The sequence below is a fragment of the Thunnus albacares genome, chromosome 1 (assembly GCF_914725855.1).
Source record: "Thunnus albacares chromosome 1, fThuAlb1.1, whole genome shotgun sequence".
NCBI classification, from domain to species: Eukaryota; Metazoa; Chordata; class Actinopteri; order Scombriformes; family Scombridae; genus Thunnus; species Thunnus albacares.
The window spans coordinates 7,256,109-7,328,197 of NC_058106.1; the positions used below are offsets into that span (position 1 = coordinate 7,256,109).

General features: G+C 39.1%; 3 protein-coding genes across 5 annotated transcripts in view; 1 reads left to right on the forward strand and 2 right to left on the reverse strand.

Annotated features, from left to right (window-relative positions):
• The window catches only part of LOC122991337 (adhesion G-protein coupled receptor G5-like), a 20,576-nt gene extending 10,105 nt beyond the window's left edge, over window positions 1-10,471 (reverse strand). The window contains exons 1-2 of one of the 2 annotated variants that reach the window (XM_044364779.1): window positions 10,019-10,471; window positions 1,288-1,360 (exon numbers count right to left, since the gene is read on the reverse strand). In XM_044364779.1, coding sequence (XP_044220714.1) covers window positions 1,288-1,351 — 64 coding nt within the window. In that variant the 5' untranslated portion in view covers window positions 1,352-1,360; window positions 10,019-10,471. The remainder of the gene's footprint in view (window positions 1-1,287; window positions 1,361-10,018) is intronic. The other variant, XM_044364789.1, reaches the window with a different exon arrangement.
• Window positions 10,472-19,125: 8,654 nt separating this feature from the next.
• On the reverse strand, window positions 19,126-26,015 carry LOC122991599 (synapse-associated protein 1-like). Its single transcript, XM_044364805.1, has 9 exons — window positions 25,684-26,015; window positions 24,604-24,722; window positions 24,380-24,446; window positions 22,215-22,288; window positions 21,948-22,087; window positions 21,587-21,738; window positions 20,338-20,387; window positions 20,045-20,201; window positions 19,126-19,939 (listed from the first exon to the last, which is right to left on the reverse strand). Exons 1-9 carry the CDS (start codon window positions 25,883-25,885, stop codon window positions 19,809-19,811), a joined length of 1,092 nt encoding a protein of 363 aa, XP_044220740.1. The 5' UTR covers window positions 25,886-26,015; the 3' UTR covers window positions 19,126-19,808.
• A 1,300-nt stretch (window positions 26,016-27,315) lies between these two features.
• Window positions 27,316-30,641, forward strand: phospho2 (phosphatase, orphan 2). Of its 2 annotated transcripts, none has more exons than XM_044360253.1 (4): window positions 27,316-27,411; window positions 27,845-27,916; window positions 28,077-28,171; window positions 29,718-30,641. In XM_044360253.1, exons 2-4 carry the CDS (start codon window positions 27,846-27,848, stop codon window positions 30,308-30,310), a joined length of 759 nt encoding a protein of 252 aa, XP_044216188.1. In that variant the 5' UTR covers window positions 27,316-27,411; window position 27,845; the 3' UTR covers window positions 30,311-30,641. The 2 variants fall into 2 exon arrangements, with proteins under 2 accessions (XP_044216188.1, XP_044216197.1); XM_044360262.1 differs by having other exon boundaries at window positions 27,357-27,609.
• The last annotated feature ends 41,448 nt before the right edge of the window (window positions 30,642-72,089 follow it).

The following is a 72,089-nucleotide window of genomic DNA, read 5'->3' on the forward strand; positions in this document are numbered from 1 at the left end:
GGAGAAGAAACAGATACCTGCCACCAAAAGAGAGTGACCAGAATAAAGGAAATGCCTTCAGTATAGTCTACTAACTGGTCTTAATAAGACATGCTGGTAAGAATCACTGATTCATCTTAACGTTATCAGAATAAAATAGTATTTTTCAGTGTCATCGCATCAGCTGGAAGAATATAGAATAAAGGTGAAACAGACGAGCAAAACTTAAATAAAAGGGTGATTTTAGAGAGGTTTGTGTAGGCGAGCTTTCGTAAACCTTTCTGGAAACCGCATAGTTGCAGACAGCATGACAGACGCGGTCATCCTTAGCACCAAGACTGCAGTGCAACATGAGTGACTAAAAACCCACAAAATTTGCACTTGTGACTTAAAGATGTGTGCATGTACATGTGTGAACAAGTAACTTCATGTGGTTTTTTTTTACAAGTTTATGAAGGGCGATACTAGGGGTGCGCTAAAAAAAAAAAGCGATTCACATAAGAATCACAGTTCTATCTCTGTCGATTCAGAATCCATTCAGAAAATAATGTTTTATTCCTCTCGCTCACCGGCTTTCTCTCCACCACAGCTCGTTTTCCTTGTGCACTCTCTGGCTTGCTCGACCACTGCTTCTCTCTCTCTCTCTCTTGTCTTTTTGAAATGAGTCGGGCAGCCGTCAGCAAAGCTTTACTTTTAACATAATCAAACAAAGAGAAATGTCCTCCCCTCTTCCTAGTAAAGTTTTTGTCAAAAGGTCGGCGTTGTGCAGCGTTACAGGTTGCGTTTCTCCAAAAGTTGATTGTGGTTCAACTTTCTCTCTGTGGCCCCCAACCCTGCAGCCTAAGTGCACAACACACAACCTGTCAGCCTGCCAGCTGGTTACCTTTGCAGCTAAATATAGCAGGCGGCTCTTGTTTGTTTGATTTTGTTATTTGAAGTATGAATTTAAGTTATTATTTGAAGCTTTACACTTAGTTTATCTTTGCAATCATTTTTATTTTTTTATTAAGTATTCATTTTACTCTTTGTCTCAGGGCCGCTTTGGTTTCCTGTTGACTGAGTGTACTACAGGAAAACTAATCTTACTCTGGTTGACACTGTTGTTTATTTTCTCATCTGAACAATGTAAGCAAAACTGAAAGTTTCCATGTTCCACTGTCACATGCTCAAATGTCCTCTGTGGTCCAACCAAAAGACATACAGACGTATGCATCAGGCTGGAGCTGCAGTGTGTAGCAGCACAGTTTTGACGCTGAATATGAGGATCAAACAGCTGCTTAAGATGATAAAGTCTCTTTTTCATCTTACATGTGGAGTGGAGGATGATTAAGATGAAGCCAGCCCTCAGAGTATTGGTCAGTCGGAGCTCCATTGGTGACAACTGCAAGAGGTAAGCACAGGGAATGAAATGCAGCTGTAAAAAAGGAACAAATACATGGTTTATTTCTGCATATAGGCAGGGAGAGCAGTCAGTAAGCACATGAGAAACTCCACTGGAGGATTAAATGAAAAAGCATGGTGTGCATGTGCTGCCTGTACAAATAAGTTATAATTATGTATCCAAAGGCAAATTCCAATAAAACACAGGCATATCCCTTACATTCTTTCTATGTGCAGACATACATCCTGTATGAAACAAAAAGTCCCTATCTAAAGGCAACACAGGTTTGACATCATAAAAAGTTTTATAAATAATATTTTCCTGCACTGTTATCTATACTCATATCCATGAATACAAATGGGTTCAGGCTCAATATACACAGTGACCTTTCTGTGCTGTTATCAAGTCTTACACTTTAACTTGCACACACACACCAACAGTTCATTTTTTTCATCATGCCAAGTTTCAAAGAAAAGAGTAACATAGTTGATATTGACTGTTTCTATATTAACCGCAGACGTTAAGTAACTAAGTTCCCTTAAAAAACTTCCACTTGCAACATATTAGACTGAGAACCAAGTGAACGTTATCAGACAGACATTCGTCAATTAACCACACACGTCACGTCTCACACACGTGTGAGAGAACCCACTGTAACCTGGTTATACACTACATGATAACACAAGTCAATGATTCCTGTCAAAATTATTGCTTCTCAAAGTTCTATGATGAATGATCATTTACTACAATAACATGATCTCAATTATTTTGGTCTAATTTGTTATTTTATATTATTTACTTTTATATATATATATTTACATATATATATAATTTATTTCTCATTTTTTTCATTTAGTTTTTATTTGTTTTTCAGCTGAATTATATTGAAAGTTCGAGGAAATCCACTGTTAAAAAGTTCAATAAATGCATGATGTTTCCAAAGTCAATGAGTAATCGTGTTAAATAATCTCAGTGTTGACCGAAATAATTGTGATAAAGATTTTTGCCATAATCGAGCAGCCCTGATGTACAGTATGTGTGACAACGAAAAGTTGTGTAAGGAGATGTAGCCTAGGTTTTGGAGGGGAAATGGAACAGTCGTGGTTGTCGTCACAAGTCAGACAGGAACCGGCTGAACCACAGACAGCAAAAACTGCACAGTCTGTGGGGTCAGTAGCCTATATATAAGTAAGAGACACACACCTAATACTCGAGACAGACCTAAGCCTTGAACAACCAAGAAGCCACACACATACGCAGACAATTAAACAAACACACACACACACACAAACTACAATGAATTTTGTGCTTTATAATACTTCACCACTTTAACAGATGGTAGTAGCTTGTGCATCATTTACTGATTTAACATTGCAACAATGCCATTTTCACTGGATTTCACCGGAGTGTTTAATTAAAAGGACCAGTGTGTAAGATTTAGTGGCATCTAGCGGTGAGGTTACAGATTACAACCAAATGAATACACCTCCCCTCACCATCCCCTTCCAAGAATGCAGGAAAACCAACAGTGGCAGCGAAGCTCTCTAGAGCCAGCGCTCAGTTTGCCTGTTCTGGGCTACTGTAGAAACATGGCGGTGCAACATGGCAGGCTCCATGGAGGAGGACCCGCTCCCTATGTAGATATAAAGGGCTCATTCTAAGGCAATGAAAACACGACGACTCTTAGTATCAGCTGATTATACACTAATGAAAGCATGTTATGAATATTATATTAGGGATGCTCAGCAGCCGCACAATTCTCCGTTCTTCCTCTATTTGGCGTTGTCAGGTTAGGTTAACCAGTTGTGACTAACTTTGGAGCTGTTTCACTTTTCTAACCACTTGTGCATTTCAGTTCTTCAAATGCAATATTGCATATTCTTAGTTTTATCATTTCCATACCTATTTACAACTTATTTGGGGTAAAATCAACCAGCATAACACACAGTGTGAGACTGTGTTAAAGATGGACAAACAGCTCAGAAATAAAAGATATATTCTGGGGAAGGTGAGTAATCTGTATGTCAGAATGACTTGCTGTACATAATATACTATTCTACTGAAAAAAGGACAATATATAAATACTAATAACTTTGACTTGAGGATGCACATGAGGATATGCAGCCTCTGTAACTCTGTGACATAACATCATTTGGTTGCATTGTGGTTTTGGTACTTCTCCTTTAGATGACTAGAGCGGCATTAGAAGATTAGGGAAAGCTAAGGTGTGACTTCACAGTGGTTTATGAAGAGGAACTAATGTTAAACACACCCGCATGCACGTACACACAGTCATGTTTCCAACACTGCAGAGGATATTACATTGACTTACATTCATTTCCTGGAGATTAACCTTAACAATATCCAAAACATGCCTAACCTTAACCCTTACTGTAAAAAAGGCAGCTGTGGGCAAAAGCGGCTTCAGTTTCTGCTCCTTTGTTAATCTGTGACTAAAAACTCAGTGAGAGGGTGTCAAACTTTAGTCTTTTCAAAGTCTTCTAGTGTATGGTAGGCATTAAGTATTTACAGCTACAGCACTTTTACTGTGGAGCTCCTGAGACTATTTAAAGGAATCCATTGTAAACATAAACAAAAGCTAAATAAGCTTATTTTATTACAACAGAGGTTACAGCCCAGAATGGGGTCAGACCCGACTGGCTTGAAGAGCACACAGTCAAGTGGTCCTGTGGTGATAACTGTGGATACAAATGCGGTGGTGGTCTACTACATCATGTTATGCAGAAACCTGGTGTGGTTTCAAAAGCACAAACCTACTTATCAGGCAGAGGAAGGTTTTGGAAATTCAATTGAGAAACGTGAGAGTGAAAAGGTCGTTCTTTAACCCTGAGTTACAAAAACTGAAGGTCCACTTACTAGCTTTTCAGAGACCTTCAAACGTACCTCATGGTATTCATCAGCAGATGGGAGTTGGCTCTGTTGTCATGGAGATGACATCTCCATGACAACTGAGCAAACCATTTCTTTGTCTATTGATAAAATAGACAAATAGATCAAATGACCAGGTGGGAATATCTGTTTTTGGCTACTCCAATGATATAAATACCAGGACAAGGAAATGTGAATTTGAAATGTTACAAATTCGTAACATTTCAACATCATCTGTAATGCAATAAAAGCCACTCTTCATAAAACATTACCTTGGTAAGATTCTTACCTTATCTTCTTGTCATTAGTTTTTTTAAACAGATTACTTCAAGTCTTGAATGTCTCAATCTCTACCAAGAGAGGATGTTATGATAAAGACAATAAATGTAAAATGTTTTCACAAAATAGTCAGAAATTATGTAAAACTGTTCTGGTTTGGTTTGACAGCTACACATAATTGAAACAATGTCCATCTTTGGCGAAATTTAGACCAAACCAGGATAGCACGGTCATTTTTTGGGGAGGAATAATGACATATGACTCTACAACAGTCATTCAGCATCACACTGGTGGTGAACACAGCATTAATGTGTGACTCACGTCAGCCTCAACCAGTTTTGCCTCAATACGTCTATCTGACTATAGATAGTGTATTGATGAAGAGGGCTTCCAGTTCCACTGAAGGAAACAGTAAACCAGTGTCACCCCACCCACAGAAGTGTGAAAAGTGTGAACACACAGTGGAGCTCTCAGTTCTCAAGAGAAGGCAAAAATGTCCCCTACTATCTTCCTCAACACAAAACCCTTCTGTGTGTGTACAAGTGTGTCCCCAATATGAACGTCTGTAATCTTACTCTTTCAAAGAAGTGTATTTACTGCAGGAAAAATACATTACTTTTGTGTGTGGCTTGATGACAGAACCATTATTTGCTGTTTCTCAGCTCAAACACTACGTTTTCCCTCTCTCACACTAGATTTCAACTTGCTGAATTGGCATGACATGTAAGCTAACCCTCTCTCTACCCCCACACCCTCTCTATTGTCCCAGCACGGCGCCCAGGCATCAATTCAGCCAAAGAATTTCCTCTTTTCTTTCACTTCCCAGCTCTTACGTGTGTGTGCAAGCGCGTGAGAAGCACGGACCAAAGACTGGCATAAATTGCTGTGTGTGTGTGTGTGTGTGTGTGTGTGTATGTGTGTGTGTGTGTGTGTGTGTGTGTGTGTGTGTGTGTGTGTGTGTCATGTACAAGACGCACACTGGAATGCTGCTCGCATAGCATTTCTCATTTTTCAGAGCCCGACCTACTCATTCTGAAACTTGTTGCTTCAGTGCACCTGTCACTCCTACACACTAATAAGGGATGATATTGGGCCCCGACATGTGTTTATGTGTGAAGGCATGCAAATCCTCCAGTTACCCACACATGTGTGAACGAGATAAGGCCCCGTAACCTCCTGACCTCTTAGTCTGTCACTTAGTGTTTTCAAATAAAAAATTCCCATGTATCTTCCCATCTCTGCATTACATAGGGGTATGACTCACACCGTCACACTCAGACAAGCTTGCCTCTATTAATCATCTTCACAAGTCTTGTTTGACCACACGTACAGTGACATGGCAGTCTAAACAAGGTGTGATACAGACAGCAGAAAATAGTGACAGAGAGAGTGGGTATCAGACTGAAAGTAGAGCAGTGAATCAACTCAGTTATGTCTGAGACAATTAAAGATTTATGGTGGCTCACAAGCGGTATGGGTCTAGGGATGGCAATGTCAGTCCATCAGTCCACCACTTTGGTCCAGACAGAAAGATCCCAATAACTACTGGATGGATTGTCATTTGGTACAGACATTCACAAACTTCCTAGAATGAAGCCTATTGACATTGGTGACCCACTGAATTTTCCTATAGCCCCACCATGAGGTTGACATATTGTGTTTTAGTGAAATATTTCACTAATGGATTAATTGTCATGCAATTTGGTACAGATAACCATGGTACCCAGATGATGTATCCAACTGACTTTGGTGACTTTTCATCTGCTTTACAATTGCGCTTCAGAGGGAAATATCTTGACAAATATTGGATGGATTGTCATGAAATTTGGTTCAAATTCCCAACAGGATGAATTGTAATCACTAGAGTTTTCATCTTGTGCCATTAATGGGTTACATTTTTAATTTGTCCAATAGTTTTGTTTGGTTTATGACCACATACCTGCAAAACTAAGCTGTACTTCATGTTTAGGGATAATGTTTAGTGCAAATATTAGCATGCTAATAAGATGGTGAACATGGTAAACATTATACCTGCCAAACATAACTCGTTAGCAATGTCACTGTGAGGATGTTAGCTGATTTTAGCGTTTAGCTCAAAGCACCACTGTAAGAACAGTCTGACAAAACCGCTATAAGAGGTGTACTGTAGACTCATATGCTGCTTTTAGTACGTACTAACATGCAGTATGCATACAGTATGCATACAATTGGGACATACTACTTTGTCATAACACTGTGCCTTGAACTTTGACCCATTTGCTCATACATCCATCGTAGGCTGTAGTGCAAAATTTGAATATTGTTGACAAAATGGTTTGTGCTTGAATGCATCATCTGTCTGTGCTCTCTCAGCGGCTCAATCAGTATGATGTAGCCTATCTTTCGCTGTGCAGAGGATTGTGGGTCAGAAAAGATAAAGGTCAGATGGGAAGTGATTTCTATCAAAAAGGTGATTTGGCTTTTATGTAACAGCTGCACCTCAGATCTTGATATCATCATACAGGAAAAGCTGTCAGTACTGTAAAGCCCCTTAAATATACCACTTCCTGCACTTCTCAGTGATTATAGCACTTGAATGTCAATTCTTCTTGGATGGTTGCAATTGCTTATTTAATGTCTGCTGACTGCTCACCTGAATGATATATTGTGATTTTTCGGGTCTCAGTTTTCTCCTGCAATAAGTCGTGGCTTGCAAAGCACATTTCAGGTACAGTTAACAATAAAGAAAAAGAAAAGTTTTCATCATTGCCTTACACACACATTTAGATCAAATGTGTAATGTGGATGTTTTGTCCTTTTAGTCTTCCTTCGCCCTCCTGCAAGCAGCAGAGTGAAGGCGCAGAGAATGTGCATGGAAGAGTAATTCAGGGAACAAAAGCTGCTCTTTGTTGTCATGGCTTAGAGCTGAAGTGACAGCTAGCGTAAATGAGGGTCAAAGATCATTGGCCGGTTCTGAGGCTGTTTAAGCCAATGGTTAAAAGACATGCACACATACAAACAGCTCTCACTCTCTGTGCAACACTGGGACAAAATGACAGGCGAGGCACAGAGGTTACAGGCCACTTTGAAAAATGATATTTCTAAATTGTCATATGAGTAAATTTATTGCAGCAGAAGATTCATGATGCCCACAATTTGATAAACCGGGTTTATCGTCTGTGTCTTTGGAGTAGGAGTAAAACAAATTCACCATGTAAGGTAGTAAAACGACACACCTGTTTCACGACCACTTTCAGGAAACAGTCTCTTCTCACTTTTTTTTCTGAAATAACACTTTGACCATATTTGTCTTTTTCATTTGTCAGGACTGTGCGATTAGCTGAGCGCACCGCAGTAACCGCACTGCCCTCCCTGCAGAGCCTACACAACAGGAGGTGCGTAAGCAGAGCTAGGAGGACAGTAGAGGACCCTCACTACCCCAGCAGTGGACTGTTTGTGTGGCTGCGATCAGACAAACGCCTACACAGCCACAAATCACAAGGTGAGGGACTGAATAAGACTGACTATCAGAGCCATGAACAATGAACAATCAACTCCCCAGCACTTTCACCTATGTATATTATACTATACTCTGCACTACTGTCATTCAAATGCTAGTTCCACCTTATCTGCACTGTTTACTATATAACCATATTTAATATTTTGTATATTTTGCTAACTTTGTATGTTTTGTCTCTTTATCAATAGTATTTTTTATTGTTGGCTCCATTCATAGATATAGGTATAGATTTTGTAAATATTAGCTTAGCTTTTATAATTTTTTGCACTTGCATTTTACACTGTCTGGGAGTCTGACACAACAACATCTCACTATATGTACTTGTATGCATATGTGACAAATAAAACCTCTTGAATCTTCTTGCAAAAGGAGCCTCTGAGAGAAGGTTACACTGTGCTCCAATGTTCTGAACTGCTGCCAACACGGTTACAAGATAAGATTTGTGTTTGTTTTCTTGAGTCACAATACAATAAGCAGCTGGCATGCTGTGGTCAACATGTTGATTTACAGCATGAAGTATAGCAGTTCAGGGCTTGTGTTGGAAAACTGCAGGTTACAGTCATATACTGAGCGGCTACAGAGGAAGCTTCTAATTGAAAGTATTTACAATAATGTGGACTTTCTTCCTTTCACCAGCATGCAACAAACACTAAAATAAAACCCGACAGAACTGTGTCCAAGCAGGAATGAGCATTAAAGTCTCTGCATGGGAATGTTTCAAGTTGAAGTCAAAGGCTAGACAGAATATGGCTGATGTGGAATGCTCCCTAGGCTACATTTGTGTGTGGACCTCGCATTCTTTGCGATAGCAGCGTAGTGATGCAGTGCGCGCATTTGCTTGAGTGTTTATGTGTTCCTTTATCTGTATCTTGATGTTCTCAGTGAGGAAATTGGAGGAGCAGGTGGAATGCTGCAGATATTTCCTTCGGGGCTATGAATAAATCAATAAAACAACACACACACACACACACACACGAACAGACATATGCACAGACAAAAGCCAGCATATTATTACGCTTAAATCACCCACAGCGTGGCCTTAGGTGCGGGTCACAAGGTTCAGCTTGCCATCAGGGGCTTTCTTTTCCTCATTATGAAAAATGAAGTCAGCACAAAAGAGAGGGTGTTTCTGCAATGAGTCACACATCCACTGCAATATTTGCATTTCACAGGACAGAGGGGTTTAAACAAAAAAAAAAAATCTTTCTTCATGTTGTCATTTCTTCACTTTCACCAAGTGCTTCGCTGATCTGCAAGTGGTGGTTTATGAAATGTTTGAAATAAGACAATGCCCAAAGGTTTTGGGTTTTTCACACTTTTTTTTTTCATTGAGTGCAGTCTTTTGATTGTGCATCAAGGCAATGCCAGGAAACCACACAGATATATGTGTGACAAACAAAGTAGAGCACCGTTTGCACCCTTTGAAACCCGCCTTTCAACACCAACATGAACGCAAACATCAAGCCTTGGCACAACCCTGTTACTGTAAACAATAATAAGGATAATAATAAGGATGCCTTCATGACCCCACCCCCAAACACAAACACACACATAAACAAACATTTTTAAAAACATTATTGCCTAAAAAAATATCTGATATATCTGATACATATCTGAATATATGACTAAAGGGGGATTTCACTGCAAAAAATGAGGGAGTGAACCTTGCAATTTTAATTTTATTAAATCCATACCTGGGAAAAAAATGCTAATTTTAATCACACACAAAGGCAGCCTCAGGTTCACATACATTAAGGATACGTTACAAATAAAATTTGTCATAAGAATATTTTCAAAAGACACGATATGAACGACATTATAGTTTAGCATGAATACTATGAGAATTTTTTAAAGTGCAAAAAGGTCACCAGCGGAGGTGCTAATGACTATCAAACGAGCTCAAATTAATTTGGGGTACTATATAGCCTAGCTTGTATCTCAAAGCTAACGTTAGCGATAAAGTCTTTTTCTTCTTGGGGGTCTTGGCTTACCTTAAGTAGTTTTCCTGTGAGTAGTCGAGGTTTTTTTTGTCTCCTGCTGTAGACTACCAGCCTTTCTGATGCTCAAAGCCTCCAAACAAATCGTCTTCCACTGTCGCACACAAACTGGACCCCGCAAGAAATGAAAAAGTAGCCCAGGCAGCGTTAAATACACACCGCGGTGACAACCAGGGATGGACGCTCAAATTCAGTAAATCACATAAACCGATTCAGGTTGACTACAAGGAGGATAAAAAAAAAAAAAAACTTAAGACTTATTCACTTGTTGTTTTTCAGGTCGTTTCTGGCGTTTTAAAAACACTTGAGACTGTTGGAGGATATTTTAAAAATGGAAAGTCCTGAGAACAAGACCCCTGCCAACTCGCAGCGCTGACCGATGACGCCTCTGCTCGGGTACGGACTTCGGCGGGTGCGCGAGATGTGATCTGAACACAGTGTATGGATCTGAAGCACCAACGACAATAGAGGCATTGTTTCCGGTCAGGACTTTCACAATACATCTGTGACTTATTTATTCCCCGTGTTTATCTTTGTACAGATGACCCTGTAAACATTTCGGTGAAGTTTTCAATATGCTTATTTACAGCTAATATAGCAGACAAATATAATTTATAGCGGTGGTTCTCAAAGTGGGGTCCAGGGACCCCCAGGCGTCCTTGAACGGGTTCCAGGGGGTCCCCAACAAAAAGGGGAATCATTTATTTTCACTATAATTCCATCCATAATTAATACAATGACAGAATGAGACTTTTTTGGTCATGGGCTTCATACACTTTCTGTAATAAAACATCTAAAAGCAAAAGCAAAAGCTTATCAGATGGGGGACCCTTTGACAAAATCTTATCAAATGGGGGTTTGTGGTCTAATTTGTGTCAGTTTAGGGGTCCTTGACATGAAAAAGTCTGAGAAGCATTGACTTGTACGATATGCAGTTCTCTAAACCTTCCAGTATTAGATATTATTGGTTTGCCAAAACCGCAGTTTCGTATAGAGCCCCCTACAAAATGCCATAAATGATTATCAGATGAGCTACTGTTCAATAAAATTAAATTTAGGGCTGCACATAACTATTATTTTCATTATTTTTTAATCAATTAATCTGCTGATTAGTTTCTCAACTAACTGATTCATTGCTTGGTCTATAAAACATCCAAAAAAATGTCTTCAAATGTCTTGTTCTGTCCTGGCCAATTCTCCCATTTGAGAATCTGGAACCTTTAAATGTTCAGTATTTGTGCTTTAAAAATGATTTGAATGATTAATCAATGATCAAAATTGTTGTCAATTAATTTTCTGTCTTTCTGATTGACTAATGGTTGCAGCTCTTATTCAAATGGAGTGTATGCGTGTGTGTGTGTGCTTTTAGTTTGAAAGCAATGCCGTTTACCGGTTTCCTCCTACTTTCTGCGTCTCTGTTTCACTTGACAGCTGTCAGAACAGCAAGGTGTGGAGGACAAACCTGGAAACAGAGGAAGGGCTGCATGGGATAAGTGAGATTAAAATTCTCGAGGAAGTGCAAAACCTCTGCATAACTTTGCATAACTATGATGACCACAATTTAATATAATCGTTATTGACCCGTAGTATCTGCATTATAAATATACATTATCATATATAAAAATAAAATACAATAATAATTGGATTGATATTATTTTGTTGTATTATTATTCTGTTTAAGTTTTGGATTGAGTAACTGTAGAGCTCAGTTGTATAAGTTCTCAAAGTTTTTTTCCTCAGAGCTTAATTTATAGTTTCTGATGACTTTGTCATTCATAATGACGGCTCCTCTAACTAAGAGGCTTTATTTGCCTATAGACACTTTGGGAGCCCTGTCAGCATGTCTCTGGGTCTATCCAAAGAGAAACATTGTTTAAGCTGGTTATCTCCAAAAGCTGTAACAGCAATGTCTGTGCAAGATGTATTTCAGTTTCATTTTGTTCAGTAACATTGATACCAGAGAACCAGATAGTGTTAGAACTGTACTGCTTCAATGCCACAGACACCTGGCACTCATACAGGTTTCAGATGTTACCACAGACCACAGCTTCATCTCGAGCTGCCTTTGAACGTTGAAAAAAACCCCAACAGTATCGATAACAGCTTCCGAAAAAGATGCACTGTGTTGGAAGCATCCATAAAAATCAGTAAAACAGTTTTGAGGAAATTGTAAAAGCTAAGCATAAATGAAGCCTACATGTGATACTTAAACTGTAGTGAACAGCTACAACAATTTAAATATCGCACCAGCTTTATCTTGCATTATTGCTTTCTCTCATGAAAAAAAAAAAACACTAACACCGCAAGATGTTTCCTGTCACTATAGAATGAGAACACGTGATTTCTTTTATTACAAGTAGATTAAATGACTGCAAAGCCATATCATCTGTCTTCTATTGAGGAGCTGCAACCTTTTCTGAATGGAACTGCACTAAGACTAGAAATGCACAGACATTTGGTAAACATTACAATTGACTTTATGGCTCTGCTGCTTGTCTAGAAAGACAAGTGAGAAAGACTGTGTTGCAAAACATGAGCCGACAAGGTCTATTGGGTTTTCTGGTATTGGCCTCTTGGATGGAGACAAAGGCTGAAGTACAGTATGTTGAGCACATGTAAGAGACATATGTGTTGTTTGCATTTTAATATAGCATGTGTGGTGCTGTTATTGTTCTCTATAAAGCATGTGGTGTTTCCTTACTGATGAAAGTTGTCCTAGAAATAAAGTTTGAATTAACTTTTATATGTATTTGTAACCTGCTTTGCACAAAAGTATCCCTGGCGCACCTGCACCCGCAGATGTTAAACAGGCTAATGTTTAAACCAACAGCATTATCTGATGTCATTGTTCGTGCTCACCTGACGATTTAATGCACATTCTAAACTAAAAATGTAACCGTAAACTCTTAAATTTAGACTAGCATCCACTTGCTTTACTAAAGAGAAAAATAGAGAAGGAAAAAACAGTTTGTGGGCAAAGGTGGAGGTTGGTTGAGTTGAGAGAAAGAAGGAAATTCAGCACCTGGCTCTTCTCTTCTGTTCAACTGTCTACGTGAATGGTTTTGTGTGTGTGTGTGTGTGTGTGTGTGTGTGTGTGTGTGTGTGTTTGTCTGGAGCATTTTTCTGTTGAATTGTGTGGGCGTGGGTAATAAAGGGCCCACTGTGTCGGTAATGACAGGTGTGCTTGGAATCAAACACACACACGCACACACGCACACGCACACACACACACACAGAAAAAAAACAATGAGCACACATAACTGACCACAACACTGACCACATGTGGCCCAAAAGGTCTATTTGTGCAGACAGAGAGTGTGAAAGTGAAAGGCGGGTTTCTGAAAGGCTGAGAAACTGAGAGAAAGAAGAAGAAAAAAACACGCAAAAATCAGCAGAATGAGACACTGAGAGAGTGGGAGTCAGCAGACAGTCTCAAGTCTACACAAGTTAGTTATCTTATCATCCATCTCCATTAAAAGCCATAAAGATTCTGCGGGTGACTGAGACTCTTCCTTAATAGATGAGATACTACAGTAGATCTGGCATTAACAGGGAAAGGTGCAACAGAGCAGAAAATGTTTGTGCGTGCTTGTCAGTGACGAACAATATCCTACATCTTGGCCAGTAAGCATGTAATCATATCTCCTGCCAAACGCTCCAAATATGGTCAAAAGAACCTGAAGCTTTTGTGGTCTATGGCATGACGCAGCGGTCAAGTTGCAGGACTGACAGGAAATAAAACATAGCGCTTTCTGTTTCAGTCACTGAGTAGTTGATTTAACATCCAGCAATTATGGTTTCCCACCAGCAACTAAAGGATAATATCCAAAAAGCAAATGTTCTTAAATCCATCAAGCCCCCTTGCGTTATTTTGGGACAAATATCACATTGTTAATGCAGCATGTGTGTTTGAAGTGTGACTGTGCAAATAAACCGCAATGTGAGGGAAAACACATACCTCCTCAGAACGAGACACTACCCAAAGCATTAACAATGATACATTGTGTACTGAAAAACACAGCGATCTTACTGCACTCGTAAGAACCACCACTGAAAAACATGATTCATTTCATGATGTGCAAGATCATGATGTGTATTCTTACCTTATTTTCAAATCTACACTTTGACCTTAACCCACATTCTCCTCTCTAAATGTAATGTAACTCAAAATATCTCAATTTCAGCGTTACTGAGGGCATTTTCAAACACATGTGTCTGTGTTTTCATAGTGGAACACACTCACAGGAGCCCCCTTCTTGTTAAATTCACCAACAATGAGCCTTTTGGGGTCTCAGGGTTACATCCTCTATGGTTTAAATGACTTTACAGCATGGTCATAAAACCAGAAAGCCAGCATTCCCTATGAAAACAACAGCTTTACAGGGGTTTAAATCAGCTCTACACCTGCCACAAGTTCAGCTATCCATCCATGGAGTTTTACGCTGAAGTACATTTCACCAAGATTTTGATGCTACCACTGACACCAGTAAAAAATACTCCAACATTAACAACAACTGTACTAAAGCGAGGGTGAGCTTTGAGCTAACATGCTCACAATGACAATGCTAACATGCTGAAGTTTAGCTGACACACTAGTTGACTATGTTCACCATCTTAGCACTCGAGCATGTTGCATCTGTCACTCAGTCATGTTGCTTCTCACTACATAACATCAGAAAGATCAGGCCTTATCTGACTGAGTATGCTGCTCAACTCCTGTACTCCAAGTACAGCTGTAGCTGATGGAAATGCCATTGACCATTAATGTCATGAACCAAAGTATTGGACAAACACAAATTCTGACACGAGGATGGTGCTAGATGAAGAGTCAGAAGATCACCACAGTGAGCACAATTCATCCTGAGGGGACATGACTATGTGTACCAACGTTCATGGCAGTCAATCCAATAGTTGTTGAGACATTTTCCTTAAAATCACAATATCAACCTCATGGTGGCGCTAGAGGAAAAGTCAAGGGATTACTTAAGCCTTTAGGGATTCATCGTCTGGATTCCACAAGTGTATGTCCAAAATTTATGGCAACCCATCTAATAGTATTATAGATATTTCAGTCTGGACCAAAGTGATGGACCTACCAACCAATGGACCAATATTGCCATCCATAGAGCCATGCTGCTAAAAACAATAAAAATGTTGACATCCCAAGCTGAGTGCTCCTAATCAGAGCTCATACAGGTATTATATAGACATGAGTAATCACATGAAAAGCTGTTAGAAAATGATCTCATTACAATATGTTACAATATGTAAAACTGCAGATCAGACACAATATATGCATACATACAGCACTTTGAGGCTTAATGGAGTATTTGTAACAAACATCAATTAAAAGGACAAGCTGCAAGAGAGGAGTCCTGCATATTCTGAAGAGTGAAAGTAACTCATTCAGGGGCTGATGAAAGAAAAGAACCCCTTCAGTCTACAAAAGAGGAACTACAATTTACTAGATTCCCCAGTGAGGCCCCTCAGGTGCCAATGAGTCCTAAAATAGCTTTCTTTCAGAGGAGCAAACTCATGTTAAAGTGCAGTTTACCGTGATCAGTGCATGAGAGGGACCGCAGTAGGTTAAAAACATCTTGTGTAGTTTTTAAGCTAAATTCTAAACTCAGTTATTATGGGAGAAAATACCATATGGATTTGAATTTTTGTAAAATGTAATCCCTGCTGAATTTATAGCAGTGAAATATTTAACTCAAAACCATCCATCTGAATTTATGTGGTCACTCTCTTCATGCGATTTCAAAAACATGATATAAAGTGGCTACATTCAATTTTTTTTATATTAATAATATTATTACTTTCATGTGAAAGGTGTAGCTTGTAGTGACAAACACACAGAGAATTAGCTCCTGACTCTGCAGATCCCCTTAGCTCCATTATGCTTTTTACTGTCTTTCAGATCATTGTTCTGGTTTTCAAGCCTGAAACTTTACTGTTGTGGTTCACTCTTGATGCTCTCATTAACCGCAGCTGCTTTTAGAGAAAAAGCTTTAAAAATGACTGTATGCTACCTGCACAGCACCAAACAGCATGCAGATAAAGTTAGTGACTAGCTGGTGAACATAGTGGAGCATTTATCACACAAACCTTTACCAACAGTGATGCACATGAAAGTGTCTTTCTCATATTGAATCTTTGTACATCATAAGCACTGCAGGATGGTGCTTTGTAGTTTTGTGTACCGTTTATTTTTTGTGCCAAAACTGCTCAAATTGGAACAGTAAAATTCAGATACCAGAATTCAACATAAAGAAATCAAACCTGAACATAAGATCCAAGTTCAGATGAGTGACTGGAAATCTTGAACACTTTTAAATGTAAAATATTGATTATAACCACTTTGAATTTGCTAACTAGAAATGACCCTGTGTAAATTTGAGATTCAGATCAGTTGTTTTCAGTGCCACAAATTACTCTTGCACTATTAAGTAAGTATTAAGTTACTTATAAACTAATTAACTATTATGGCCTGTTCCTCCTTCCACAGTTATTTTGTTTGTCCAAGGTGTGTCTGTCTGTTCAATGTCTAGCAGACATACAAACATTCCTGTGAACAATAACCTCATTGTTTACAGCAAAGCCACCTGGGAAGTAAAGCACCTCATATTTTACCTTTTCCTACCTTCTCTTCCCTATATCATCCCTCATCCCTCCCCGTCCACCTTTTATCCTTTCCCTCTTTTTCTGTCCCACCTTCTTCCCTCCTTTTTCCACAGAATGCTCCTTTCATTTTGTATCCTGGTGGGTTCTACAGATCATTTTGATGACTGATGCTATAAAATACTGAAAATGTGAAGACTGTTGGTTTGTTAGTTGCCTTGTAGCATGCTACATTTCACATGATGCACACACACTCACTGTGTGACTCTGTGATGTCTTTGTTCGTGTCTTACAATCTTTCGACAGGATTATCTCTCATCTCTGTTTATTTTTTCTCTTTGTCTGGCATACAGACAAGGAAATCTATCTGTAGGCTATGTGGGCAAGACATACACACCCCCACATACACACACACACACACACACACACACACACACACACACACACACACACAGGCAGACGCCAGCCTTTATGCATTATTAAAAGATTGTTACACCAACATCACACACAAGCAATAAAACACACACATGGGTCCTCATCTTCCGGGGCTTTGTCACCATGGTGACAACTGTGTGTCCTGCTAGAGACCAGCTGGTGGACTCTGGCTGTGATAGGAGTTACGTGTGTGTGTGTGTGTGTGAGAGAGAGAGAGAAACCCAACAAAGACATGCCATTAAGCGTTGAGAATTAGTGTATTGATTATGCTGTCTATTTTCTAGGCCTTGTAGGCTTGGAAACACACCTGAATATCAAGAAGAAAGACAGCGCAGTACACATTAGCATATTGATGGCTGTATTGATTGCCAGTTGCAAATGAGAGTTTATTCTCCCATTCATTTTTGTACCTTTATTGTAGTGGGAACGGTGTTGACACACCAGAGAGCTTACCATCTGTTTCTGCCGCCCCCATGCAGAAACATACATGCAGGGACACGTCTGGCTGTCTGGTTGGCACAAGCAGAGCTATGTGTTTGTCTCATTTAACATGATTACAGACTTTCTACTCGCAAAACATCCGCACTTTCTTTCCATCATTCCATACTTACTTAGTCACTCTCTTGATTAACTTTCCTTCCAACTTCACATTTAGCTAGATTTGAATGTTCTGTGCATGTAAACTATATAGTAACTCACCTCAGTTTGGAGGTCATACAGAAAAGGACTTTTCCTAAAATGATCATTCAGTTGAAAGGGCTGTACACAGTGACACTTTACAGGCTAAAGTTGAAGGATATATAGTATTTTTCTTATTGAAAAACAGGAAAAATACCACTGGAAAACTGTTCAGCCTGGCAACACTATACACCACAAGTACTATACTCATTAAAACACTGTGTATTAATCTGCAGTTGAAAATAGTCCCCAATGAATACACAATTTACTCCTGTTTCGAGTAACATTTACTTAAAACTACAGTGCCCAGGTGTTTTAGGAAAGTATTTGAAAAAAAAGAACTATAAAATACAAAAATATATATTCAGTATATATTTGTAAGCCTTTTTAAACATTGGCTGCGAGCTACAAGCGGGCAGGGGACATTGGAGTCAAAGTATTGAGAGACTAACACATTGCTGGTTTGGGTCTTTTCATTAGATTTTTTGACGATATTGCCAGCCTTATGCTATCCAGCAGAACTTTAGTTAAAGAGACTGTCATGAATAACACACTGAATCCACACTGAAGCTCCATGACCACTGCTCTGTATCTGATCCTGAACACCATGTCTCAACGTCTTGCTTGATATAGATTCATTTCAGTCCTCTGAAGGTGTATTTTTCATTATACAATACTGTAAAAATAATAGCCTTTCTTTTCAAAATGGTCAGTAGTGATATAAAGTGCAATATCCTCATATAACAAAAGATTAATCAAATGCAGATGTACTTGAGAAATTCATTTTAACTATTGGGTATTTGAAGAAGATAAATAGCTGCAAGATCAGATCAAGCAAGTAAATATACTACAATGTCATTCTGGTCATTTACTTGTGTCACTTATCTCTTTTCCATGGATTACAATATGCGATAGGCAAGACAAATACACCTGTGAAAACACATATTGTGTAAGAAAAAGCGGCCAACACAGGAGTAATCTCTTCCGTCCTCTTATACTCAAATACAACTGATAATTATTTGCATTCATGCAAGTCTGTAGACCTCATTAGACTCAGCTGTCTCATTACTGAGGTACTAATTGCATAAAATCTGTATTTACCACGACTCTCTGAGTGAGAGGACAGTCTATATAATATTGGCAGTAAATAAAAGCAAATGTTGACTGTATGTTTTGTTAACGTACAAACTATTGTCTTCATTTTAACTCAATGAATCGACAGCTAAGAGATAGACTCAAAAAATGTCAAGCCCATGATGTACAGCACTTACATATAAAAAGGCTGTGTAGCATTGTTCAAAAATCACAATGACACTCTTAAAATGTTTCTTTGTGTCCACCTTAAACATGACATGTACTGGCCATAATAACAGATAAATATTTATTAAAGGAAAACAGAAAAAAACAGAACATGTACAGTATTTCAGTTGGAATGCACATGTACATACAAGTTTGTCAAAGTGTGATACAAAATGTAAAATGACAGGAGGATGTAATGTAAGGGAGATGCAACTTGAAGTTAAGTATAGTGTTAGAATCCTCTTTATTTACATAAATGGAACTTTACATTTGACTTTAATGTGCTATAACTATACTAAGCCTTTACTGTACAACCCACCAATAAGCAGCAGTGGAAATGCAGATCTGTGATTTCAGACAGGCCCCGTCCATCATTAAATTCATGGTACTTGTACTGGAGCGCCCTCTGGCGGCTTTTCCCAGTCAAAAGAGAACTGGTAAGGGAAAGCAGGTAGGTAAAACTAACTGATGGAGAAGTAATGAAGTAGCACTTCATTAATACGCCGGAGTGTAACTGCTGTTTCCAGCAGAGGGGATACACTCTTGCTATTACCATATCTAAACCTTCATCACCATATCTACACTTTCATCAGGTACAGGAGAATGTTTACATAACAGTAAACACACTGGGCTGGGAGTTGGGGGTGGAGTCGAGGATGTGTAAGTTAATCCTCTTGTGCATCACTGTTCACTAGTCATCCACTCTGGGCCAGATCACTGTCTGTGAAGCGGACAGACAGACTGTAGTTGTCTAGCTGTCGTCAGCCTGGAGCATCTTCTCGATCTCTTGATCCCACTGGTCGTCTTTGTTGTCTGACTCAGTCACCACCTCGTACTCCTGAAGCTCCTGCTGCAGCTCCTTCTCCCAGTCAGCTGACTCCTCTAGAGAGGAAAAGATGGAGTTATGATGTGTGTAAACCCATGGTGGCAAAGTAGTATAGCAAATCCTTTACAGCAAAAGTCAACAGAGACTCTAATAAAGCCCACCATCAGGAGAGGGGGTGCTCTCCTTCTTATCCAGCACCAGCTGCTCCATCTCTTTCCTCAGGTCCTCCTGGTTGATGGCCGTTGAGTCGAAAGCGTCGCTCACGAACTCGGACACTCCGGGACTTGTCGACATCTCCTCCTCTTCTTCCTGAGGTGGCTGGGAGTCACACACACAGCACAGAAAAGGCAACTCATACTCATTGTACTACTCTTTCATAAGTTCTGCTCAGATTGTTGGAATATATTAAACTATGCAGACATATCCAATCATATCTTTATTTTAGCACTCTTACCTTCTGTATGTCGCTGATGGAAACGGGTGGAGTTTTTGGTCTGACATTGTCTGCAAAGATATAAAACAGTTTTGTTAGTTTTCCGTATGTAGATGACTGTGTGGTGTTTGTTTAACTCAGTGACCCATGGTTTGTATCAGAGGTAATGTGCTCTGGTAGTAACATCTGACATTAGAAGCAATGGTGGGTTGAACAATAAAGAGATGGAAGGAAAGAATTGAAGATTTACTTCTCATTACCTAAATTCTCCTTCACCATAGATGGCCTCTATGGCTCAGTCATACCATAACTTTAGTTCTAGGTTTAGTTCTAGGTTTTCCTGCTTCTGGCCCTCAAATCAAATCTTTAATTTCTCTACCATGAAAAAAAAGCCTTCCACACAGAAGCACAAGACAGAAGCATGTGAGTTCTCTCTCTCCCTTGTGAGATATATGTTAGTTGATTAGTTAAGCTTTGTTTAGTCAGGAATTCTCATTGAGACCAAGATCTCTTTTGCCTGAAGCCTCCAGTGCACCTCCTCTGAGCACAGACTTTACAGTGAAGTAGGAGATGCTTTGTGTCCAGCAGTTAAACTCGAAAATACAAATATTTCCATCTTCATAGATTCTACATTTGTTAAATGAGGGTATATGTTTACCGCCCAGTGATCTGGTGTCGTGGTTATTAGCTTTGAAGTCAAATAGGGACGTTAAGTATCTCAGACTTACATAGCATGTCCTTAGAGATGAAAATACAAGTATGCTGATGCCTTTGAGATGTCAGTGATGACCATCCAACCTTTAAATATAGCTTACAGTGTTGAATGTGGTAGCTGTCTTGAGTAATGAATAGAACGGCGCTGTGGTAAATTGTTTTAATTGTTGAATGGTAGTGGCAGTAGCATAAGTGTAAAGCGTATCTCTATAATCTAAAAAAGATCTGTTCTGGGAAGAATCCAAGTAGAGTTTTTGAGGAAAGTGTTGAACATGAGTTCTGTAGCACAAATGCTCGTTTACTTTGTTCTCAGGTATTTATAATGCTGCACTGTATTAATTAAATCTCATTCGAGGGCAAGGGTAGGCACTGGTGCATCAATAGATAGAGTTTGGATACTGTATTTAAACATAATGTAATGTAAATAAATGTCAAATATATGTATAGTAATAAAATGATCAGTGTGCAGGAAGTGGCCCCTTTTGTTGTGAGTAACAGGTGAGATGATCCTGTACAGCATGTCCGCTGTTGTTGAAGCATTGATTAACATCAGGACCTGTTAACACTACGTCCTCAGGTGAAACGCCGGCCCCTCTGTCCTCGCCGTCCTTCTGCTGCTGCTGTGCTGCCAGCGCTGTGAGCTGAGCAGACTGCTTGATCAAAGACACCCGGTAGAAATAATTCCTCCAGAAAGCCTCCTCCTTCACACTGTCAAACACAAACACATCACCATACTAATGTCAATTCCATACTAAATGTGTCTTATTAAATAAAGCAAAAAACACATGTGAATACCCCCCTCACACACACACACACACACACACACACACACACACACACACACACACACACACACACACACACACACACACACAGACAGACAGACACACAGACAAGGCTGGTGGCAGGTTACTGACTGTTTGGGGACCAGGTCGAAGCGCATGCGGTTGAGAAGTTGGTCTTCCTCCAGCATCACTGCAGCCAGAGGATACATCTGCTCCATGTCGAAGTGGAACTGAACACCAGCAGGGGGGTCTCGCAAGAAGTTCCTCTTGTCCTAGAATTGAACAAAGTACTACCAGTGAGCTATGTTTCTACAAACATTGCTAATCAGAAGATTGTATTCTACAAAGCCATGCTGTTCCAAGCATGTTGACACATTAATATATAATCTTTTTGCTTACAGCTGACAGGGCAAGGATCTGCTGCTGGATCGTCTCCTCCTCATTGTAGCCGACCCAGGGAGGCACTGCTGCTTCTAGACACAAACATCAGAACACACACACTTTAAGTCATGTGCTGTAAAAAAATATTTGACAAGTACACATGACCACAAGTCAAAATTGGACTCCAAAGAATCACTAGTCTTATCTCTCAGATGCACACACCTGGATCTGTGGTAATAGAAGCTGCTTGGTCTGAAAGTAATATGAGCTGATGATATCATGATGTCATTGTTTCTGATACAAGGCCACTGCTTCTTAAAAAGTGATTACCACATTTTCTGTCACTGTGGTCTTGTGAGATTGCAATCTGCTTTCATTTTGATATTTTAAAAAGGGGAAATTCATAGTTTTATTTGACACATTGCGGTGTCGTGACAAGTTAATACATTGTACACCACTATATTGCTAGTTGCAAAGTATATTTTCATGATATGCGACATTGCTGAAAGAAAGTACATTTTCCTTCGGTTTTATTGATGAATAACTTTGTTGTGTGAGATCTATTATGGTTGATTAGATGGTGATGATCTGCTGTAGAGGGAAATGGTGGGAGTTTACTTGAACAAGTACATGGGAGGTGAGGGCAGAACAGGGAGGGAATCTGACCTCACGTTAGTCTCTGCAATATTGCATGTGGTTTTTTTTTTGTTAAAAGTGAAAAACATTCTGCCAACATGGACACAACAGTACCTCCAACTGTGGTGTTATGATTTACACTGTGCTCAGTCACATGTGAGTCAAGAAGAGCAGCTCTGTTGCGGTGGCCAAGTTTAAAAGACGTTCCATTGGGAGGCCACTTTAAAAAAGTTATTTATTTGAGACGTCAGTCAATGAAACAATGGTCATTGCCAGTATCTTACAGTATAACGACTACCAGATGTGGTGCAAAAACAGGAGATGTCATCTCAGCTCAACAGCCACAACACTGAACTCTTCAACAGAGTTTGAACAGTATTTGTGAATTGTTTGAGTTGCTATCCATGTCAAAGTGAGTGTCTGAATGACAGATATGTTACATTTATTATGAAGCAAAACATGTCTATTTTATGCTCATAGGGAATGTATGATTGCTTGGTCACACAAAGAATGTGAATTTTTTTCAATTTGCATTTTCTACTACTCAACAACATAGTCTGGCCAATAACTTTTCTAAAGCTCTTAATGAGAATCTTGATGGGACATTATTTTGTTAAGTTAATTTATCTAATGATAAGCCGAACAGTTTTTAGTTTGTTAATCAAGGTTTTCCCATGTTTACACACACATGCATGTATAATCATTACACATTATGCTATTTGACTAGAATCACACTGAATCATATTGTCTTTTTTCAGGTGCAATAGACCTTTGGCACTGATACACTGGTGCCATGGCAATCCCTGTATTTCTGTTACTAAGGACCGGCTTCAATGTTTGCTTGGAAAGCAGTGTGATTGCTGCATGTGTTAATATTTGAAACCTAATGTCCTTAAGTGATTTATAGCTACTGTATCTTCTATGAGCAAATAAAAGAAAGCCAGTAAAGTTATCATCTTTAAAAATTTCCATCCTATCAACCCCAAATACTGATTTTATCGTTATTGATTCATGGCTGACATTTATTTTGCATTACATGTATTTACAGCCAAAACACAAAAATACACCCAAAATATATCTTTTAAGTGTCAACTCTGTAGGAACATGGATGTAAAAAAAATTGCTCCATCAGAGAGATTGGAGGCTGATGTCAACTTGGATTTACAGCCATTACAATGGATTCCATCATTTACAGACAGATTTTTGGGGTAGTCATGAAAATCCTTATCAAATCAATGAAGCTGTAATAATACTCTGATTACTATAAAGTATGTTTCTGTTGGACTTGTCTTCTCTAGAAGTGACATCATTGGATCATTTCACTGTTGCTTAATACATTACTAACATGTTTACAACTTTATCTACTGTTTTGCTATTTTCTCAACAAGAATTCTTAGAAATCCTCAGTAGTGTTTTCTCACTATAAATCATAATATGCAAAGCTTGTGATTTTACTGGAGGCGGGGTTGTCCTGTACAGCGAGGAGTCTTAAACAGAACAAAAATAAGTAAATCATTTATTATAAAGAATAGTCTTGTTTTCCCTACCTGATTTTTTTGACTTTTTTTCTTGGACAAACTTCTCTTGCTCTTTCTGGAAGTCTCCTAGAAAGGTCTGCAAAAACACACAACACATACAAACAGATACACATTAAAAGGAAGAAGTTGAGCAAATGGCTGCCTTTGACAACAACACATAACACCTCTGTAATTCCAAATATGAACTTTCGCTTGCTGCCAAACTTGTCAAACAAACCAAAAGAGCAACATGCCTTGTCTATTATGCCGTCGATTTTCCCCTCTTCCACACTCTTCTTGATGGTCTGAGCGGTCTCTACCACTGACTCGGAGATCTTCTTGGTGGCACTGGTGGCAAAACTGAAGATGTAGTCTTAAGAAGGAGGAAGAAGAGGAACAGATCGCATAATTATCATAGTGTGGGAAGTAAAAACATTGCGACGACAACAACCTGGGACAAACATGTAATATATCTTAACACAGCTGCTGGCACTGGAGACAAAGCTGAGGATGAAACCTTAATTTAAATTCAAGTGAATGAAGAAGGAAAACCTATCAACAGGATAGAAATCCAACTGATTTTTTCATTTTTTATATATATAAACCTTTCATTGAGACAAGTATGCAATGAGTTAACAGCACTTTATGCTGTGAAGTTATGCTTGTAAATTAAACACCAGGCCAGTAGCATTGAAGAAAGTTTGAGAGGAATTTTAAAGATCCCCTGTTTTGAGGTGTAGGCGAACAAAGTTAAATGATCTTGATAACATCCTCAAAATAGGATCTACTCCTTCTCCCTCATTAAAAATTTCAGATTGTATGAATGCAAATATATTTCATTTCAAAAGTTTAACTGCTGGACAGAAGACGTCTCCTACTTCACTGAAAAGTTAAATATCAGTGTACTTGCACTGGAGACTTTAAATGTCCACATCACACTTGTATAAGTTAAATATTATAACAGGACTGGTTGTTATATCACAAATGCTGTTCATTAGACCCGCCCCTTAAAATCAGATGTTTAATAATCACAGAGAAACTTTGCACTTTCAGCAGCTGAATGTGAAAACAGCCTTCAAGTGTCAAACTCTGCACATCAATCATTCTGCACAGTGAAGCTCAAACATCCAACTGTAAGCACAAGAAGAAAACGATATTTTTGAATTGAGGAGGACTTTAATGAATTTATGAGTTGACAGACAGCATGATTGACGTCACCCTCGAGACACTGAGAAGCGAGCTTGGGTCACCCAGCTAACGATTAAATAAAGACATTCCGCCACAAATAGCTTTCAAAATAAGAGACAGTTATTGGTAAAATAGCTCTTTCTCACCACCCAGTCCCTTTCCCAGCTCGGAGTCGTCCTGCTTCGCCTCTGGTTCCGCAGCCTGGTCAGCTGGTTGCTGTTTGTTTACCTCGTTCTGCGCCTCCACCACCTTCTCTTCCTGCTCCACACTCAGCTGCTCCGGGTCATCAGACGTCTTCGTGTACGTCGGGTTCTCCAAACCCAACCACGTCCCGAGACCTTTGAACATTTTAGTTGAAATTAAATTACCGTTCAGCTTCAATTATGAGGAAAACGACAGTGTGGACAGTGTGTGCTTCTTGGCTGTATGCTAACAGGAACTACACAGACGGGTTTCTTCTTCTTCTTCTTCTGTTGAGGTTTATAGCAGTTGGCATCCATAAATGTTGCATTGCCGCCCTCTGCTGGATTGTTACAGTTACCGAGGACAGGTTGTCTTCTTCTCGGTTTTCCTCTTGTGTAGATGTGTGTTACTGACATCTGGTGGTCAAAAGGCTGTGATGATGCCTTCAGGTGTGCGCCAGGTCCATTTGGGGAAAACGGGACCGATTTCAAAATAGAGATGTGACCAGTGGTGGAAGAAGTACTGAGATCCTTTACTTCAGTAAAAGTACCAATACAATAATGTAAAAATACTCCATTACAAGTAAAAGTCCTGCATGAAAAATCCTACTTAGGTAAAAGTACATAAGTATTATCAGCTTGATGTAGTTAAAGTATGGCAGTAAAAGTAGTGGTTTGGTCCCTCTGACTTATATATTATAATATTATTATATATGACATCATTAGATTATTAATACTGACGTATCAGTGTGTAAGCAGCATGTTATTGTTGGAGCTGCTGGAGGTGGAGCTAGTTTCAACTACTTTATATACAGTTAGCTAGTACAGTCCAGTGGTTCCCAACCTAGGGGTCAGGCCCCTCCAAAGGGTGACCAGATAAGTCTGAGGGGTCGTGAGATGATTAATGGGAGAAAAAACAAAGTTCTGACACACAAATCTGTTTTCAGTTTTTGAAATTTTTTCTTTAAACTTTGATTTTTGGTGAAATATTGGATCATTTAAACATTTATTATTTGGTAGAGCTGTTAACAACTCATAGACATGTGAAATGTGACCCGGACTACACACTGCTTTTTATAAGATGTCAAAAGCCAAAAAGGTTGGAAACCACTGGTTTCATCTTTAACAATATGTTGTATTTTAAAAGCTTGTTATATTATCCATTGTGTCAAATCTTCATCTGAAAAGTAACTAATGCTGTCAAATAAATGTAGTGGAGTAGAAAGTACAATATTTCCCTCTAAAATATAGTGAGTGGAAGTATAAAGTAGCATCAAATGGAAATACTCAAGTAAAGTGCAAGTACCTCAAAACTGTACTTAAGTACAGTACTTGAGTAAATGTACTTTCCACCACTTAGTATGACTTGTATATTTAAGTGGTTTTGATCAAAAAAATAATCACCAAAAATACACTGCTTAAGTGCATTCATTTCTGATTATAAATTCAAAAAGGATTGACTAAAACTCACTCAGTTTTTCAAAAATAAAAATATTAAAGGTAGTTATTCCTCAATGTACATGTTAGTATTAATACAGGAACATCTGTTGCGATGTATAGTCATTATTATGAAATGCGGCTTTTAACCAGCAGGTGGAGGTAATGAGCTCTGAACTGTTGCACATCTTGAAAAACAAGACGAGGAGGAAGACGGCCGAACCGGCGTACTCTAGACACTTTAAACAGGCTGAGGTCAGTTTGTCGTTTATCACTCTTGTGTATTTCTTGAAGCTGGGGTACAGTGTTGTGCAGGAATCACTATAATCCTTGTCATTCCTCCTGAGCCCGATCGGTACTGTTGAAGCAGAATCTCAATGGATTAGCTGGGGTTGCTACTGTGGGTCGTTTACTTGTATGGAGAGAGTTTTCTGTCTGTCAAGTGGAAGGAAAGTAAGTTGAAACATCGTAGGATGTACTGAGGTCTTGTAAAATCGGGTTGTTTTGATAGAAGTGGCTGGTTGAATGTAGCAAGCAGACTGTACAAATAGATAATTTTCTTTACTAAACCAATTCGTTACCCGACTGACCAAGCAGGCGAGGATGTTCTTTCACTTTCCCTTTTTGATCAGATCTTCAGATGTTTGCTTCATTTGAAACTCCTGTGTCTTTCTTTTTCTAACTGAAGAATGAAGACTCTGATGGTGTTTGATTTCGACCACACTGTGGTGGATGCCAACAGTGACACTTGGGTGATTAGGTAAGTAATGTTTATTGTTTGAATCAATTAAAGTATCACAGACATAAAAATACTTAAGTGATGTAAAGATTTTATGTAAAGATTGTATAAATCTATATGAACATGATTTGTCATTAGGGTGAATTTGTTTATTACAACTTTTTGTTTTCTCTCTTTCTAGATGCCTTCCAGGTCAGACTCTTCCTGATGAAGTGAAGAATTCCTATAGAAAAGGCCACTGGACTGAGTTCATGGGAAGAGTCATGAACCACATAGGTGAGAGTTCAGTATGCTGTTTGTTGGCCATTCATGCATGCATAAAAAAAGGTTGGACAAAATATAAGAGACACATTTCGAAATCCACTAAGCTCAATGTTCACCGTCTCCACTTCAAAGATCTATTAACTGAGCTAAGCAGCTTGATTAAAGATGCGAGGACTTCTTATTTTTCCAACCTTATCTCCACCAGTAAGCGCTACCCAAAAGTCCTGTTTGATACAATTAACAACATTGTCACTCCGGCACCTCCGGATGTGCCTGTCTGGTCAAATAAGGACTGCAGCAACTATCTTTCCTTCTTTGTTGATAAAATTAGAGATGCCAGAGCTAGCATTATCCCTTCATCTCTTCCCCTCTCTACTCATGCCTTTCGGCCAAGAACTCACAGATCTGGTGAGCAGTATGAGATCCTCCTCCTCCTTTGACATTTTACCCACCTCCGTGCTCAAAAATGCACTTGACTGTGTTGGGCCATGCCTGGTTTCCATTATAAACAGCTCCCTGCAATCTGGTTGTGTCCCAGCATACTTCAAAGATGCAGTTGTTCAGCCCCTCCTGAAAAAAACGAACTTTGATCCATACAGTCTCCATAATTATAGGCCTATATCCAAGCTGCCTTTTATTTCTAAAATTTTAGAGAAGGTTGTCGCCAAACAGCTCACTGCTGTCTTGACTGCACACAACATTTTTGATAAGTTTCAATCAGGTTTCCGACAGAAGCATTCCACCGAAGCTGCTCTTCTCAGAGTTTCCATACATGAGAGACCCGTAAATGTTTTTTCCATCTACGAAATATCGCTAATCTCAAGTCCATCGTCTCACAACCGGGACTAGAAATGGTCATCCATGCGTTCATATCATCCCGTTTGGACTATTGTAATTCCATTTTCACTTGTCTCAGCAAAGCATATGTGAACTGGCTACAAAAGGTCCATAATGCGGCTGCAAGACTGCTAACCAGGTCCAACAGGATGACTCACATCACTCCTGTTTTAAGATCTATGCACTGGTTGCCCATTCGTTTTAGGATTCATTTTAAGGTTCTTATTATTACATATAGAGCCCTGCACGGACAGGCTCCAGAGTACATCATGGAACTTATCCATCCCTACGTCGCCAGTAGGTCACTCAGGTCTTCCAACCAGGACCTACTGGCTGTGCCTTTACATTTGTGGCTCCAACCCTATGGAACAGCAGTCTCTGTGGAAGCTTTTAAAAAACTATTGAAGACCCATCTTTTTAAATTGGCTTTTGTGTCTTCATGAGTTGTTTGTTTGATTGTGTTTTTTATTTTTATTTTTATTTTTATTTTTTTAAAACTAATTCTAACTTGTGGCACATGTTTTTACACTATGTATTTTTTTATGGTCTTATTTTCAACTCTTGTTCCTGTGAAGCACTTTGTGAATTTCATTTCTGTGAAAGGTGCTATACCAAATAAACTTATTATTATTATTATTATTATTATTATTATAATTATAAAGCAATTGCTACATTAACGTCTACTTCAGTCCTCTGACCTTTTTTCCATCTGTCCCTCCAGGAGACCAGGAGGTCAGTCCTGACAGGGTCCGCAGTGTGATGGAGACCATCCCCTTCACAGATGGAATGATAGACTTGCTGACATTCATATCAGAAAATAAAAGCACCATTGACTGCATAGTCGTCTCTGATGCCAACACCATGTTCATTGACTGGATCCTCCACGCAGCGGGACTCCAGGCGGCCGTCGACCAGGTGTTCACCAACCCGGCTAAGTTCAACGAACTCGGGTACATGGAGGTACAGTGCTACCACTCTCACGACTGCAAGCGATGCCCCGTCAACCTCTGCAAGAGAAAAGTCCTGGAGCTGTACCTGTTGGAGCAGACTGATCGAGGTGTGGAGTATGACCGGGTATTCTACGTGGGGGACGGTGGGAATGATCTCTGCCCGACTTCCTGTCTGAGAGGGCATGATGTTGTGATGCCCAGGAAGGGGTACACCCTGGAGAAACTGCTGGCCCAACTCAAGAGTCAAGAAGATAGCGCTTCTTTGAGAGCGAGAGTCATTGCCTGGAGCAGCGGCACTGAAATCATGGAGGAGTTGAAAACGAGTATGCAGTCGCACCCCGGCCCTAATGGAGGTCAACACTGAATGGATGTCGCAGTTGTAACTTAAATATTGCTCTCATTCCAAATATTAATCCTGCGCTGTAGCGGGCACATACTGCCCCCTTAGATTGTTTTAAAAATGTGTGTATTATTAAGAAGGTATTTATCATTTTTAACCACAATTTTGATTACAAATCCTTGAAAATGGACAATTTGTCTCCAGGAGATTTTATCTTTACCTTTGTAAACAGTAACAATCCTCTCAAACAAGGTTTGAATTATTATATAATCAAGGATTTGTCTTGATTTAGAGGTGGAGAAAAGGAATGGAGACCTCTTAGCCCAATTAGAATACAAATAAATCACAAAAACAATGTTAACATGTGCAGATTGTGTTTGACACTGGATCATAATTCAACTAAAGTTTTATTTTTTACAGTATTCAATTACTTTTAGGGAAGTAAACTTTAACAGTATAACAGGCTTGCAGGCCATTCAAAGAATAGTGCAACATTTTGGGGAAGATCTGCTGCTTAACATGATATATCTTGTTTGTTTGAATTAAACAAACAATACAAAGAAGACATCAGTTAATTCTTGAGCTAAAAAATGGAACATGGATTTTTAAAATGCTGGATAGAGCTAGGCTAGTTATTTCCCCATTTCCCCCTGATTCCAGTCTTTATGCTAAGCTAAGCTAATCAACTCTTACAGTATTTTTGATTTATTGATTGGGACAGTGTGCAGTTTTAAACATGACAGATGCACTGCACCGGAGTTAGCTCAAAACTAATTTGCATCCGTAGTCCCCCACAATCAAAACATACAACAGCACAACAAACAGTACAAAGCAAAAAAAACAACAAAACACACAGAACACACCATACAAAATACAAAGCTACACACAACAACACATCACATACACCCACAATGTCAATTAGAAATTAATAATGTAAACTAGACTCAGTGGTCACACAGCTGATTGGTCTTTAGTTGATTTTTTAGTTTGGCCTTGAATGTATTGATTGAACTACAGTTCTTCATATCATCAGGTAGGGCATTCCACTGAGTTGTGGCTTTCACAGAGAAAGCTGACTTCCCAAATGCAGTGCAACGAAATAGTATGGTACAATCTATAGAGGATATTCTGGAGGATCTAATAGAACTTACTGAGCAAATGTACACAAAGTCACATAGTGGACGAGGGGCCAAACCATCTAAAATTTTATAAACTAGGCACAAATTTGAGAATAATCTAAAATTGTCAAAGCTCAGTAAATTGTGTTTCTCCAGTTCCCTACAGTGATGGAAATGCTTTGGCTTTTTGTCCAGAGTTTTTAGAGTTTGTTTGTATAAGGACTCAAGAGGTTTTATGGCCTCGAGCCTGCCCCCAATATTTGATGCAATAAGACATATGGGAAAGAATCATAGCATGCATAAATATCTTGGCTGCGTCCATAGTAGCTCCATAGTTAGTGAACATATATCAAACACACACACACACACACACACACACACACATATATATATATATATATATATATATATATATATATATATATATATATATATGTACAGACAGGTGACAAATTAAAGGAAAAACTGGTCCAGGTCTGAATGCTTGATCCCCACAGTGAGGGGATCTGGTAGCTCTGTTATGCTTTAGGGGGCATTTTGCAGGCATGGTTTGGGTCCACTTCTTCCCTTTAAAGGGAAGCGTCACTGCAAATCAATACAAAGTTGTTCTGAGTCATCATCTTTATCCTATGATGAAACATTTCTCTCCTGATGGGAGTGGTCTCTTCCAGGATGACAATGCCCAGATTCCCAGGGCACGAGGGGTCACTGAATGGTTTAATGAGTATGAAAATGATGTGAATCATGTGTTATGGTCTTCGCAGTCACCAGATCTCAACCTAATTGAACACCTATGGGAGATTTTTCATGTCAGTCCAAAATCTCCCATAAGTGTTCAGCTGGCCAAAACTTGGCCTGCTCAACATGCCACAGAGTATGATTGGATGTTAATTACTTAATTGTACCATACAGTGCATCTGTATAGAAGCATCTGCATTTGTTATGTTTTTTGTTATGCTCCATTAATTTATTCAGGTTTTTCCTTTAATTTGTCTGTATATATACATATATATACACACACACACACACACACACACGCACACACACACACACACACACACACACATATATATATATATATATATATATATATATATATATATATATATATATATATATGTATGCCCTCTATCAGTGACACCTGCCATTGTGATCTGTTATTGCCATCTCAGGTTTGTGTTTAAAGTTGTGCTATCTTGACTGATTAAACCAGGTTTGAGTTAGCCTGATCATGTTAACTCTGAGATGGCTCTATGGATTGTGGATTAAACCTCAATTAACTATTTAAGTTAAAAGAACAAATAGTCTTCTGCCTCCCACAGATAAACTGAGTTATGTATTGAAATTACAACTACAGCTGTTTTTTTTTATTTTTTATTATTATTCTTTTTTTTTTTACATCAGTCAAACAAACCTCAATGGTGTGAGAAGATTCTAGTGATGTTATCCAGATAATAGAAAACTGTCTGGTTGTACTGAAATAGCACTGGGACCTTTCTCATAGCCAGTACACAAGCTTATTTGGATAAACAGTACTGAGTTTCCATTTTCTACTTAAGCAAGAAATACATCAGATATTAATGTAACTTTGGTGTTCATATGCACACAGTCAATGAGTGATTTTTTTGGTGTACTAGCATGTTGAAATGTTATTTGTTGATTCGTAATCTTGTAATTCTAATGATGCAATTAAAACCAGAAACCTCATCCATTTTTTCCTCTATGAACTATTCTGTCCAGTACTTTTTTTTTATTCCTTTGTGGATCTGTGGCAGTGTTGTATTCAAGTGCTTTATATTGTAAGGCTTGTCTAATATTTTGTTTTTTAAAGGTAAACAGAGTGGATAAAATATGAGCAGCACAGTCAATGAGAACTGATGTATCCTCTCCTTTCAGACAGGCCCAATGAAGATGCAAAGTTATTCCTTCCGAACACTGACAGCAAAGAAATATCACTAGATTGGCACAAATGGATAGGGATTTGAAGGATTTGGAGAGGAATGCAGGCCAATAACTCACAGAGACAGCTCTTGCCTAAGATCTAACATGGTATTATGGTCCAAGACTCAGCAGGCTTTGTTTACTTTCTGAATTCACTTTTCAGTGGGAAGAAGCTTTAGATGAGGCTTGCTGTATTAAAGGAAGATGCTTAGTCGCATAAGTAACTGGCAGGTTGAACAGAGGACTGTTAAACTGGGATACAAGTCTTGGAAGTTTGGGGTAGTTTAATCAGAAAGTTTGGTCTTCAGGCTGGAAAGGTGGCTCAGAAACAACTGGCATCTGCAGAGCTTTTACTCCATCATGTTATGAAATGTTGCATTAATGTTGTGATGGTGTAACTTCAGTTTTTACAGTCATATACTGTATATTGCCTTTAGATAAACCCGCTGTTAGTGTTTACATTACATTAACTATGCAGTGTTTTTTTTTGTACTGGAGTCATTTGTATAGGGGACAGTACCAGTCTGTCTACTGACAGAAGCCTAAATAGACCACCATGCAATGCAGCCATGCATATGGTGTGTTGAGTTTTTGTTAAGGAGCAGGGGACATTTTTCTTCCACAAGCTGAGTTCAAGAAATTAACACCTCTCTTCTTATTCTCTCAAGGTTGTTGAGAGGCAGACAAAATAGAGTTTCTAATTGAGTAAGCGGACGCTTAGATGGAATTTTCTCTTCAACATTTAACCATTTTTTTCATAACATTTCAAAGCTATTTTATTGCCATTTGGGCAACAGGCTATGCTTGATAAGATTAACAGTGAGTATGGCAGTTTGCCTCGTTTTTTGGAGGCCAATCATCTATTAAGGTCCATTCTAGCTATCAGCTGCAGGGGTTTACTGTAGATTCTCCTGGGTGTGGACCCTCTTGATGCCCTCAGTTACTGTACAGTGCCTGAAAACATCTGTAATTCATGTGCTTATATGAGAATGTACTCTTTTTACCGAAATATCTTCATGCTATAAGTGTTAATATTACTGGATAACTCGATTGTACACTTTTTTGTGTGTCTAAAGCATACAAATCAATCTAAATATATTGTGTTAATGGTAAAACAATGATTACAGAACAATAAAATATGATATCTGATGCAAAGAATAATTATGTTACAGGTATGATATGAAACTTTTCAGATGGGCTTTTCCTCTCATTGAATAAAGTCCATAGTGAGTTTGGGAACTAGCTTGATCTATAACTCCAAAACCTATTAACCTTATCTTGTCTTCTTTTTAACCACAGGTCTACTGATTGCAGTGTTTTTATACTTAAGACAGAGTCACATCGTCAAATAAAAGGCCACGTCATGAAGAATAATGCTCACAATCGGTCACAGTTCTTTTTTCTTCTCAAGAACAATTAAATAGTTATCTCTGCAAATTATTTTGAAATTGACATCAAAGCTTGTGGACCATGTTGATCAGGTATGTGTATGTTACGGTCATTGTCCATTGATAGCCTATATCATGTATCATGCTCAAAGTATGATTCTGTTTAAGAAATCCCAACTTTTTCTGATATTTATTTACTCCTGATTGTATTTAACAACATACACAGTTCATTAACAAGGTGAAATATCCAAAGTTCACGAGTTGCAAAGAAGTAATCCCAGAGAATTGTAATTTCAACCAACAGTGTTGTATGAGTGAGTTTAGCTGCATGACGTTGTCCTTCAGCTTACCTATAATATAATTAATAATTTTCTTATGTTTTTAGAAAGGGCTATTTGAGGGAAACGAGATCTATAGGAGAAATGCATCATTTAACACCACTAATGATGCATGTACTGTACATTTATTATATCACCATAACACCATTAATTATGCATGAAGTGTTGATAAATATTTAAAGGGGCAATCCTTGATTTCAGCAGGCAACTGCCTCATTTGCACAACAAACTGAAGAATGGTGTATTAGACCTTAGGGCAACACAAAATTTTTTACACCCTTCTTTTCTGAGACAGTATGCTTTTGCCAGGATACAGCTTTGCACAAACCCCCCACAGATGTCGTCATCTCTATTTAAATGCACAACAAATATCCAAGCTTATTTTGACTGTGTTGTGACATGGCTGTCTGTTCAGTTTATGATCACTGAAAGCTTGGCACTGAGTCAAACTTTATTCCACAGACAGACTACAACCATGTCACCCAGAAGACAGCAGGATCTCTACATGTACAATTTCCACGATGCGAGCCATCCTGATGTGATGCTGGATGCCTGGAGAGGTTTCTACTCTGATGGGCTTTTTACAGATACTGACCTGTGGTGCTCCTCTGGCCAGGTCCTGCACTGCCACAAGGTCATGCTCTACGCATGCAGCTCCTTCTTCAGGGTTATGTTCACTGCTTACATGAAGGAGAGGACGAATAGCCTTGTCTGGTATGTATGAGTATGTGAGAGATAGGCAGAGGAAGGGGTCATCATGGATGGATTATGCCAAGACAATCAATGCCACACTGCCATCTGCAGGCAATCAGCATTGACCCACCTTGTACATCTGTATCAACATAATAAAGGACCAGTCAAGTGTCTACTTTGTCTCACTATATGAGAAATGCTAAATATTGATGGTACGCACACTGATATGCTAATTTGCATGGAAGAGACACTGCCTTACACTTGGGGTAATGTTAAATATGTGAAAAAGAAAGATGAAATCATGACAAATAACAGCACAGACAAGGGTAAAGTTTGGTGCATACAACATCATCACACCTTGTTGGCATTTAGTTCTCCAGTGGAGGGCATACTGCAGATTTAATGGTCTATTGATTTAAAAGGCAGTCATTCAAGTGGAAAACCTTGTCCCTGTGTTGCCCATATTAGCAAACATCTGCTGAACTGTACTAACCTTTTAGAGCTAGAATGAATCCCTACCAGCTCCAGGGCTGCTGTTCTCCACCACACCACGACCTGTGACCTCCCTGCAAGACGGGGGGAGGAAAAAAGAGAGAAAAATCTCCCAGAGATCAAAAAGTTATCACAAAAACCTTTGAAACAAACATGTGGTGTGACCAAAGTTATTGTGTTCTGTGTGATCAGCTGTTAATGGTTAACAGGGGAGCCACAGGCAGGGAGTTGGTCATGAAGACAAGGACTGCAATCGTATTGTATGTTTTTCTTCTAGTATGGGCAGAGGTGTCAAAAGCTAAAGTGCTACACAATTTTTATGTGCCAATATCTTCAAGAGAACCTGGTTGCAGGTCCTGCAAGTGGTCATCCACGCACAGGAAGTCATATGACGAGATGTGGCGGAAGTGGTTCTTTTTTCCGGTATTAACTAAGGAGAGGAAGACGAAACGATGAGACAGTATTACCAATTAATTGAATATAGTTTATTAGTATAGTGTCATTAATCTACGATAAAAATTAATCAAAGTTCATATTTGTTACATATTTTTAGGAGTTATACAGTAGGCCTTGAGTTCTTGAGAAGAAGAAAATAATGTTTAATGATTTTTAAAGTAAATCCTAAAAAATATTTTGTTTTAAGATTAAAAATAAATGAGAAATGACAGGGATGCAGGAAAAGTATTCTTGGCTTCATTTGTTTACTTATCTGAATAAAGTTTCTGGGGTAAAAATCTGCTTCTTGTATTGAAAAGGGTACTTCACCAAGAGAACCGACTTTGTGTAGTTGTAACGTGAGTAATTTATTTAAATTAAGTTGTGGGGAAAAATTATACTCATGGATGTATAATAAGATCTGGATATAGTGCTGCCTCTCAGCCTTTCTTCCTATTTTGCCCAGTGGCCATTCACGGTATTGCAGCGATAAAATCCCCAGTGGCCCAAAAAGCATTTTCCCCATAGACCGTCATTATAAAAGAGATATCTGTAAAACTGTTGACAGGACATCTCAAACTACAAACAAGGTCAATTATGATTCTATTCTGAATTTTTGATCCATTGTGGTTTTATAATTGTAAAACTTGCTCAGGGCCAAGAAAATCAATATTAAAATCTGTGACGTCACCACAATGTAAAGTCCATGGGTTGAGCAGGGACTTACAGGCGGGGCCAGTGAGAGAAACACTTCTACACATATTCAGTGGGCTGCATACTCCCAGAAGTAAACCCGGAGGCTAGAAACTTTTCTTGGCTAATGCACCATGAGAGCATTCCTCTATAAATCGAATAGGTGCCATCTATCCAACTGTATCCAGTTCTTAGAATACATCCATGATTGTACTTCTGTTCTGAAAGGGCAAAATGACTTCCTGTCTATGGATGACCATTGTGATTGTCATCTGTCATGTTGCTGCAGCCAGGTCCCTCTCAATATCTTAACCTTTACACATTAGCCTTTTGCTAAGCCACGCCCCTTTAATTACTGTTGCTAGCTAATTAAGCTAACTGTAGCTCCATGAGTTGGTTGGTCTTTTCTCTGAACACAAACGATTCATCTTATTTCTATTTTGGGAATATGAACTTGGTGTAAAATTTGGTCTACAATACTAATTTATCAACCCTCCTGCAGATACTAACACTGTCCAGTGGCCTTTGGTGGCTGTGTGTATGTTATGGGAGGCTACAGAGGAGGTTCAGCCATGGCACTGACCGAACTGTATGATCCATTGAAGAGGAAGTGGATGGCTGTAGCTAAAATGGTGCAAGGTGCGTTTCTATAAGTATGGCACACAATATCTTTTTACCTCTACACCTGAAAGTAGATTTGATGCACATGTGAATTTGGAATTTTGTAAAAAAAAAAAATTTACCCAACCAAGATGATCAAAATGTTGAAACTCGTTAATTGACTGTAGGCGGATTTCACGAAAGAGGTATGTACAAATTGGTTTAATACCACAACTGAAGACTTTGAAGCAGACTCAACTTTCCTCTAATGATGGGTATTATATTGCACGTGAGTGCTACTATAGATGTGGCGCAAACAAGCTAAGTATGTAATGAAATAGTTTGACATTTTGGAGGTTATGGTCATTTTTTGTCAAGAGTTAGATGAGATGATCAATACCACTTTCATGTCTGCCTGCTAAACACAAAGTTACAGCCAGGAGATGGTTAGCCTAGCTTAGCGTAAAGAGTGGAAATAGGGCGAAACAGCTAGCCTGCCCCTGTTCAAAGATAACAAAATCTGCCTGCCTGCACCTCTAAAGCTCAGTAATTAACATGTTATAACTTGTGTGTAGGTTTTTTTGGTAATAATTTAACAAACAACAAAATAGGACAAAACAAAACAACAACAACAACAAAAAAAACAGTAATGCTCAAAAAATCGTACAATACACACTCCTTTAAAATAACAATGACAGCACAAAAAGACAAGCAGCTGCCCACTCCCACCAAACCCCTGTATTTGGTTTGGTTCTCTGCACTTATTATTAAACCACAAAATTAGGTCTGAGTATCAGTCATCACATTTGAGGAGAGGTAAGGCATCTATGAAGGCTCCCCAGATCTTCCTAAACAGTGTGGGTCTTTTCCTTATATTGTAGAGGATCTTCAATATGAGGGAGGGAGGTCAGATTTTCAGTTTACTAAAATCCATTTTTTTCCCAGCTGTACTGGCAAATAAAACAAAATGCTTAACAGACTCATTTGTTTTCAATCGGTTCAAGTCTCCTAGGGTCGACACTTTAGGATCCTGTGGAATATTCCTTTCCATAATTTCTGAGGTGGTTGTACTAATATATTTCCAAAACTCATTACATACGTACATTTCTGGCACATAGGTGAAATATTATTGTTAAGTTTGTGCATCTTAATGGGTGTATAGTGTGTTCTGTGCAAGATATTGAATTGAATTAGTCTGTGCTTAGTGGAGATTAAAAATGTTTGAGCTTGCTCCAAAAGTGTGTGCCAGACAGCATCATCATATGAGCAATTTAGATTCAACTCCCATTTCAATCAAGAGAGACAAGTGAATGAAGCAAAAAGAATTGTTTATTATACAGATGATATGAAGATTATGCTTTGCTTTGATAATGCTTAGACTCTACAGGGAGATTTTGAATTGAAGGACATCAGTCCTGAGCAGCAGCAAGATCAATCCCCCCACGGAGCCCAGACACTGGTGGTGGTGGTGGCTGACGACTTCTGCCGAGGCTGATGAGGTTGATGAGGTTGATGAGACGATGCACTGATGAATCTGCGAAGACTGGACGGTGATGGGGAGGTGGTGGGGCATGCAAAACAGCAGCATGAAAGCACTAAGGAAGAGAAGGAGAAAACATATTTAAAAAGACAGCTACATTATGATAGGCTGACAAATGAAGGTGTGTCACCTCGCTATTGGTTAGATGTGATCAGCTGATGTGAACAGTCTTAATTGACACCCAGTGGAATGACAGCAAGGAAATTATAATTGAGCATGCGTTAGGGATGGGAATGACAGATGGTTTGAGAAATAATACTAACTACCTGAGCATGCAAAAGATGTCTTCCTGACTGAACTTTCGCTAAACTTCATTTGTGTTTTGTAAGAGGTCTTTGATATTCAAGACAATTATTATTGAGAATAGTGCTGATGTTAGACCTCCGGTCAATGCACATATATGTCTTGTTTGTTTAATATGCACAAAAATCAAAGTGTAAAAACAACAACTTATGGCTTTTATGGGGGTTTATGTGTTGTAATTATTTCTTGTCCAGAAGCAGTGACTTCTTGGAACTATTCCTTTCAACTGATGGTTACAGGTTTAGGGAATGCTTCAGTGATTGTGTTGGGAAACAATATCTATGTAGCAGGTGGTAATATGGCTTCAAGGGCAGCTATAGCTACAACAAGATCCAAAGTTACAAGGTGGACGTTGACCAGTGGAGTATCCTAACCCCTTGTCCCCATCCAGGTAATTCCGATAACAAGAATACTGCTTCATGAGCACTAAATAATCACATCTGCTCTTAATTGTACGTGCAGAAAAACGTGAGTTCAAAATTTGCTGTTTCCAATTTAGCCGTTTTAAGTCAGTATATCCACATTTGCATCAAAATGCTTGGATGGAAACCCTGTTATTGTCATGTCGTTGCTGCCTGCAGAGTAAGGGATGTGTCTGGTGTCTTTGAACAGCAATGTGTACCTGGTAGGGGCCCAGACCACCTTTGCTGAACGATTCGACCCAAAGACAGATGAGTAGATCCCGCTTGCCAGCATGAAGGAGAGGAGGATAGAGTGCAGGGCGGTGTCCATGCTGGGCTGTGTGTACGTCACTGGGGGCTACTCCTTCTCTAAAGGGACTTACCTGCAGAGTATGGAGAAACACGACACTCACACAGACACATGGGAAATGGTCGTAGATCTGCCCGAGACCAGCAGCATGTTTGCATGCCTGTATCTGTGTTTATAATGGCATGTAGTGAAAAAAGACAGAGACAGGCCAAATATGTTGCATAATCACTTGGAATGACTGTAGAGCCAATGGGGAGAACTTGGGGATTTTTAATGTGGCTCTGTGTCTACTGAAGTGCTTGCTCCAAACTGGCAAAATGGGACAACAAAAAGGTTAAGGAATGTTCAATGTCTACATTTCTTTCTCTCTGCAGTCAAGTCTTAGAATTCATAGAATGTGACATCAACACTGGTTCAAATCTTTATTTCCCCTACTTTTAGATAGACTTTTGCCTCCTTCCCATTTCTCTCCTCCATGCTGTGTACCAAAGGCAATAACAGTTTAATGTGTGTAAGCAAAGCTGCTGTATGCAACTCAATGTGCCACTTTGAGGGCATTTTGTAAACCTTTATTTATTCAGGGGAGTCTCACTAGGACCCAAGCTCTGATCACACACAAACTCACACCTGGAAACTTCCCAGTGCAGCCACCGTCTGATGTTTTGGGACTGGTTTGAACCTGTCACCATCAGGCACAAACCTGCTTTTCTAACCTTTAGGCTTGTTTTGCTTCTGCCACCAGATTTCAGACACATTCAGAGAGCACCTGAATTTGACAGACACCAATGGCTAATGTTAAAGTTGTACATGTTTCCTGAGGGAAAAAGTTTAGAATTTAACCATAAAGGTGGAGCCAAAGAACCCCTGTAAGAACGCTACAATTGAAGATGGAAGTTAAAATAGAAATATGAAATACAAATATAGTAGGTGACTTCTTTCTTTTATAAATAATTGTGTCATTCATCAGGTCTAACTAGCAAACCTACAATAGCAGAAATGTGTTTTGTCAAGAAGTCCTAAAAACACTCATAATAATGGAAAGTTTAAACAAGTGCCAGCTGCAAAGGAAACCTGTGATATGTGTGAAAGCTCCAGAACAAGCTACTAAGGGGACCTCAACTTGAGATCAGTTTATCAAAAGTATGCTATGTTTTTTTAGTTAATTGCAATAAATAATTTGTGCTTATAACAAGTATGATTGGAATTTTTTTTCCTGTTTGCTGAGAAATGAGGAAGTGCATTGTTGATGTTGTTTGGATGAGCGGTTCTTGAGAAATATATAAAAAATTACCTCATATATAACGTTGATTTGCTTCTTCTTCAGCCTGTGGAGTCAACCAACAGTAATACAGACAGTGCCACTCTGCCATTGCAACCCACATTGTGGTCAAAGGTGGGACTACATCTGTAGTGTTAATGACTTGAAAACATTTAAGAGACTTAAGCAAAACTTGAATGAAACTTGGCATGTACGTTCAAGGTATATTCAGAAATATATAAAAATACCTCATACACTGCGTTGCTTCTGCTTCTTCTTTTGCATGTGCATTCAACAAGCAGAAATACGGACAGCACCACCCTGCCATTGCAACCCACATTGTGGTTGGAGATGGGATTACACTTGTAGTGATAAGAACTACCATAGAGAATGAATTGAAAAAGTTTAGCGAGTTAAGCTCTATTCCCGTTTCTCACACACAGGAACTTTGTATATATGTTCAAGACGTAGTGCAGGATGTCTCAGGCACGTTTTGAACGGGTACTACAGTTCATCCAATTAACTTCAGCTCACCTCAAAATTGTAGTCTCCAGATATTCTGGTGTGATACGTTTAGGGAGCATCGGTAAATTGTCATGTCTACCGATAGTCTGAGAGGCGTTCAGGGGACAGGCACTGTTCTCTCTAGGCATTGAGAAATTGGCCTGTCACAAACAGGCACAGGTCGATGGAGGGCCTGAAAGCAAAATTAAAGTGGTAGTGATAAAGGTTTCAAACCCTGTTATTTTGGTTGACTGATTCAATCTTTCATGAAACTGTCAGTATCATGAATGAATCCCTTATTTGATTTATTTTAGCTCCTTCCACCTCTTACCTTTTCCAAAGGGCTTCAGACAGACAAAACTGAGGTTCTCGGGCTTTGCTCAGTGAGGTCTAACTTTACCAGTGAGATTGTTTCTGCCTCCAGAAGAAACTTTTCCAATAAGTCAAATCTGTTTGCCAGTGTCTGGTTACTGGGTAACCTTTAACAAGTTTATCCTGTGATTCCCAATCAATTTAGTGTGTGTGTGTGCGCGCGTGTGTGTGTGTGTGTGTTAAAGTCAACAATGTAAAAGAGAAGCGAATAGAGGAAGATGAAGACAGATCGAAAGGCAGTCCAGCGGATAGTGAGGCAGACAGAGACAGACAAAGAGGAACAGTCTGCGGTCATCTGTGTCTTTCTATCTCATCCTAATCTGTACTCCTGAATCACAGGAAGTTTCTCTCTTTTCTGTCCTACACTGATCATCACAGAGGCATGATACCATCCCAGTATTTCTAAAAAAAACATGTAAAACTCTTCATATTACTGGAGCTGCCTTTTATATGGTTCATATGAGTTATAGGGCTTTTATTTTTGTTACTTATTTGAACTTGATTGTTCAGTGATGCGACATTGTGTGAGCAAATCAACAACGCTGCTATCTAGAATTACAATTTTAATGTATTTATGTTTGTTGTTTTACATTTTAAAAAAATGGTCAAAATCTTACTTTGCATGTCTTTGGAGTATAATTTAATGTTTGAATGACAGCATGCACTAATTTCATTTAAAAGATGAAGATTAATGATAATGATGAATGATGAATATAATGAATAATAGTTTTGAAACAGAATGATTAAATATGAAATCACTATTCCGGCTAATGTTTCGCTTATGAGTTATTGATGTGTTCATCACTCTTAAGTGTCCTCTGGAAACTCTTCTGTTGTTGTTTCTGTAATGTGTTGTGTTGTGGTTTTCTAAATGGTGCGCATGTGTTGTCAAATTGATGAAGATAGTTTCTTAATTTGCTTGTATTTTGTCTATTTGCATGTGTTTTCTTCAGTTGCAGCATGTTAGCCCTTATCAGCCAGCGTAAATCACCACTGTTGGGCACGTAAAAATGACATTATATGCTGTAATATCAATCAATGCTATAATGGAATAGTGCAACATTTTGGAAATGTCTCTCATATCTGTATGCTAAATACAAAACTTCAGGCAGGAGGCGCTTAGCTTAGCTTAGCTTAGCATAGCACAAAGACTGAAAAGCGGGGGGAAAGCTAGCCTGTCCAGAAGTAACACAGTCTGCCTATTGTTACAAAAATCAAAGTATAAAAATGACAAGTTGTTTTGGTATTTGTTGTTAGGGTAGCATTAGGCTATTTCTTGCTGGAAGTCACTGCTTTCAGACAAGAAATAGTCCTGCACACAGCCTCATAAAAAACACTTGTTATTTTTACAGTTCGGTTTTTGTAGAGATTAAAGGGGACGTATTACGCTTTCCCGTATTTTCAGACATATATATAATGTCACAATATCGGATGATCATGTTAAAAGTGGCCGACATGTCAAATAATGAGATAAACGTATGTAGCAGTAATCCCTGTGAGCAAAAAGCACAAGTTTTCAACGTTTTTTTCGACTTTCAGCCCGAGCTGATGTCAGTTTGTGACGGATTTCTTCATATGGACATCTGCTACGTGCACAGCGCGTGAGTTCACAGCTCCTCGCAGGGAGTAGCCACTACTCCATTACACAGCACAGCAAAGTAAAATAAGTAGTTTACCTGTCGGAGGTGTGCTGGTTGTCTGCAGCTCTTCAATTAACATCTCACTGTGGCTGTTTCTGCTTGTACTATTCCTCTCTGCATTATTTATAACTGATCCGCTGAACAAATAGCTCCACATGTTGTTGTTTTGACTGGTTTTTAGCGCTGCTAGGGAAGCTCCACTAATTCAGTAATGAACACATTGTTACTTCCTGTAAATTGTTCACAATGAAAGTCTCCCAATGAAGCAGTAAAGCAGGAAATGTTTGGTTTGCATTGACAGTAAAGTTACACAACTCTGATACATAAAGCTGGACAATCAGAACAGAGTGGACTCATCGGGAGGGGGCCTTAAAGAGACAGGAGCTAAAACGGAGTGTAAGAGAAACTGTGTATATTGAGGGGCTACATAAGGGGCCAGTATAAGATAAATAAGGAGTTTTTTGAAATGTGAATCATGCTAAGCTACTCTAGTGGAGTCCAAAAATAAAAATTTAGAGCTGAAATTTACATAATAGGTCCTCTTTAAACAAATGAGTGAGATTTAGAGGTGCCTTTGATTTAGAGGATTTTGTTGCCTTTCACAGAGCCAGGCAAGTTTTTTTCTCTGTTTCCAATCTTTCCAATGTTAGGCTAAAGCTAACTGGCTGCTGGCTGTAGCCTTATATTTAACACACAGACAAGAGGTGGTATCAATCTTCTCATCTAACACTCTGGTAGAAAGAAAATATGAATATTTCCTAAAATGTCAAACAATTGTTCTACTAAATATTCAGTTTGTGGAGTGGGCAAATGGAGACTGGAGAAAGAGAGAGGTCATATTATACCCCTTTCCCAGTTTAATATTGTCTTTGTCATGGTGTATTTACAAACATTTGGAACATCTGATTGGCTGACTGTTTTCTGAGTGACGCATGTCCAGGCCAACCACAGGTAATGGATTGTAACCTACTGTAGCTAGGTAAAACAAGGGCTCTGGGTAAAACTTACTGGTAAATTGTGATGGCCACCACTGAGGATAAGGTTATCCAGCCTTTGGAAGGCTGTGCAATGACAAATTTGCTTCCTGACATCCAACAACAGCGCAGTGTTGTTTTTATGTCTTGTTGTTGGCAGGGCACCCCTCCAAGGCAATGGTAGGGGAAACGCTGAGCGCATATTTGTGACATCAGAAATTTACGGAAGTCCAAATGGCTCATTTAAAGGCACAGTTTCTGAATACGGGCTGTGTGCATTTCTCATTTTACTGAGCATTTTGATTCTTTCACAGTATTTATATAGCACCTAGACCTGCTTTATAATCAAAAAAGAAAAGGAAATCTCCCTTAGCATAATAGGTCTCCTTTAATCAGACAGCTGAAAGGCGACACATATTCATTATGCTTGGGGATCGCAAATATAGTGTTGGTTGTAATAAAGCCAATATGCCTTTGTAATTTGTGTGAAACCCTATTAGGTATGCACAGAGCCCAGTCTGAACTAACATGACAAATGCTTACCCTTTTCTACCAATTACTCCCAAGTCTATGCTCATTGTTCTCTTTGACAATAATGGCCCAGATCTAAATCTCCTTGACCCATTTCATTTCAAGTTCCACTGTTGTGCTCCAAAGGCTGAATCCCAGACCTGCATAACTATGCTATTTCTTACAAGTTTGGTGCCCTCTGCAGCACAGCCTGTATGGATAAAAGCCAAAGCACTAAACTGAAACTGCCAGGGGATGGCAGTGTTGCTCTATGTTGAATCTGTGAGTGGACTTGGCAAGAGATGAAACGTCTGTGAGAATAAGAATGGTTTGTATCTTGCTCTTTTGAGTTTTTCTTACATTTTGAAACCAAACTCAGAAGGGCTTTGCTCTTGATAAGCAAGGACAAGAACAATCATAAAATCAATGGAAGAGCTGATGGACGAGAGAATCTTGGTGAATTACCTTTGGCTGTAGCCTGAGTAAGGGTTCATCCTTCACCGGGTATGTGGTGGAGGGTAAAGCCCCCTCATCCAAACCGCTTTCGTTTCCCACCTTTTGAAGGCTGAGAAGCGTGTATCACACACCACCTTCTCAAAATCTTTTGTTAAGTTGCCCTTGAGCAAGGCTCTTAACCCTCAGCTGTTACAGTGAATACATTTTGTGGGTGTGTTATAGGACTTTGATCAATACTGGTGACTCAACCATTGTTTGGCTTGGTGCTAAGCAAGCCCCCTCCTGTGCAGCACACTCACTCTGCAACAAGAGAGCAACCTGTGTCATAAAACATTTCACCCTCAAAAGTTAAAATGTGTCCTGACAAAGCTGTATTATTATTTCTGTATTTCACCTATTCATTAGATATTTTTGTTGGATTTATTGAATATGGCGCCAATGGCAAGCCACCATAGCTCAAGGGGATAACAGGGTTTAATGAACTGTGTATGAGGAGTTAAGTGATTTTGCAGTTGCAATTGGTTGTCAATAGAGGTTGATAAAGATAAAACATTATTTAATGTCACTAAGGGGAAAATGAGGAGGGCCATTAGCCATCTACTTCTTTTACACACCCAATATATTACACTCATATTTCCTCCTTTCATCTTTCCTCTCGTCACAGCTTTGCTCAATGCCCTGATCCTTGTTGTTTTCGCCCACTTAAAGCTGATAATGAAATGTATGCACTGGGCGAAGCAGGCGATTAATCAGAGCAGATGTGTATCTAGGTGAGTGCCAGAGCAAGTCTCTGGAGCGCAGCGGCCTGACGGCTCAAACTCCACACTGGGTTTAGTAGGGAAGCTGAGCCTTCGCCTCTCACCCCATGGCTGTCATTGCCAACGTATGTGCCAGCCAGCCTTATTACAATTAATTAGCCCGTGCTGAAATGTCCTCACACTTCAGAAGCGATCATGTCTCATCTCAGCCAACGAAAAGCTGCTGCTGGTGGGCTGTTGTCTTGTTTGCTGGCCTGAAAAATCTGGGATGACAATTTAGTAGTGCAATATAGCAGTTTTCCCTTTAAAGAAACATCATAATAATCCTCCTACAATATTTTAAATTATAGTTTGTTCATAATACTCAATATATATTATGATATTTTCTGCCACATATGTAATATTCCTATAATTTCATTACAATCATTTCTAGGCTAAGGTACAAAATAGTCACATTATTTTGTCCTTAATATATACATATACATACATACTTTATCTTGTATGATATCCCTATAATATCCTGATAAGTTTATTATATGTAAGATATAATTTCCATTCTTCTAAAATGTTTTTGTTTACAACAATTCATCTTCCTGAGGGCTAAGCCATTAAAATTAAAATTAGTCTGTTAATATTACACTAAATATTCTCATAATGTTGCTGGCATTATGCTTTAAGATTAATTGCAGTTTCTTCTCTAGATGTCATTCACTCCACCCTGCTCATCACACACATCCATGCTTTCCAAACTGGCAAGAGCAGATGCCATTGCCTAGTTGATTAGTTGAAATGGCAATGATTCTAAACCAGGAGGCATGCAGGCAGTCTTTAAGCATTCGGTCCATTGAGTGGGACCTGATGCACATACTTACGGCTGAACTTGACTCTTGTAAATTGGTTGCTTAATGAGATGTCCAGTGTTCACAGATTTAAGCTTGACTTGTAAGTCTTTGGTTTGAGAATTACCTCCAAGTGTTATTTTACTCTTTCTGTGTGAGCTTATGAGCATCACAGAATTTTTGGCTACTGTTTAAAAAAAGGTTCTCAAATTCCTGCAAGATGTGTCGAACAATAGAAGATTATGAGATTATTATTATTATTATTTTTTTTAAAGTTGAAAGCAAATGAGGACAGCCAGTAACAGAAGGTTGAAGCATGTGTGTGAAGTGACATGGCAAGTGTTCATGAGCCTCTTCAAATGTCTATATTGTACTATTAAAATATTGCAGGACTCTCAGGTCTTTGTAATAGGAAATCTTGTGTTGTACAGAGACAACATGCATTATGACCTATCACAGATGTAATAATAATGATAATAATAATAATAATAATAATAATAGTAATAGTAGTAATAATAATAAACTTTATTTCTATAGCGCCTTTCAAAACCAGAGTTACAAGGTGCTTCAAAAAATACAATACTATAAAATATAGATGCAAAGATAGCAAACAGAGAAATAAAAAAAAAAATTCAAAAGAACAACATACACAGAGAAGGCAATAAAAACAGGGATTTCAAGAAGTGGTCAAACATAGAGAGATAAAACAAAATATACAAAGGACATAAAAACATTTCAGTAGACATTATAAAAATGTTATGCAAATGCCTGTCTGTACAGTTAGGCTTTAAAAAGCTTTTTAAACTGAGGCACTGACTCAGCTGATCTGATGCTGAGGGGGAGTTTGTTCCACGGTGTTGGAGCTAAAACAGTAAAGACATGATCCCCCTTTGATTTAAGCCTGGACCTTGGAACTTTAGCAACATTTTGTTATCTGATCTGTGCAGAATAAAGGGTTAAGAGTTCTGAAATGTAAAGCGAAGCCAGATCATATGTCAACAGAATTCCTTTGTGAAACAGGTCTCCTCAGTCAAAGGTGATTTCTACGTGCTGTTGCTGTCCTGAAAGATCACAAATCACAATTGGTCCACACAGTCTCATTTGAGGAGCAAGAGAATGGCGGTGAGGTGAGGGACTTTTTCTACCCAGCATTATCATGAGTGTCATATATCTTCACAACATCTGTACTAGATGTTCACAGGAACACATTTAGTCTGTGTTAAGGTTGTCAATGGGGAAAAAGATTTGTGTCTACAGGGTGTGTTCGTGGATATGTGGGAACTGAAATGTACCATTAGATTACTGATGCAAAATAGATATTTGCCTTCTTTTGTTTGGCTGAGCAGCAACTGGAGCTATATAGGGCAGTTCTGAAAGGAAACACCAACCAAGTTATTTTGTGATTAGAATTAAGCAATGTTCATCTCATGCCCCCTATCATTAAGGTACTGTACAATCTTCATTTTCTGTTCATTTCCTTCTCAGCATGCTGTCATTTACTCTCTGCTCACCGGTGCCTCTGTGAACTCATAATCATTGTCACTCAAGACACCCTCACACAGACACGAGCAAACATACTGACACATTTGAGTCTTATGATACACTTACCATATTTGAAATGCAAAAACCCTAGATAGTCCCCATTTTCAATTTCCTCCCCAGTGATTTAAAAAAGCCTGAAACCCATTCACTGTTGTGTTGTATGACTTTAGAAGACACTTTTGGTTGTTGTTAAGCCATCTTAACTGACAGTTCTGACTGTAACATGAGTTGTACTGATGGTAATTTTTCTCATATGTCTTTAGTTTTATTCCAAGGAAAGACTTTAAAAGGCCATCACATCAGAAATTGTAACTGAAACAGACAAATACCATCATTTAAAAAAGAGACATATTCTTTATTCTAACATAATATATGCTATATATTGCAAAGCCTTATTAACCAAATATGAAATCAGTGTAGATGTCTTCAGACAGAAGTCCACAGAACTTGACATCATGCAGGACGAGACCCCCTGGGAGCTCCACTACCAAGGGAACTCTTTCACAAGTGGAAGTGACCAAGCGGAACCAAGGAACAGGTTGGTGAGATTCTTATCTTTGAGCAGTTCTGTTGGTTGCTGTCACCAGAGGTCAGAGTATGGGTCAAGGAACATGATCAGGAAATGGCTCACAAAGTTACAAACAGGAAGTAGGACAAGACTTTTTCTGTGAGGCCCAGCTGAACCCCACTGGAGCCAGCGAGTCTGTGGTGTCCTACGTCAGAAGCTTTTTCAGCTATAATTAAGAGAGAGAATTAAGGGAGAGAATGCTGCCAGTAGTTAAATGTCATTCATGTCAATATTTTGTTTCTGTACTGTACCTTGAGCCAAAATGCGTGAAGTCCCAGTGGAGAAGCTAAGGCTGCCTATCTGTGCATTTTGATAAACCAGGAGGTAGTGTTAGGTGGACCAGCAAAAGGCAGATCTAAGTACTTGCACCTGGTTCAGCATAACAACTGTTTCATACTAGTGATTTATTAAAACTAGTGGCACAATTAAAATAAAGACATTAATAAAGACATTTTATAGCTGGTAAAGACTTCATAAATGTGTACATCAATTGCCAGGAAACTGTAGTGCCTTACATGCAAAAGCAATCAACCATGTAAACAGTCAATTTTGCATCACAAGCTGTAGCATAACTTACAAAAATGACATGACAATGACATATCTAACTTAACTGTTAATCTTTTTTAAATTACTGACTTTATTTATGTCTGCATACATGGACATAGTGTTTCAGGGTTAGTAGTATTCATGCAGTTTATAATGGATGGGAATTAAAAAGCTGTTTATGTAGCATATGTTAGTTGGCAAATGTTGGTTTTGTTGGTTTTTGAGTAAATATTTAGTTACAACTCAACAAGTAAGAACTAATTTGGAAATGAAAGACATGGATTTGTAGCACATTTGTAGATCACAAGGATACACACAGTGAGTTTTGGTGAATAACAGTGAATGTAAACATAACTTTTTGTTTACAAGAAAACTCCACAGGGCACCTTTAAGTTTGAATTTATGAAGAGCTTTTGCAACCAGATCCTGGTCTTATAAAGACAAGTCAGGAAGTTCTTCTTCAAACCTCCACATTCAAACTGAAGAGAAGAAACCCTGTGATTAGGCTTGTTGTTTTGTTCAGGGTGTGGATGAGAGTTTATCTCTGCAGAACACTCTTCTGAAACCCCACAGTTACTTTGCAGGCTGTCATATCACCACACCTGTCCCAGGAGAAACCAGGTTTCTCCAGCCTTGATGGACAAAGTTCTCTCTTGCACAGAGTCAATCTCAGCAGCTTACCTGGGTGACACTGTCATTTTCAGAAACTCATTGCAAGAGCACTCATTCACATGGAGGACATCTTACAAAAGATCAAATTGTCAGGAAACTTCTCTCTGGGAGTTGAAAGTTGCATCTGAATCCTGGGGAGAGTTGTGGGGGGGCGTGAGGGGGGAGCTCTTAGACCACAACAAGATAAAATGGAGGCAACCAGCAGGAGGGACATAAAACCAGTTGACAGTTAAGGATGTTTTTGGCCCTGCTGAGCTGGTATTACTTTTTTTTTTTTTTTTTTTAAATTTTCTGCCCTTTAGTCTCACCTCTACCAATAAAACCAAGCTGGCCCGGGGTGAAGAGCAGGGCACTCTCCAAGAGGCCCCTTGCAATGAATCTCTGATTCTGAGCAACTTTCATCTGCCACTCTCTATCCAAACAGATGCCTGTGGTAAAAGAAGTGTCCTTCTTCAGGGGACACTGTCTATTTTGATTCATTATTTTGTTCTTAATTACACGCTTTTTATACCATGTTTATGCTTTTACACACAGCCTTTATTCTGAAAACAAGTGTCCAGTGTTAACAGACTATCTATTAAAATTGACCTTTTCGGGAATATTGAATTGTTTGTTCTTGCTCTTTGATAACTGTCAACTCTATGTTCAAAGTTAATGATATATCCCTCTCACCATTGAGTATACTTTTGAGTGCTGGCGTTTCAGGCTGTAAACTGTGAAGGTCGTGAGGTTAGAGGAATGTGATTAGACTTACTGGCAGATTTTGATTTAAAAAACAAATTTAGGACCTTTGCTGCAAACATGGTGAGCAATCCAAGCAAGAGTAGGTTTGCTGACACCACATTGTTCTATTCACTGCGCTGTTTGACCTTGACCAGCATAAGACATATTTGATTATGAGGAAGCACTGATTTGCGTGGTTTTTCTGATTTACCTAACAAATAGAACAAATAGAACAAAGAAAGGTGTGAACACTGTGGAACATGTAACAAGTAATAGCAAGTAAGTACGTGTACATTGCATCTTATGCCACTTCTACTGCATCACAGAGGCAAATTGTTATGCTAGTTATTCATATATAAAATATATACTTATATACATTTTTAAATTAGCTTCTTGACCAGCTACAACATTAAAATGCTGCTTACTTGTTTATGCATCAGTAATAATAATCTAATATATGAAATGTTGCCTATATGAAAAAGGCCATTCTGCTTGCATGGAGCCTGTGTGTTGTGTGTGTGCTTATGCCATCCCATAATAATGTGGGTGACATACTGCAGTTGGTCAGTTTGCTTTAGGGGCAGTCTGAGGAGTGACGGTAGGCCTGTCCAAGTCAATTTTATTGGTAAACTGGTGGTGGTGATTGCAAATACTTAGTTTTTTTTTCCCTAGGTATTTAATCAGGGATGTCTTGATGTTGAAAGTCAAGTCACCTCCGGAGAATCATGTTGTTGAAGAGCAGGCTCAACAGTTTCTTCATCACCATTCTCAGCTTCATCTTCATCCTCCCTCTGTTTGTACGGGGCAGTCATCAACGAAGAATGTATGTTCATCAGACACAAAAAAAGACCTGGTCTGAAGCCCAAAGGTACTGTCGGGAGAACCATATTGACCTGGCCACCTTTAGAGACCAGGCGGAATTAAACATAACATCTGGGACTTGCAATTTCACATCAAAATGTTGGATTGGTCTCCATAGAGCCAAAAATGATGTCTGGAATTGGTCTAACGGAGAGAAAACCAGATTTACATCTTGGAGTGACAACTTCAATCTACTTAACTATAACTGAAATGAGAATTGTGTTGTTACAGCAGATGGATTTTTGTATAATTGGCAATGTGATCGTCCACATGCATTTCTGTGTTATAAAGATGATCTGGTCTTAGTAAAAGAGAACAAGACATGGGAGGAGGCTCTGGAACACTGCAGGACTCTTGACACTGATCCCAGTTCAAACAACATGAACTATGACCTCCCACATATGCACTTCAGTGGCTCAAACTGGGATGCCGGAAAAATTATTCAAGATGCTCAAACAGAAGAGGTGTGGATTGGTCTCCGTTACCTGGCAGGATGCTGGCTGTGGGTGAACAGGAAACCTCTACGGGGACAATGGCCTGCCTGCCCTGCAACAGGGATGTACTGTGGGACAATGTCAAAGATGGGGGATCTTTTTCCGGAGAAATGTTTGGAGAGAAGGAATTTTTTTTGCTCATCCACAAACTAGACTGTATGTACTTGAAGGCCTGCATATGTAGATGTGTTTTATCACTACACTTAACATTTTTACTTTTACTCTGTATTTCTGATTGTTTTGGAAGAAGTGTAGATAGAGCATTTATGAATTAGAGAAATGTGACTTTTCTGGATCCAAGAATGTCAAAGATAGTCATGTCAAATCAGACAATAATATTTTGGTGGTAATTTCTATAGTGCTATATAGATATAGACATATAAAACTGAAATACATATTTACAGTTGTAGAATTATTGAATATTTGAAATTACAGAACATGGGTTATAATTTTCACACTAAACTGAATGCAAATTTGTTCATTATGATGCTGACCCTCTCCATCCAAACAAAAATTCTTTTCATTATATCTTTGGTCTAATTTAAATAAACCTTGTTTTTGATTTTTTTTTTTTTTGAGTAAGCATTTGTGTCTTGTGATGAATTATTTGTTTAACAAACTCCTGAGAGGTGGTATTTAAATCTTACACACAGTAAAATCAAAGCAGGTATCGTTAATACTGATAATAATGTCAAAAGTCTTAATTGAAAAACTTCAAACTTTGAAAGCTCTTTCCTGAAAGAGTGATTCTTTTGTAATTTGTGCAAAAAATTCTACAGTTAAAAGTTGGCTGACATTTCAAGCTGCTAATAAAAATAATAAATAATGATCACAATAATAAAGCAGTAGTGCAGCCTGACACAAATGCAGCTGATAGATGGTTGAAATAACTTCTCAGGCAGTACTCTCTGGATACTCTATTAGTGAAAGTTTTGGTTCTTACTGGAGCTCCTCGCTCCTTGTGTCTCTCTTTTTTTTAGCTTTGTGTGCTCACACTCCTGTTTAAACTAAGTATGTTTAGAAACTTAGCCTTTCTGCAAATGCCATATCTTATAATATTTTATTAACAGGCAAGAAAAACATAAGTTATGGTATTTGATTAAAAAACCCAACTTTTAACTAGTTTTTTCCAGGTCTTGGTCAACAGATGGAGTTTGCTCAGGGCCCATATTGATCAGGCATCTCAGAATTGCTCTTTGGAATCAGACTTAGATTTAAGCTAAGACTAAAAACACTTCTTAGTAGGACTTAAGTTATTTATGACGTGTCCTACACTGACTTTCAGCAAGGAGCGTGACCACTCCAAGGAGAGAGTGTGATGTCACTGTTTTACAACACTGCTGCAAATTAGAAATTATGATGACGTTTTGTACTTTTCCTGACATTTGTGGTTTGGAGTGACAAGGGTATAAATCAAAATGCAGAAAAGAGCACCACTTTTTAGAGGGTGGGGGCATATGCATTGAAACACACATAGATCTATATTACTGATGAATGAGTATTGAGTAACATTGCAGAACACTTTTTTAGTCCGACACCACACGGCACCACATCTACATGCATGATGAACATGCACATGAAATACACATGCTCAGATTAACCCCTCTGATTCAACACAAAAATTCACACACAACAGGCCAAGTCTATTTACACATAAATGTACAGATGAAACAATACAACACATACAGCGAACAACAAACATCCAGTCCACAACCAAAACACATCCTGCTTCAAGTCTAAATCAACATCATATTCATTATTATCACAAGTCAGCACTCAGGAGATAAATATCTTATACACACAGAAACAGGTGGAGCGTGCAGAGCCGTGCACACACCCACACACTTGAGACAAGTGCAGTGAAATTAAAAGTAACCAACGCAATAGTCCAGCCATACCATAGAAAATGACTATGACAGTAATATGTAGGTTATGTTAAAAAAAACAACAACAAAAAAAAAATTTACTTAAGTGTTCCTTGAACTTCCTGAAGACCAGTCTGCTTTGCTCATTTTGCTGGACAAATTCTTTGCCAGGTGTATATGGCTGCACATCAGGTCAGTAAGCCTTCTCTGTGTCATAGTTGTAGATAGGTATGTTTTAATACAGCCAAGTGTTGAGAAAGATCTTTCAGCTTATGCTGTAGTGACTGGGAATGTGAAAAAACAGTTTCAACAGTTTGTGCACTTCTGACTGTAGTTCTTTGTCCACAGGGACAGCATTCATTGCTTCAGTTATGAACCTTACCGATGGTTTTTCAGGCTTGGCTTGAATTGCTGATGTCTTAATGGTGTCTGGCAACATGCTCAACTGTGCACACAGATTGTCAAAGTCAAAATCCTTTGAGTATAAGGACGTTATAGAAGACGGGAGAGTCACCTCTTTCCCAGAGGTAGCTGTGACCAGCAGCTTTCCATGTCCACCACTACCCTGAAGTCACGCTGATCAAAACGATGACTCAGTTCACTATTCAGCAAGTTTTCTGTAATACTCTGATGGACTCTGAAATGTGTGCTCGGTTTCCCTGCCCACAAGCCTTTTGGGGAGTCTCTGTTGCCAGGGCAACTGGGGGCTCTCTGTCAAATCCTTGGAGGCCTCAATCACTGACTTGAAAAAGTTGTCAATTGCATCATCTGACCTCTGCTGCTGAATAAAAGCTTGCATTACAGCGACTGCACTCTGGGGGTCTTGTAGCATTGTGTCAGTGGTTTGTAATGTCTTGAAAAACTGTTCAGTTGGAGAGAAAATCAGATAGATGAGGCGCAGAATAAAATAGGTGTTGAATTTTTCAAGCATGGCTAGAATGCCCCCAGCTTTCCAACTGTGTGCATCATGGGATTCTTCCAAAAACTCTTCCATCACAGTGGCAAGCACAGAGTAGTTGTCATTGACTGACTTTAAAGCGCCAGTTCTCACTGTCCATTGTGTTGGACAGAAGGTTTTGTGTTTCAGGTTTCATTTTGTTCTTTAGTGACTGGAATGCATGGTTTCATTTAGGGGATTTCTTGATCAGGAGTGCCGCCGTTCACTTGAACAAATGCACAATGCACACATGTCATGACATTGTTGATAAACAATGCATGTGATAGGTAAATGTCAAATCACATTGCAGCAGTCAGGAGTGGGACAGTGACCAATATCGTTTGGCTTGTTTAAAATACAAGTTTTGAAAAAAACAACACATTTACAAGTCAGGCTTTTATTAAAAATAAATAATAAAAATATTATATCAGACTGCAAAAGTTACCCAGGCCGCGGGCCCCGTGGCCCCCCCGCTTCTGTGGTCGATGAGAAGAGAGAAGCATAGGAACCTCTGTAGACAGATGGAAAAGTTAATACATGATATAACATATCATGTATTACAAAGTGCAATTTATTTGGAAAACTGGAACACATTCTTGGCTTAAAGCACAGCTTTGTGCATGCTACCAGACCAATCCAAATGTCCCAACTAGTTATGGTAGAAATGAGTCTAGGGCTGTCGAGGCACTTACTAATGGACCAATGTATTACTTCTGTAATTAGCAATGACACTGAACATGTCAGCCAGATTAAGATTGAATGCATGACAAAGACCACACACTGACAGATGCATGCCAATAAATTAGGGACAGACAATTTATCTTAGTAAGAATTGAATGTGATATTACACTTGGTTAGAAAAATACCAAAACAGCTTAGCAAACAGTGGTGTCTCCACCACTTTGGTCCACACTGAAATATATCAATAACTATGAGATTGATTTCCATTAAAGTCTGTACAAACATTCATGTTCTCCAGAGCATGAAGCCTAATGACTTTGGTGATCCCCTAACTTTTCCTCTAGTGAAACCATGAGGTTGATATTTGTAAAGCTGAACAACACGTCCTCATACCGAAACAACAGAATAGCTCTGTTTCCTCTTCCTAATAAGGCAAAATCATCCTATCAAGTCACCTTATATTGACGTTATCTGAACTGCGTCACTTCCCCGGGTCATAATTACTATGGCTGCTAGATGGCGTAAATGTAACTATAGGTCGCTTTTTCCAGCCTGAATGTTAGAACTGTCATTTTCCTTGTGAGGACAGGCTGAGCTGAAAGCAGTTTAATGCTTCATGAAACTGATGTTACCTGACCTTGAATCATTTATTTAACAGAATCTCATCCCCCTACATTATTGTGCTTAATGAAAGCAAAGTGCAAAAACAATGCGTTGACTGCTCATGTTCATGGAATACCTCCGGTGACATTCAGCTGGCGCCTTCGCACGAAGACTGGCAAACAGTAACTCTCAAACAGAAAATCTGCCCTACTGAGTTGTACAAGACAATCTAAGAGAGCTTTCTCTTGTGAGTGAGCGAGTCTGTAAGTGATGCCCTACATAACCCCACCCGTCACCTTTTCTGTCATTTTACAGGACAGGCTTACCTGGAAGGCCCTGTTTAACAGTGAAAGGCGCACACAATCCCATTTGAAGCCTGCTCTGTGGATTTAGCCACTTTTTAAATTCAAATCACTCACACCACAGTGTCAGGACAAGGGGAGGGTGGGGAGAGGAAGGTGGACTTAATATAAAACCCAAATCCCATTAGAGATGGACCGGAGGAAAATGAGGGGTTGGCACTGTGTCGCCTTACCACACGATGTGAAGAGAGAACTCTTTGATGGGGGTCAGAGATGATGTCCCATATTGCAGACTTTTTCCTTTTTTTGTTTTCACATTTTCTACCCATCAAACTGGAAATCGCCAGAAGTGAAATGTATCATTACAGGATCTATGTCCGCAGAGGAGCAAGGCTAGAAGGAGTAGGTGACTTATCTGCCACAGACGTAGGTCTTTGGGGTAATAAGGCATGCATGAGAAGCTGTTTCCCTCCTCTGAATGGGGTATCCATGTCGCTTGGTCCCTGTGTAGCCTGCAGACTCTCTGAAGTGGTCGACTTAGCTTGGCCTTCTTGTATAATTAGTCTCCTGAACCATGTAGGATGTGTTTCTAGATGGCTCACCTCCTCTACTTTCATTTATACCTGTTCCTCTCTCTCTCCCTCTCTCTCTTTCTCTCTCCCCTTCTTTTACTCTCTCAAGACCACACACACACACACACACACACACATACACATACATACACACATGTACAACACATGTTATTGACAAAATCGAAACATAACCTCCTGGATGTTCAGTGCTGGTTTCATTGCCTTTGTTGCTGTTGACTTTCATATGATAATGAAAATAGTAATAGATAGATAGCCATATACTCCCTTTTTGAGCAACTTCTTAAGTGCAGTATTTGTGTGGGTTTCCTCTGGATGGTTTCCTCCCTGCATGTGATTTGGAACTTAACAGTAGAGCTGCAAAGTGGGTTCTGAAGGTTTCTTTAGATGATGTGTAATGATATCCTCAATGTGCCTCAACAGAGAAACACCAGAGCCTCCTGGGTAACTGATGGATACTATGCTATGGGCATCACTTTTAATAATTTCAACGTAGTTTCTGAGAAATCAGGTTAGTTTGGTATGGTGGATGCCTTCGAGTACTTGGCCCTTGGCCTCATCCGCTGTTGCTATGGAGAAGAAGACAGCCAGTGGTACGAAGCAGAATTCAGAACACTTCGTCATGAGAATGTGTCTTGGGAATAAAACACAGCATCACAGTTGCCAAATTCATGGGCAAATTGCCAGAATCAGCTACCACTCAGGACACTGAGGTCATGTCCTTGGTATGTTTTGTGGGAATTAGTTTTATTTATATTAATCTAGGGGAAAACTAACACATGGTGGCAATTGGCTGACTCCAGTATTTTAGATGCAATATTTTTGATTCTGACTATTGGACTACCACTTCATAAATAAATAAAGGATTTGAGATTTGACCATGTTGGGTCTAAATCTAACAAACAAACAAAAAATAAATAAATGGTAAATGTTTATATATAATTAACACATATAATTAAGGCTCACCTTAGATTTTAAGGTACACAGGCTTATACCTGTGACTTGACCTGAGATTTTTTCTGAAGCAGTTGCTCACCATTTATACTGACGATTCAACCAGGAGAGTTTTATGTCCATCCAGGCCTTGGAAACACTCTGCCAGTCATGTAACATGTCTTTGCAGAAAATGAAGTGGATTTTTCCTCCAGAACCTTGGAAAGCCAAAACAAATCCTCCCACACTGCAACTCTGCAAGTTTGCATGTGAATGTAGGTATAGGAAGGCAGTAAGATCTCACTGAAATGTAGCAATCAAGTTCAGAACATATTACACTTAAATGTCTCCTGTAAATATAATGCTTTGACCTGTAATTACACCTGGTGTATCTTTGACACCTCTAACAATCACCTGAGAGCAGCAGTAAGAAACACAATTTAGCACAGAGGTGAAAGCAAGCAAGAAACCTGAAGGTTGTCTGGTTCACATGCCCAGATTGGCAGGGAAAAAAAAACTCTGCGTAGGAAGTGAATGAGTCACTGCCAGTCAGGTGCCTTTGAGCAAGGGCCTTTAACCCCCAACTTTGCCAGTGGCTCAACAATATTTTTTGACTATGCAGCTTGCACATGTGGGTGTATGATTGAATATAGAACAGTTCAGCACAGAAGAATATTTGTGCTCGTCGAGCTACATATATGTTAAAAACAACAATCATGTATTAGAGAGGTGTTTCTCAGTGGGTTATAACAACGATTAGCCATCCTAGATTAGCTAAAGAGCACCACTCCCTCAGTCACATTTCCTCCATGCTCCAGTACGACTGAGATTGTTCCTAAGTCGAGAGAAAATGAAGAAATAAATGACTGAGACATGGGCGGGAAGGAGGGCAGCCTGGCTTTGCTTGCCAGCCTTGTTAAAGGAAAGAATAATTACTGGAGCATTACACAGCAATGCATCAAATGATCATGTCAGTTTTGACTGTGCGCGGGGAATGATTAACAAGCTAGAAGAGCTGTCTCGCAGTCTGAAATGGCCACTGGGCAAAAAAAGGACTTCACGTTTCAGGGTTGTACTTTGCTTTAAGGTAAAAACATACAACATTTTCGAGTAAATAAATGTATGTGTTGCTGTTGCTGTTTGTTACCAGAGAGAAAGGTGCAAGAATTTCTCAATACACCGAAAGTATATCTTTCTTCATTAGCTGAAAATAAAAAAATAAAAAAGTATATATATATATATATATATATATATATATATATATATATATATATATATATGGTACACAGCTTTTTTTGTTGTAAAATATATCCAACCTGTGTATCGAAAACCTTTCCCTTATGCAATGTTTATATATTTGTCACCTTTAGGGCTACATCTAAAGGTCCAAGTTTTTCAAACTAAAGTAAAAACAATGCTAACAGATGATGTCCACTGAGGAAATGACCAGCCACAGGGTTAGAGGGTTCACCACCTCATTTGGCATTTTAATGCTGAGACATGCACACAGATATAGTGCCTGTAGTTCCCAGGCTGTTGTCCAGGGACAGCCGACAGCATTTGTAACATAGACAGCATAGATAACGACTCATTTCCTTAGAAAATGTTCCACTCTGTGGGCTGTAGAAGGTTCCTGATGATGCAATGAACCACGGACAGGGTCGGATGAAAAAAATGTAGTGTTTGCTCAAAACCTCCAGTGTTCTCAAACATTTTTAAGCCACAATGACTCTGCAGTGATTTTTTATTCATGGCAGCCTCCTTTCTTCAGGTTTGGTTATCTCAGACATGTTGAGGGCTGAGAAGTACAGCATGTCTTTGAGCTCTATTTACAGTGACAAAAATGTCTGATTTCTGTGTACTTGGAAAACTCACAAGGCAGAAACTCTGAGCTGTCCATATCATGGCAATGCAACTGGATATTTAACAAGGTGGTTGATATTGTGATTCTGATGTTTACTGCTTATTTCTTAATATATCAAAAATGTGGTTTAAAGCAGCTGTAATCAATATTTTTTATATTAGCAACAGATGACACTGCAGGTGCATTCAGCTCTATGGAGCATTTTAGCATATTTCAGCTGATTGTTTTGGTTGTCTGGCCTGAAACTTTATTGTATTGTAATGGCAGCAGGCAGCTATTTTCAGCAAAAAAGGCTCTGAGAAACCTTCTAGCAAAGAGATAGCAAATAGCAAATGACCACAGTGGAACATCTGGTGCCTAAAGAACCAAATATTTCCTTCAGGAGTTGGTGGAGAGCAAAAAGAACTAAAAGCTAAGAGAGAACATTGGCCTTGCATTTACTTTAAGTCTAAAGAAATTCCAATGATGCTCGGTGTCTGCTGCATGTGTCAATCGGCAAATGTTGTCTAACACACCAGCCATATCAACTGAAAAGATCATTTGCCCCCAAGTGGCATCAGTTGTAAAAAAAAAAAAAAATACATTACACAATGGAAATGAACACATTTTATGGCACCCTTGGCCCGCCCTTAAGGCAACTCATGGTGCCACACCACCTGCTTTGGGTACCTCTAATGTAGCCTATGGATTTAGTGTTTTGTTTGAAAAGGTAGTTGAAGGTAGTTCACATGAAAGCAACCATAGTTAAACAGACAAGCAAACAATATCACCCACAGAAACTCATCATCAAATGAAAATACTGTTGCACTGTGACAAACAATCTCCATGAGGTGAAGAGCAGAAGCACCTTGTGCAAAAATGGAGACAAAATACATTTTAACATCTACAGCAGATCAATAATAAATCATGTCTTTATTAATAGACAGAGCATGTGTCACATGAAATACATGCATAATGCTGCGACAAATATGTTCAGAATCAATCCATGAAATCTCACATTTGATATTTATGTTGTGTTGCTTCACCTTATCCATCTTCACTCTCTGTAATCATAATCATAACTCCACCACAGCCCAAATGACAAACCATCCAGTCATAGAACATATTGCATTTATAACTGGAGTTCCCGCAAGTGGTAAATGTTCCCTCAGCTGGACTTATATAATGTATTTAAAGCACGGAATCCTATCTTACTTCTTTAATTAATTCCATAAATCATTATTAATAACCTTTAAAGCCCCCCATCTGCATGGTTATAATCACCATAGTCAATCTTTGGTGTCAGGTTTGATTGCCAATCCATGTCCTTCTCTAATTGACCTTGTCCAGTGAGGGAAGAGCAGACAATATTGCTTTTTCCCACTGGTGTCCCACTCATTTCTACTCCAAATGAAGAGTGCTCCCAGTTTGTTCAGCAGATTGAATTCCATCACTTCATCCTTTAAACAACTGACACAGAGGCTACTTCAATTTAAAGTTATTGAATGTGCAAAATCCTTTCCAGCATCCAATAAAAACAGATGAAAAAGTTGTCATTTTAACAATTACTACAGAAAATGTGTTTGTATTTGTGTGAATGATATCTTTAATTTAGCTGTATGTGTTAGACAGAAGATAAAGTACAAACCAACTTATGTTCATAGATTGATGGTGTGCATTGCTGACTGACTCAGCATCCACTCTGAATAGTGTGGAGGGACTGTAAAAAGAACTCTTAAACAGTTTTATCAAAACTCATAAAATCCTAACTGTAGCCTTAATAGAGACAACAGTACAGCCAAATACAGAAACCGTGATGTTACACAGTGCATTAAAATGCTGTCCAACTGCATGAGCTGTCCGGCTCCATCACCTCTGCCACAGAGGAATGATGATTTACACTTGTCAACTTTATGAAACCACTGAAATCTTCTTTTCTTAATGTTGCCACTTTCTTAATAGCAAAAAGTTCAGTAATAAACTGTCTGACTTCTTTGATAACTGTGTTTAATAGCGAGTAAAGTGAGTGACAGCTTCTATAGGCTACATTTATTCAGTGTACAGAATGTAAAAGCACACAAATCAGACTAATTAACACAAGCTCAGTATTTCTTTACCCCCTTTTCTTATGATAATGTTCCACAAGAAGCTAACCAAGACACCAACCAGCATGCATAGTTGACTTTAGACATGTCACTTCATGCAGTCACATGACGAATATAAATATTATCCACAATTTGAATGGATTACGACATTTTATTTGATCAGTATTTAATATCTTATTTAATTGATCACATACTACAGTGTTTTGTAGAAACAAAAATATGTGAAACATCATCATCTTTGGCACATTTATTTTGGTACTACCCTCCAGGCGGTGTTCTGGACCAAAGTTCAAATATGGCTAAATGAATGTAATATAAAGGCCAAACTGGACATGCAGACTGTGCTTATGTTTGATTTATAATGTTTAAACCCAATGGTGGTGAACATGATACTCCTCCTTGGAAAAACAGTTATTTTCAATAGACAACTGACAAATGGAATGATTTTATCGATTTTACATAAAACATCATTGGATAGTGGGAAATATTAACAAGTATAGGACATGCTGTTATGGAAAACTGAGATTGGCAGAGGGGTGGTGATAAAATGATGGAATCAACTGAAATAACTTGAATGTACTTTGATGGAAGCTTGTTCTTCTTTCTTCATTATTAGAATATTTTAGGTTTGGCTTTCAGTAATAGTTGGAAGAGGAAAATATATTTTCTGTAACAAGTGATTAAAAAAATAAACATAAAATATGCAAATAATGATAAAAAAAGACAACCTTCAGTAAGGAAAAGATACTTCTACTACACAACGTACTTTATTTGGACTGCAAAATTTATCATACAGCTTGAAAATGATTGGCACTGGACAAATCATGCAGTGAGAGACTCAGTTGAGAAGCACCAGTATGTTAGGTGTGAGTGAGTGAGTGTGAAGGAAAAGTGCACATTTGTCAAGAGAGGAGTAGGGAATGGTTCTAGTGTAGCAGTTGAAGTCCTGATGTAACAGTTGCAGTTATTTTAACTGTGATAGCTCTGTCAGGTCCTTGTTATGCTGCGTTTGCTAACATTGTCCCCAGTGGCTTGCCATATAGGTGAGAATATACGGCAAACCCAGAGGGACAAGTCATCAACAACCTGAACCAAATCTCGGAGCAGACAGGTGGGAAATGTGTTGTGGCAGTATAGAGGAAACACAAATCAGGGACTGTTAAGTGAAATTCATGCAACGTAGCAGCACATTTACACAAGTGGGCTAATTTCCACCTTTGCTTTGCACCATACTTAAGTGTTTAACTCCTGCCTGTTTCTAGTAGTCGGCTTCATTCAACCCTTTCATAGTGAGAAATATGGTGAGACCCCATTGTTTTCATGTTATTCACATTTTGAGACATGCCTATTTTAAGACTGGACTGATGTGTGTGTCAAAGAAAGAGCTTGTTTTAATTGCCTGCAGGGTGCTAGAAATGTGGGGCCCCTGACAACAACTCAAGAGCTCTCAAACAATAAATATCTAAACCACGGGGTCCCTGCTCAGCTCTGGGTCCCTAAATTATTCACGGTACCTCCCGCTCCCTGATTGTTGACTGTGTGCATTGTATATTAAAGTGGTGACAATATGCTATTTGATTTATATCATCTATTAAATGGAGCTGAATTAGGTAAGATAACCTGCAGGGTCCATATTTACTTTTGATTATTTGATTTACTGTTCAATGACACACTGAGTCTACTCTTTGTGCCCCCTGTAATTCCTTACCTTATCAAAAACTATACTAAACAAAACAACTTTTCAAAAGTGACCCAATAACACACATACCCATACACACACACACACACACACACACACACACACTGACACACACACACACACACACACACACACACACACACACACACACACACACACACACACACACACACACAGAAACACACTTACATGGGCAGGGTGATTTATTTTAAGACTCCGAGAGTCTAAGAATGCCATTTAGTAAAGATGGCAGTGGGTAATAAATCCTCATCAAGTCTGGTACATCCTGTTAGCTTCTTCTCTCCTAGTGACAGCTTTTTAATAAGCTGTGTGTGGTCCTGTATGTGTACTTGACATTTACTAGCTGACGTTACCCCTCCCTGTCCGTCAGTGCACATTATGCATATTCTACTAGAACCTGAGCGAAGCATTAGAATGGACTATAACCATGTCATTCGTACTTTACAAGGTCTAGGGGAATGGAGCTAGCCTGTTTGTTGCCATAATTGATTTCTTTTCAGTTGTGTAAATGAGTTTCTTATTTCTTTGGAAGTTATTTATATGGAAATGGTGTGATGTTGTGACTACATTAGTTGAGTTATTCTCACCTCCCTCTAAAGTCACTACCTCCTGGGGAAACTCCCTTTGTTGCCATTTGCTGTTTTGCTGATTCTGTCAGCAAAAATTAATTGGTGTCCATTTTAACTCCCCTCGAGCCTTAATTTCTATGAGCAGAGAGATACCCAGGCCCAATTAGGTGGTGTAAATAACATTTGCTCTATAATTGCTTCAATAAAGATTTATCGCCTTCTATTCATTGTCCTTATGTTAAGGCACTGCGAGGCTAGCCAGAGGAGACTGGCAAAGTTATCTGGCAGAGCGGTGAGGACAGGGTACGCTGCTGAATATAGTGTAGTCAGCTCTGGCTGTGTACACATGCACTATCCATGCCTATATGTCAAAAGTAGATTGCATGGAATTATTGTGTGTCTTGCCTGGGGTTGGTTAGGGAAATCAAAAAGAAAAAGGCAAATGAGCAGAAAGGTCAGTCTCAAGGACACTCGTTTTTGTAATATTTACTGATGGGAGTTATATAAAAGACTAAGTGACAATCCAGCAAATGCAGACTTGCTCTGAAAACGAATGAAGACTAACACAACTGCATATTATGGGAATGGACCAGTAAACATTACACTGGGAAATGTTTGTGTATATATAGATGGATGCACGAGATCATATAATCCATTAACATAGACCAAGAAATTGATTCTTTTCAGTATTGCAATTTTTTAATGTTTTTTTTGTAACAATTTTTTTTATTCCTGAGTTGATGTACTTCAAATTCAATTGCTTCATTTTAGTCTGTGCTTATTAGACGAGGTGGAAAGAGGATAATCTATAAGTAACGTGACGTCATATCCGCTTCAAGAAAAACAGCCAAAGCGCGCAAGCAGAAAATGGCAGACGCCCGAGATCCGCGGTGATACGACCTACACCCTCAGATTTGAAATCCAAAGTACGGATACACTTTGGGTTTCACACATTAGCAGGAAAAGTATAGCTAGACATGACTAAAGCTGTAAGCAAACTCTATCATGAATAGGTATTGTATTGTGGTAATATGACCAACATGAGTGTCCATCTTGCTCAACACCATCCAGTACTAAACGTGGTGCTAGTCAAACGACCTTCGGCGGCAAGCCAATGGACCCTGGATGGAACACTGAATAAACTATGCAGTGGTTCAGAGAAAAAAAAATCGCATCACAAATTCAGTTGCTCATTTTATCTGCAAAGACCTTCGTCCATATAGCGTGGCGGAAAATACAAGTTTTAAAAACATGGTTTACACCTTGGAGCCATGGTACATTATACCATCAAGGAGATTTTTCTCAGAGACAGTTGTGACTAAAATCTACAATGAGGTTAAGTCAGAAGTAAAAGAATCGCGGAGCAGAGCTGAAAGAGTCGCTCTTACCTCCAACGCATGGACCTCACCAGCCACCAAGTCTTACATCAACCTAACATCTCATCACATTGCAGAAGACTGGTCTTTGTCCTCTCATGTCCCCTAGACCAGAGCCATGCTCAAGAATCACACAGGGGCAGATGTTGCAGTTCTACTTCGTAATGTTGCGATTGAATGGAACATCGCTGAGAAAGACCCTGCTTGAGTCACAGACAATGCATCTAATATGGTTGTTGCCACCCAGTTAGCAGGCTTTCTCCATGTCAAGTGCTATCTGGTCATGTTAAGTCAACCTGGCCTCACAGTGTGCACTAAAGCTGCCTGCTGTTGCAAGAATACTCATGTGAGTGCGATGCGTGACTGGGTTTTTCCACAGAAGTGCCACAGGACTCCATGCTTTGGAGCAAAAACAAAAGTTGCTGGAGCTCCTGGAGCACAGAACGGCAACAGACATATCAACAAAGTGGAACAGTGCGTATGACATGGTCGAACATTTCCTCGAGCGACAGCCAGCAGTCACAGCTGCACTGCTTTCTTCCAAGGTGAGAAAGAGAGAGAAAGTTCAGCACCTTGACTGAGTCGGATATATCCAATGGGGGGGTTGTTCATCCAGGCCAGGAAGTCAGTCAAGGCTACATGTGTTATGTCAGATGAGAGTAATTCGACACTCTCTGTCATAGCCCCACTACACACACAACTCCTGCAAGCCTCAGGAAAGCTGTGGAGATCCTCCATTTGTCAGAGAACTGAGAGTAGCCGTTCACCAAGACCTAATAAGAAGGTATACGTTCGAACTGGAGAAGGCCACACTTAACCTAACTTCAGTGCTTGGTCCAAGATTTAAATCAATGCCGTTCCTGCCCAATGATGAGAAACATTTGCAAGAATGGTTGCTGGAGCTGCAGCCACAATGGAGCATCCTCAGGTAAACAAATATATGCATTAGAGAGATGCTAAAAGGTGTGTGTGTGTGTGTGCGTGCGCACGCATTGGCACTGCCAGACATGTGCCTAGCTGAAATTAAATGTTTATATAACTTTGGTCTTGCTGATTGTAGCAAACAGTCCAGAACACTTTGATTTGTTACAGTAATATTATGTCATGATGTGTTGCAATGTAAACTATCAAATAAGTAGAATGGTGTTAAAGATAGAACATAAATAAATATAAGTAGTGTGCTTATTTGTTGTACCACTGTGATTTATTTGTTGAAGTCGAGCAGAATAAAGAAGAAGACAGAGAATCTTAGGTCCCCCCATCTACTAAAAGAAGAGTGTCCTCCTGTGCACTGGCTGAATTACTTGGGAACAGTTTTGGGGATGCCAGGCAGGCACCAGCCCCACCAGAGAAGTCAGCCTTTGACTGTGCAGAGGAGAAGGTGAAAAATTACAACACAGCTGCTCCTTTGCCACTGTCTGAAAGCCTGTTAGACTGGTGGAAAGAACATCATTGTGAGTACCCTCTCCTGGCCAAGCTAGCCAAGCGGTACTTGTGTGTACCAAGGACAAGTGTCTCTGCTGAATATTTGTTCTCTACAGCTGGGGACATTGTGACAGCTCAGAGGAGCAGCCTGACCACAGAGCATGTTGACCAGCTCTTGTTTTTGCACAAGAATCTTGACACACATGCACTAGCTTGATGAGCGGGAACAGCTAAATGTAGCAGTTTACTTCAAAACGTATATACATTTTTATTGATTCTATTATCTTAGAAAAGTTTCAGATCCTTTGCTGTTTAACTGTGAGATGCAGAAACTCAAGTTCCTCTCCCAGATGTAAATGAAACCAGATGGTGACAGCTTTAGGTCCTGCAGCTCCATCTGCTGGTCTCATTATCTCATGTATATATTTCATAACCTTTATTCATTGAAGGCTTTTTGGTTATGTGTATTTATTTGTACAGGGACAAATATATTGTGCATTTTATTTACCACTTTTATATGCAGTCCATGGTTTTGAAGGACAGATTAATTGCAATTTCATATGTGAAGGATGTTAATTTAAAGGCTGACATTTCTGCTGTGTGCAGTCTTCACTTCAGGGGTTCTATTCATTTTAGCATCTACAACATCTTATTTTATTCATTATTTTCTTATGGCACTGGCTTGATGAACAGGAACAGCTAAATGTTATCACAGTTAAAAATCATGTATATTTTTTCTCATTTTATTGTACATTTTATGTACCACTTTTATATGCAGTAGAGCAATGATACTGCTGAAATAAATCTCAGAAAGACTGTCTAACATGTGATGTGCATTGCTTTTGGAAATATGACTCATAATATACAGTCTCTAGAAGTATATGATTCAACTTTTTCCCATGGACTAGTGTTAAAAAAGCAGACAAAAATCGCAATAAATCGTAGTATCATATTGCAATACTTAAGAATCGCAATACATATCGAATCGGCATCCAGGTGTCATGACAGTATTGAATAAGGAGATAAACATATCATCCCAGCCCTAATGGTAATGTTGGCTGATTTGAAATTTGAAATTTGTGGTAATGTTTGTAGTAATGGCTCTTTGATTTCTGATAGAAGTAGACAAAACCAGGCTTTTTGTTTTTAGCCAGTGACCTACAATTTTGCTGGATTAAATAACAACTAACTAGCTAATTACCTTGAATTTCATGAATTGATCTGGCTCACTCTTTGGTGTTTCCAATTAATTTGCGAGAAAATTATAACCTGAAAGGACCTAAATGAGATGGTTTGGGCATCTGGTTATGATGCTACCTGGACACCTCCCTTTGGAGGAGTTCTGAACACATCCAACTGGTAGAAGACCCCGCGGCAGACCCAGAACACGCTGGAGGGACATCATATCTCTTCTGGCTTGGGAACACCTCGGGGTCCCCCAGTAGGAGCTGAAGGATGTTGCTGGGGAGAAGGATGTATGGGTTTCCTTATTCAGTCTACTACCTCTGCCACCCAGACCCAAATGAGCGGCGGGAAATGGATAGATAGGAAATTTGAACCTTGCAACAACAACAGCAAAACAAAACAACATACAGAGTTAAACACTTTTTGACTGTTGTACTAGTAAAAAATACTACCGCAAGAGACTAGTGCGCTACTTTCAGCAAAAGTTGCACTCATGGTGATGGCAGAAACCTTTAACCGTGTCCACCAACAACCCTCTCACATTACATGATTTCTGCATAATGAAGTACTTCAAAGCTTAAAAAATGTAAAGATATCCCTGCTACCACATGGGAATCCCAAGACTGGAGTAACCAATGCAGCTTTAAATGTAAACAGAATATTCATGGTATATATTTAAGTGTTAGGAGAAGAAATTAGAGAATGAGGCCAGGCACATTTACTACAAAAGATACTGTATATGCTTATGCAGACATAATACTTCTTGTGTTTCTTTTACTTTTTTTGGTATTCCATGAATGCTAAAAATTTTTCATGCACTGACACATTGTTACTGAATTGTACAATTTGTTCAATACTCGAGATCATTCATCAAAGATGATGAACAATTTTAGAAAACCTTTCAGGGTGATATGCGATTTAAACAGTTCTGTTATATTAATGATGTTTAGAGGTACGATGATTAGTGAAGGAGAATTCTGGCTGGCAAAAAGATCCACTGCTCATCAGGGACCTTGAAAGCATCAGTTTGCCACCATTACTAAAAGCTGTTGCTTGCCTATTCATCCATTTCCCATGTACAATCCAAATAAACATGGCAGTGCTTGGTCTGCCAGGTGGATCTGGGGCTCACCACCTCCTCTCCTCTGTTCCTTTTCCCGTATTAATAGCTCCTCAGGAGAGCCAGAGAGGTCTGTATGTCAGGTTTTATCTCCAGACAAGAACAGGGGGAAAACTAAATGAAGCCTGAACTTGAGAACAGCCCCATCTAAGCTTCTCAAGGGGATGCTCGGAGCATATTAAGGGAAACATCAGTAATGTGCAAAACAAATGGAGGGATGTGAAAACCCCCAAAGACTTTCCCCCACCAGCTACGGTGAGCTGCTGCCATAAATCTCAGGACCCCTGTGCACGCTGTTGTATCCAGACTGGGGGAGAGAAGCAGGGACTAAGCAGAGCCAGGTTTCTTCCGCATGGAGACAGTGTAACTGTCAGAATGAGGCTTTTCATTTCAGCGCTTAGCTCCAAATGTGGGCTGCTTGTTGTCTCTTTGCCAAGGGCTTTTCAGACTTGATGCACTAAACAGTTAGTGGAAAAGTTAAAGCAATTATCCATCCTTGCTGTCCGGAGAGTATTTCTAGTGCCTACAATGACAGTCTGTTTGTAACTACATGATTTGGATAAAGACTAATGGAGTGTGAGTAACATACAGGAGCAACGGGATTATACTAATAAAGATGTATTATGGCTGAGAACAAAAGGCCTTGGCAAGGTATCCGACCACTGGGGCTTGTGGGCTGCTTGTGGATATGTAAGGTGGGTGGTACACACTGAGCTTTACATTTTCCCCTGATGAAATGTAGCATGCTCTGCACTGATATTGCAGATTATATCCTGAATCCTGAATACACTGAGTGATGGAAAGGCAATTCATTAGTAATGCCCTGAGTTCCTCTAAATCAACAGTGATCTTTTTGCTAGCAACATGGCTCAATGGATGGCAATGTCTGTTGGTCCACCAGTTTGGTCCTGACTGAAAGCTTTTACACAGACATGTATAAAGGCATGTATCCCAGAGGATGAGGCCTGCTGACTTACTTGATACTCTGACTTGAGGTTGTCACCATGAGGTTGAAATTTTTGGGTTTTAGTCAAATATTTCAATATTTTGATAGACTGCCATGAAATTTTGAACAGATGTTCATGGTGCCTAGAGGATGAATGCTGATGACTCTGGTGATTTGGTCGAAATTTGAATTTGTTTAATATACTTTGGTTCATGACCAAATACCTGTGAACCTAATGGCATTGTTATCAACCTTGGGCACTTTGTGCTATTGGCAAATGTTAGCACGCTAATATACTAAACTAAGATGACACAGTAAACATAACATCTTTTAAACTGAGCATAGTAGCATGCTGACTTTAGCATTTAGCTCACAATACCACATTGCCTGTAAGTACAGCCTCGCAGAGTTGCTAGCAAGGCTGTAGACTCTTCACTCCCTATTTACTATAAAAAGTTCACTATATTAATTGTGCACTATACTTACTGTCCTTTTTATCTGACTGTCCAAATTCTGAATGTGAAATATATACATTATATAATATATGCACTCAAGAATTCCAACAATAGAACAAAAAAGTAGTGTTCATGGCATGTACTTTTTGCTAACAATGCCACATTGCAACACTCTTCAT

Coding starts and splice junctions, on each gene's coding strand:
- phospho2 (XM_044360253.1), top strand. CDS start 27,846: ATGAAGACTCTGATGGTGTTTGATTTCGACCACACTGTGGTGGATGCC. Junction 27,917..28,076: donor AGTGACACTTGGGTGATTAG/GTAAGTAATGTT, acceptor CTCTCTTTCTAG/ATGCCTTCCAGGTCAGACTC. Junction 28,172..29,717: donor AAGAGTCATGAACCACATAG/GTGAGAGTTCAG, acceptor CTGTCCCTCCAG/GAGACCAGGAGGTCAGTCCT.
- LOC122991599 (XM_044364805.1), bottom strand. CDS start 25,885: ATGTTCAAAGGTCTCGGGACGTGGTTGGGTTTGGAGAACCCGACGTAC. Junction 22,088..22,214: donor AGATCCTTGCCCTGTCAGCT/GTAAGCAAAAAG, acceptor GTTCAATTCTAG/GACAAGAGGAACTTCTTGCG. Junction 21,739..21,947: donor TTCGACCTGGTCCCCAAACA/GTCAGTAACCTG, acceptor TGTGTTTGACAG/TGTGAAGGAGGAGGCTTTCT.